Raw genomic sequence first — 72089 nt, 5'->3', positions numbered from 1 at the left:
CTGTGCTATGCGGCAGCTTCCCACTAGCTATCTAATTTACATGTGGTAGTGCATATATGTCCCTGCCACTCTCTCACTTCGTCCCAGCTTACCCTTCCCCCTCCCCATGTCCTCAATATGTACTTTAAAAGAAAATTCCACAGATGATTTTGATATGCATTCCCTGTTAAACACTTCTTTGAAATGATATTTATCTTGTGAAGCAGTATGGTCAAATAAAACTAAAATAATTGTTCCATGGTTAAATAAATGTAGATTATACCAGGTGAAACAAGTTTCTTTTGTGCAGAATTATACACACATTTTAATATACTAATGTGATTGTGAAATTCCAAACAGGACTATTTTGTAAGCAAAGTCTGCAAACAATGAACAAAAGGGCCATGCCAGATTCTTTAGCAAGAATATTTCAGTGCTGTCCAAACTTTTTATCCTCAGGTTCAGCATGAAAATTGTAATCTATTAAATCTGGCTACAATATGTCAGGTCATATTACATCAGAAATAGCAAATGATTAGTCACTTTGACTTTGTTACAGAAAATCTGAAGGGATATATGCATTAATATCGTGAGTACACATTTGTTTGTTCTTTCCCAATATTCCTTTCTGTTTGCAGGAGAGCCTTGAATTCCTGGGGGGGAATTACCATCATAAGCGGCCTTGATATGATGGGGTTCCCAGTCTTCCCTCTTAGTACAACTGTCAAAGGGGCCAGATTCTTCTTCTCGCCCTGGGGACATTCAGTGTGTGGGAATGTGCTCCACACACACCGTGCCAACCGGACACTTATTCCTAGGACTTAGCTAAGCGTGTTATAAGAGGTAGGGGATGGCTAGAGTTCAGATCATCTCAAGGATACCATTTACTCTCTGAAGCGTCTAGAAAATTAGTTGATTATCACCATGGTGGAAATTTGGATCAGAGCATTATTAGTAGTATTATTCACAGTTATTTTTCCGAGATAAGGGGTGGTTACTTTACTGGTGTCACTGAAGCAACTGGGAACGTTGAGTGGGTCCCACTAGCATTTACAGCCTTCTCTTTTGCCTGCAGAAGGACGTCCCAGCCGGAAAACTGAGCCAACATAAGTAACGACTGAAAGAGGACAAGAATGTGTAAAAACAGAATATTAAAACACTGAATGTCTGGCCAAAGTTTATTTAGTGCAACAAACATTTGTCCAGCACTTGTACTCTGTGCTAGGCACTCTGTCATACAAATTATTGAAAACGAAAGGGTTTTTCATTTTTTAAAGCAATCGATCTGACCCATTTATTTTTCACGTGAGGAATTATATCACAAGAGATTAAATCTTTTCCATAAGTTTACAAAGCTGGTTAGTGAAGATCCAGGACTGAAACTCAGATACACTGTCGCCTGACTCAGGGCTGCTTCTTCTGCCCCGGTTAGGCTCTCCATGAAGGGCTGCTCTGTAGAGCGTGACTGTCCTCAGTCCCTGGAGGGTGAAGGCAGTGGAGAAGCAGAGACCAGATGGGATGAAAAGAAGTATTTGCCAGTGTGGGCTGTCATACATTCCTGTCAATTATTAAATCTCTCCTTTGAAAGATTTGTAAATAAATATCATGGTCCATCTCTGGGAATCTATTTGCAGGTAGCTGGGTGGGCTGCACTCAAATTTAGAAAACCAGAGTATTGATCTTGGGCTCAGGAATGTAGACCCTGTTCTCTGATTTTAGGAAGTCCGTGAATCACACTGAGTCTATTTGTAAAAGGAACAATTGAGCCGAAATACAGGAGGACGCTCTGGGGGGTACCAGCTGTGTGGCCAGACAGCCTTACATTCCAATCTTGATTTTGCTGTTTACTATTTGCATGACTATCAGCATAATTCTTAACTCATTTTGCTTTGGTTTCTTTGCTGTAAAATGACAATAGGCTTGTCTGATTTTTGTGAGGACTGCATGAATAATGACTACTAAGCTGTTAGTACAGTGTAAGTGTTGACTCATTATTACCTGATATCTGCTGAAGTCTCTTCAAGCTAAAAAAATGTGTACTCTATCTATAATTCAGTTCTATACAAATGTATTATAAATATTGGTTACGATCTAGGGAAAAGCAGAGCAAATACACCTGCAAAGGAGAAGAGTCACTTTAGTTGTATTTAAGGCATCTTTCTTGAATGTCCATTATGTAGCTAACATAGTTCTGAATGGATTAGGTGACTTTCTGCCTAGAGATGGGAAGGATAACTTCAGTAACATTGTCCTTTGATTTACAATGTCCGTTGTTTCCCTTTATTTTCACTGTAAAAAAGTATATAGAGGGACAGAGATATGAAAAATTAGATCCATGCTCTCAGATCCAAACAGAAATAACAGGAAAGTGTTAAAGAGTTAAGAGAGGGATAAATAACAGAACTGGAATCTGGAATAACAGAATCTGAGAAGGCTTCTTAAGGAAGGTTTGAGATGTCTTTATTGTCACAAATTACCTTTCGTTTCCATGGAAAAAATCAGACAGATGCAGCATTGGGCTTCAAGAACATACAAATTGTCTTAAATAGTAAAATGTGAACACGAATTCTTCCTGAAACCCATTCCCTAATCTGGGTTAGAAGTCAGTAAATGTGAAATTCCACGATTTTCTCAGCTCTGTGCTAGTTAGTCTCTGTTGGCTGAGCTGGCACATTCTGCCATCTTGATGAAAATTTTTTATGGTTCCCAATGAAAACCCCTCTATGCCAGGGATGTGGGGTGATTTTCTGGGATTACTGCTGACAGTTCTGTCTCGGAGTCATGGGTTCCTGATTTATTGGACTTTCCTTAAGTGGAAGCTTAGTTTTGTTTGAAATTTGAGCTCTAGTATCTTCTTTGTCCGGAACCAATTGTTCCCCCCAGATGTTTAGATTTTTTTTGAAGTAACCTTGAAAGACTCCGACTTATGACTTTGACTAAGCTTGAGTCATGAGCCTGTGGTGCCACCCTGCGGTGCTTTTCTTGTGCCTAAGGCCTTAGGCAGCACCCCTTCTGATATGAATGCCATTTGTAGTTTGCCTACACTTTTGAAGTTTATTTTAGGAAGTTTTTTGAAAGCACTTTCAGCAAATACTGGGAAAAGTTTATGTAAATAAAAATAGTGAGACATTTTAATTTTAAGAAGAAAGTCAGAGACATGTTTTCCTTGAATAATATCCATGCTTTCCTCCCGTCTTAAAACAACAGGATCACTATGATAAGGTTATACAAACATAGTCCTTAAGGAAGTGGACAGATGCTGAACATCAGCACGGGAGTGGGGACTCTGGTCCATAAAAACCCTAATCTGCCAGCTGTCTGTCAACCCAGGCCTTCCTCATCTCTGTATCTCTTATCCCCTTGCCTAGTGGAATAACTGCTCTTTGCTGGGGAACCTCTATTTGAGGGTATCAGTACACAGACGCATACTCTCTAGTACCTGAGAAATGAGTAGGACAGAATCAGTCCAAATCCACCCATGTGACTGGAAAAACAATTCCAGATGATATTGATAGCATTTTGTTTACAAAACAAATGTGATTAAACTTCTTACGACAAATCAGTTAAACTGATGGTGATTAATTTTCAAGATCCCTAAATTTGGTTTTCTTTTAAGATTTTCCTTTTATTTTTCAAAATGAAAAATGTTCTGTTATTTATTTTAACTGTAAAATAATACATGTAAAAAGTCCCAACGTTAAAGAAAAATATTATAACAAAGTAAAAGTTACCTATATTCCAGTATCCAGCAATAACGTCTCCTACCATTTTAGCGACTGTCCTTCCAAATGGTTTTCCATACTACAGTTCTCAAATTGTGCTCTCAGAACCCTGGTTCAGTTAATATATTCTTTTTTAATGAGAAAGGTTTAGTGATAACTTAAGTCTGAGAAATACTACTTTGAACAATGTTAAGCATATTTCTTTATTGTAAATTCCTCAGAACTTTTAATATCTGGTTATGCTGTGAGAACCATGAAGAAAAATTTAGCATACAGTAGTTCCCAAACTTATGACACTGGAATTCCCTTTTGGAAAACAAAACCAAAAAATATGGAAAATGCTGACCTTTGAGCACTTACTCATACATTCATACACTTTATATAAATGAGGTAACAAAACTCAAACCAGTCTTTGCTGTGTTTTCATGTAAACTCAACAATGTGTAATGAACATGTGCTTGTATTCACGAATAGAGATCTACATCATCATTTTTAATGGCTGTGTAATATTCCATGGTATACAAGTACTATCCTCTACTCAGCCAAATTCTTTATCAGTGAGCACTGGGGCATAAAGCCAAAATAAAGACATACACACTAAATTTACAAAAATATCTGCAAAAACTATAATAAAATCAATAGGCAGAAAGTTAAAGATATCATTAATAACATGTACAAAAACACAGACAATTCACAGAAGGAAAAACAATAGACCAATAGACACAAAACTATGATCAACCTTACATCTATGCCATGCAAATAAGGACATCGAATTATAATGCTTTATTGATTAGACTGGCAAAGGGTAGGAAGACTAACAAAACTGAGCACTGGTGAGGATTTGAGGAAATGTACACTTTTTCCCTGTTAGTGAAAAATGTAAATTGCTACCACCTTTCTTGGGGTTAGTGTATCTATAGTTATTAAATTTTCAATGAGCATATCCTTGGAAACAGCAGGTCCACTTTAGATTACTCTTTGGCTGAAAAACCACTACCATCTTCTATAAATTATCCCCTATTGAGGTATTGCTGCAGGCTGCACACTGTGCTAGATTTGTGGGCAGACAAAACTCTGTTCTTTACTTTTCCTCAAGAAGCTGATGATATGCGGACTTTGAGGAAATCAAGCTCACAAAGACACCACTGGATTTTTCACCAAAAACTTTTGAATACCCGGTAATAATAATAATGCATTTGACTAAAATCATGACTAGAACACTGAAATTAATCAAATATTTTCTAAACAGAATTTTTCCTCTTTCAGTAGGGATTAAAAGAAAGTTTATATTCCCAGAAGGTCCTGACAGGGCTAGCATTTGGTACAACTGGAAATCCTTCTAGTGAGTATAGGCTAGTGAAGGGCAGGCTTCAAGTCAGTGTTTTCTGAGACACTCTGTCTTTTCCTTCTTGTACTTAGTTACACGTCTATCTCCATCATGATTCCTTACTTCAGTCGCTGAATGGTGGCTTTTCTTTTCAGAAAAATAAATTCTGGCATAGAGGAAGACACCAACTGTATAAATAAGATAAACCCTTTCAGCTGGAAGGTCCTTTAGGGGAGGGGTTGTGTGATACTGTCCTTTCCCCAGGACCCAGTGCTAAATGCCCTGCCCAACGGGTGGACTCAGTAAAGACTTGTTGACTCTAGTTGGGCAAACCTCATGAAAGGTGACGTTAATAAACTTAGACCTTTGAAGGTGCGCTTTAGGTGGAAAGCATAACCCTGATATCCACTCCACGTCCATGTTTAATAACTTTAAATAACATTTAATGACTTTAAAAGTTATTTCCTAGACGTAAATTTAAAATCACTGTATATAGAGAGTAGAAACTTCATGGCCAAATGGAAATTTAGCTAAATGAGAATTATAAAGAGTAAATATTTGGAAATGCTTCTCAAAATCAGATTGGATCATTAAGATGGAGTATCAAGAAATAGGTGATTCCACAGATATGAAACTATAATGAAAGGAGGAGGAAAGGGGGTGAGAACAAATACATGTTAAGTACCTTCAGTATAGTTAGTGGTTTTATGTCTATATTGCACTTAGTCTCTCCTGTGATGGTGCAAGATTGATGTTATTGTGTTTATTTTGTAGATGATGACAGAGTGGGTCACCTGGAAAGACCTGCCAAACACAGTGAAGATAGCAAATCAAAGGAACAGGATCAGAAGGATCAGTCTGATAAACTAGGATGGCCGTTCTCAAACTTTTGTATCAGGATCACTAGAAAGCTTGTTAAAACAAGGTCTCTGGGCCTCACCTTTGGAGTTTCTCTGTCAGTAGGTCTGGCATGGGGACAGAATATCTGGAGTTCTAGGTGGTTCCCAGCTGAAATCAATGGAATTTGATTACTATCATCTGTATTGATTTTAGAAAAGCTTTTGAAAAATCTTTTCGTAATACCCCTTTGGTCAAGATTTTTCCAGTATTAATCCATAATTAATTTATTCATTCAATAAACAATTCACTCAGCCAATTGTTTACTCAACAAATAGAGCAATGCTGGAGATAGACATGGATTTACAGATTGAAATCTCCCCCCAACTAACAAATGTGATTTGTTAGGAATTAAAGACAAGTTCTGATCATAAAGTCAATATATGGTTAACAAAGAAAAAAAGAGGTTCCAAAAAATCCTAAGGTTACCTCAGGATATATTAGTATGGATCTGATATTATAATCATGGGAAGGAACTCATTGTACACTGGGTTGCAGAGAATATCTGGATTAAGAAGTTTAATTCCAGGTGGCACTTAAAAGAGTAGAAGAGAGTCCAGGTGTCCAGAGCTTGGCTAAACCACTCCATGATATTGTTGCCTGGACATCCATTTTGTTTGGCCAAGTGTCCTGCAGGGGCCGTAAGCTGATGCTGTATCTCCCTCATTCAAGAAAGTTAAGGAGAGTCTTTTTATCCAAGCCCAAGGAAGTATTAAAGGTTTTGCTGCTTGTTTGGAATGGGAAACGAATTATAAATAGTATGTTGGTATGTTATAAACTATCTTATGTGCTCCCTTATTCTGGTAATGCACACATGGGGCTTGCTGGTCTGGACTGGTTTGGATTCTGTAGGATTGTCCAGGGCCTCTGTGTTATACACCTCAGGGCACCATACCCATCAGAGTCTGTGTGCCTGGCATTCCCTAGCACTGGGCAGAGCAGAGCCAGCAAGACTGCATATAGCCATACACTTCAGGGTTGGCAATGCAGAATATCCTGGCAAACATGGCGGGATGCAGTGTTAATCCTGACTCTTACCACCTCCATCCACCAAACACTCAACCCCCTACCCCTCCCCATGTGGGACTCTTGCTTGTTTCCTTATATTTGCTTTTATCACTATCTAACTCTATTTTTCTGATTTTCTGGTCTTGAGTTTCCCTTAGAAGCAACATTTTAAAAAGCTTTAAAAATAATATATTCAATGAATTAGCCTTTTGGACATGTGGCAACATGTAGATGCAATTCATGCCAAAATAGCTTCTTTTATAGGTGTTTCCCAAAGCAGGTATCATGTCCATTTCTTTAAGGCAGAAGGGCTTACCTCATATATTTTTTTAAGCTTCAATGTCTAAAGGCATTATTTCTAACAGAAATAGAATGCCAAAGTTGTGATCCAGACTAAAATCCCAAACAAAAGACACAGATGATCTGTGAAATTCTTGGTGTAATTTCATAATATTTTGTTTTTTGGTTATATTTTAAGTAAACAAAATGAAATATTATCTTAAAGCGTACACATTAACGTCCAAGCAAATGAAACGGAATGATAAAAACTGAGTCAGTGACCAAGAAGTACTTATTTGAGGCCTGTGATGGGCCTCATACTGTTTTCAGTGCCCAGGGACGCACGGAAGACATAGAAGAATCATCTCTGCCCATAAGGATCTTTATATTTAGGTGGAGAAACATGCATAGAAAATAATTCAAGGATAGTGTGGAAAACACAAATTCCTTTTGATAGGTTAAAAACGTTCAGCACAGCGCCAACCAGGCTGTAATCTCATCATAGGTTCTGTTAAGAACGTGGAGCCCCAGTGGAACTGACAAACAAACAAACAAAAATCGAAGAATAACTTTTCCACTTTACAGATACATTTGACATCTTGCTGATTCTGAATAGTCTTGAGTAAACTAAAGATACCGTTGGTCATGCTGAGGAGTAACTCCCAACCTAGGCCAAATGCACGGTAGGGAAAACATTCTGTCCTGGCGGGAAAATAAGATGAAAGATGAAACAATAAAGCACTTTCCAGGTTCAACAAAGATCTAAATAAACTGAAGAAGTGAGGGGAGAACAAGACAGAATTATGAAAAGATCAAATGGAAAAGACTTGTGGACCAGGCTGTCTCTGTGACTCACCTGGAAGTGAAACTGCTATCACATGAGACATGAAAGCCTTTAGGGAGAAACTGGTCATCTTCTTTGTGCTATTGACTTCTAGAAGGAGAGTGGAACTCTTTGGGAGAGAGAATGGTAATGGGTTAAAGGCTCAGAAATTGTGTGGGTATCAATCACAGAAGCCCTAAACAGCCATTTGACTCTGTGCTAATCCCCTTGCAGTCTGTCCACCTAGGGTGTCAACACTGGTAGGCAGAGGAGGGCTTGATATACCTTAGAACATAGTTGTAACGAGTGCAGGACAAAGCAGAAAGTGAGTGCTGAAGGAATACTCAAATGTTGACTAAAACATTTAATGTAGATTGAGTTGTATGAAATGCGCAATATTTGATTGCTTTTGACCCAAAAAAGTCACAGTTGTGGTATTGTGACTGGCTCAAAGTCACCTCCTTTCTCAGATACTAACCCAGATAAGACGGTTGGCCTTGAGCATCAGAAGATATTTTGGGGGGAATTTAACATGATGAATAAAAGTGTGGTCTGTGGAGCGAGACTGCCTAGGTCTGAAAACCGGCTCTGCCATTTTCTAGCTGCTTTGCCTCAGTTTCCTCATGTGTGCGATGGGGCTAAAAGTAGAACCTACCTTCTATTGACATTGTGAGGGTGAAAGCTGTTATTGAACGTGACATTTAAAAATGGTGCTGGGCACTTAATAAGCTCTTAGTAAAGGAGAGCTATGACGTCCATGTTCTCTTTCTCCACTTCTCATAATCTGTCTGCTTAGGAAAGTTCACCCTAGACACCTTACCCAGTCTAGCTTTCCGCTGACAGCACTTCAGAATGACCTATTCATCTCCTTATCCAAATTTTTTTCCCAACAGCTCTAATCTTAATTGTCACAAGAAATGGAGTTGGATAGGTTATGACTGAGGCCAGTTTACGAGGTGACTTTTCCCCGTGGCATTTGCATTTTAAATAAAACTCTTGAGGAAGCAATCTTTTGTTTCCCAAACCTGCCTGATGGCAAGAAATACTCAAGGCTGTTCAACCTTCTAATACCATCTTTGGAGATTCAGGTTTATAGGTGGTCCAGGATGGGCTCTGGGAATCTATATTTTAAATAACTACCTCAGGAATTAATTTTTGTTGTTGTTGTTTGCGGTACGCGGGCCTCTCACTGTTGTGGCCTCTCCCGTTGCGGAGCACAGGCTCCGGACGCGCAGGCCCAGCGGCCGTGGCTCACGGGCCCAGCCGCTCCGCGGCACGTGGGATCCTCCCGGACCGGGGCACGAACCCGTGTCCCCTGCATCGGCAGGCGGACTCTCAACCACTGCGCCACCAGGGAAGCCCCCAGGAATTAATATTTTGGGGCAAGTTTGGAAAAAATAACTACTTTAGGCCAAATAACTCAATTTCTGATGATTACATGCCATCCTCTATGATTGGTATCTTTTTTTCTTCTTTCTTGAGGGGAGTTTGTTCTAATGGCTCTTAAATCACAAAGATGGGCCACCCTCTTGTCCATCCACACTGATAAACTGAGGTCTTAATTTTGAAATTAATTGTGAAATTCTAAAATAATTTACTCCGTCATAAAGTCTACAAGGAGAGGATCTTGCTTGTGATTGTTGCTGATAAAAATACTCTTCAGACGAGTGCTATTCAAGGTGAGAAGGAAAAATAGCACTTGCTTCACCTGGAAACTTGTTATACATGTAACCTCCTTTGGCTTCACCCTGGACCTCCTGAATCAGAATCTTCATTTTAAAGTGGCCTTGGGTGATTCACATGCATATTAAAGTTTGAGACGCATAGCCTCAGAGCATGAAAAGACCTTTCTGACACATTTAATTTATTCAATATAGTTTGATTGGCAGTGATATTTTAAAATGTTGTCTTCTGTATTCTTGATGTTCTCTCTTTTTTTTTTTTTGTGGTACGCGGGCCTCTCACTGTTGCGGGGCACAGGCTCCGGACGCGCAGGCTCAGCGGCCATGGCTCACGGGCCCAGCCGCTCCGCGGCACGTGGGATCCTCCCGGACCGGGGCGCGAACCCGTGTCCCCTGCATCGGCAGGCGGACTCTCAACCACTGCGCCACCAGGGAAGCCCAATGTTCTCTTTTTAAATAAGATAATTTTGTGTTTTGTATTTTGACAATATCATTTTATTATTTTTTATTTTTAATTTAATTTTTATTTTATATTGGGGTATAGTTGTTTTACAACGTTGTGTTAGTTTCAGCTGCACAGCAAAGTGCTTCAGTTATACTTATAATTATATCCATTCTTTTTCATATTCTTTTCCCATGTAGGTTATTACAGAATATTGAGTAGAGTTCCCTGTGCTATACAGTAGACAATATCATTTTAGATGAAAAGAAAAATATTTTATTATATATTTCTATCTGTAAAGAACCTCTCCTGTAGTTTAAAATGTCTTCCATATGTGTGATACTTTAAACCGTGCACTTTAATGAAAAAAAAAGAAAGAACATGTAGATAACCACTATGAAAGTTAGCTCAACAAAAGTTCTAAGCATATATTCCACATGTGACAACTTATAGAAAAGCACACTAGCATGATCTACTTTGATGTATCTGTGGTTTCCTTGCAGACTGTGTCCTAGCCACCTCTCTAACTTTTTAATGAAAAGTTACGGAGGAAAAATTAAACCTAGCTCCGATCAGGGACATTTATTTACTAGATAGTATTCATTTTTTCATGTTTGGTAGGGAGAGGGGCTTACATTTTTAAAAAAATCAAGCTGACTTAGATATATGTGATAAAAATTAACATTGTCTTTATGTCTTCTTAATTTTTACCTTTTATTCACCTACCTCCAGCCCCCAACCATCTCCTGTGGGGTATGTCCCACATACAGTAATTGCTCATTTAATATTTGTTGAGTTGAAATTGAATTGTTTCACTCATGGACTCTCCCTTTAAGCTCTTGGTCCCATATCAATCTTTTCAGTCTAAATACACATATAATGCTTGTGGTCCACACCATCTTTAAATATGAAAGAGTGAGTCAGCTCTCTGTGGACACTCACTAAACACTCATTGAAGATTATGTTGTTTTTGCAGAGTATGTCCCTTTGAGGAGAAACATGAACAGGACAACATACTTACATGAATTTTTAGTCTATTTTTAGTCTGTTTTGATATGCATCAACTGACTGAGATGAAATGTGTTATTTCAGGTAGGAAGAAGAAGCTACGGAGTCAGTGTCCAGAGAACATATGTTGTTTTACCAGGAAGGTAATCAGTTTCTTTGAGTCCTCCACACTTTCAGTGGAACATATACTGGGAGAGGGGGTGCCTGGGTATAATTTTAAGTGTCAGGAATCTCATGGTTTAGATAAGGGCAACCACAGATCACTGGTATTGCTGTCTTACTTTTGAAAACCATGACTTCTCTTTCTAACCATATTTATAAGTCAGATCTATATGAAGAATTGGTTTGTTTAAAATAAGATTTTAGCTAATACAGCCAACAACCTAGAAGTAGATTTGTTACTGCTTCTTAGAGTTGAAACTGACTTGGGAATGTCTGTATCATGAGAATCTTGTTAGCATGGCTCTATTATAAAGTTCAAAGTATGATGAGGTGCAAAGCATATAGTCAACAGAAATTGGGATGGTACATAGATGACATCATGTATATAAATATAAATATTGTCTTATTTTATGATAGCCATAACATTTTTCATAGCTCTTCACTGATGTGTGTGTCTATATTTTAAAAAAAACCCTTCTTTTAAAAATTCAAACAGTATTGAAATTATAAACATCTGGGGGAAGTGTTTTATTGAAAATTTATTAATTTCATGGTACTTTATTATATTTCCAGAATATCTTACATTTAAAAACCAAATTACCTATATATTCCAACACAAAGACAGTAGACTCAAGTTCATTATATGGTAAAATGCCAAGACAGCTGTTTTTACAATGATTTTGGACATTTCTTTTCTAAGGGAATAGAAAAGTATTGGAGAAAAACATATTTAAAATGAGAAGTATGATAAACAAGTTGCTTCCATATTTTTCTAGTTAGGAAGAAAATGTGATACGTAATTATACTAATGTGAATTGTAAGCTTAATTTTTTTTTTTAAATGAAAGAATGCTACATGTGGTGATGTAAGGCTGAGAACCCATTATGAACTCATTGTTGGATCTACTGCCTCTTCTGGATGCAGCCTGTCTGTGCTGTCCAATAAGGAGCCACTAGACGTAGGGGACTCTTGGTCACTCAAAGTGTCACTACCAAGACTAAAACAGTGAATTTTAAATTTTATTTAATGTTGATTAAAATTAAGGTTTAAATAGTCACGTGTGGCTAGTGGCTGTATTCTTGGTCAGTGCACTCTGCAATAAAAAAGGAAGAGAATTTTAGTTCCCAGGGAACCATCTCTGGCTTTTCTTGTGGCTGGAATTTTGTTAGTAGACTGCTATATCCCAGAAATTGGGGCTGGGCTCTCAGATTTTTCTGGACTAAACAGCTAATTTAGATCAAATTTTAAGCACAGTCTGTGAAGAGGAATGGTATGCATATTCATAGCATATGCATAGCAATCAGGATTGCTAATGTTCCTACATGTACATCTCTCCTCCAAATTCTCTCATTTTCGACGAAGTTCACCCCAAAATTTTGCATGTGGGAGACAGCTTTCGTGTGAGCTTCTCATTCCTCTTGGTTCCATTGCACCCACCACTTCTCCCAAATAACATCTCCCCTGAATTACCCATTTAGGTGAAGGAAGGGATGGCCAGGATTGCAACCGTATCCCAAACCTTTTTAATCAGGTTGCTGAGACTGAAGGACAATACAAATGTGATTTCCATTCATGCTGAGAATGGCTGGGAGATAAAGCCACAGGCACACGTCACAAAGTATAAGAACTTCAGTCTTCTAATACAAGTCAGAGGAGTCACAGAGGCCTGAAGAGCCAGCCAAGCTCTTGAATAAAATGTCCGCAGCAGTGCTGGAGAAAGACACGTTTAAGGCTCTAATTTAGGTGAGAAGACATGAGGGTAAGGAATCGACCAAGCAAGGTGTGGAATGATCAGATTTTACTGGTGCAAGGGAGCTGATAAAGAGCATTTCAACGTATGCTTTCAACGTATCATACGTCATAAATTTATCCAGAGAGAATAAATGTCTTGACTCAGATCACAGGTATATGGGAAGAGAACTCTGGTCTATGCTCTGAGTCAATGGCCAGGCCAGCGGTTTTAACTGGAGAATATGTTTCTAACTTTCCTAATTCCTTGAGAGGACGCCCTGACTGTTGTCTCTGGGATAGACCTAGAAGACGGCAATTGAGAGGCCAACGTCCAGCAGGAATGTCTCGTCCCCTTTCCCCAGTGTGACCCGCAGAAGAGACAGTTCCCAAACAAGTCTTCAAATAGGGTCTTTTTAAGTACCCATAATAACCTACAATTTCAAGCCTTTTAAAGTCATTCTGGGAGAGAGGTTTAAGATGAGAGAGTTCTTTTTCCTTTTGTAAAAAGAAACCTCTAGTTTTCGAAACATTTCATAAACCTCTTGAACTCTTTGGAATGAGCCAGAAGTGGAAAAAGTAACTGGAACTTCTTGGGAAAAATTAGTGGTAGCTGTTGAAAAGAGCATTTATCAGTATTCCAGGCAGCAAGGAAGTCTGGATGTTGCTGAACAGACAGAGTGTGTTCAGTTGGGGCATTGCTGGTCAGGTAGCCTGGTCTAGAAGTGGCTGGGTTGTTTTAGTTTCCTGGGGTTACCATAATAACAAAGTACCACAAACTAGGAGGCTTAAAACAATGGACATTTATTCTCTTACAGTTCTTGAGGCTAGAAGTCCAAAATCAAGGTGTTGGAGGGGCCAAGCTCTTGTTGAAGTCTCTAGGGGAGAGTTTGTTTCATACCTTTCTCTTAGCTTATAGACGCACATGTCAATCGCTACCTCTGTCCTCTCGTGGTGTTCTCTTTTGTATGTTGTGATGTCTCTCCTCTTCTGCGTGTATCAGTCTAACTCAGATGTACTCCCACACACAGTGACATCTAGTGGGTCTGGACACAAGCATCTGAATCCCCTTGAATGCTGGAATTCCCTGATGGTTTGAGTATCCCTTATTCCTAGGACTGCAAGCTTCTGTGTTTCCAAGGAACTTCGCTGACCCTGTAGAGCTATCAACATGGAAGGAGGCTCAAATCTATGAACAGCTCTATAAACCTGATAGATACAAAGTATGTTTGATTTTCTTTTCTTTTCTTTTTCTTTTTTGAGAACCAGTAAAATTCCACAGAAGGCAATATGGAACATGAGACACGAGTCATTTCCTCTGTCTTTAGTACCTTTAAGCCATAAGAGGGACACAGTCTCATCTGAAAGAGACTTCACATTCGTATATGAAAATTTGCTTCATGAAATGTGACTCTTAAAGGTAAAAACAGGGACTTCCCTGGTGGTGCAGTGGTTAAGAACCTGCCCGCCAATGCAGGGGACACGGGTTTGAGTCCTGGTCCGGGAAGATCCCACATGTCGTGGAGCAAGTAAGCCTGTGCGGCCACAACTACTGAGCCCGCTCTCTAGAGCCCGCGAGCCACAACTACTGAGCCCGCGAGCCACAACTACTGAAGCCCGCGTGCCTCGAGCCCGTGCTCCACAACGAGAGAAGCCACCGCAATGAGAAGCCCATGCACTGCAACGAAGAGTAGCCCCCGCTCGCCGCAACTAGAGAAAGCCCGCGTGCAGTAACGAAGACCCAACGCAGCCAAAAATAAATTAATAAATTAATAATTTTAAAAAAAAGGTAAAAACAGAGACATGTTTTACCCAGTCTCCTCATCAACTTTTCCTTGGCTCCCCTGTCCCTCTCTCATTGTAGGCTTTGTTTTCAGCCCTTGAGAGAGGCCTTTGTTCTAGTCACGGTTGAATTGGTAGATCGTGTTTATCTAGAGCTTCTGTACATGATCACAGTCCTAGGGGAAAGCTACCTGAGATGTTCAAGCGTGGTTCAGTTTAAATATTTATAGTGAGCCGTATAGACAGCTGATATGCATGAGGAACTACATGTTAAATTTTAAACATCAGGTGAATAACGTCAAACAAGTGGAAATGTTTGTTTCTTGTGCATATAATCATTGGATCAAATTTGAGTGTTAATATATTAACAGATTACTGAGTAATGTTCTCAAAGTAGACAGGAAATAAAGTAGCTATTTGTTCTAAGATGAAAGTTATTGCAAAATATATGCTACCATTTGTATTTTCCTTCTAAAAACTTAGCAAAATCAAAATAGCATTAGCCAACTATTTTAAATTTTGACAACGATGTTAAGCTTTATTACATGAGAACTTTGTTAGAACATGCATCATAAAATACAGATTGTTTTAAAAATTGTCCCCTGCTTCTTCTTCCTGAGTTCCTGAGGTAGAGCTATTTTGGGCCTATGTTTAGTCCAAAACATAGTCCAGTTCCTAAGCCAAGAGTGGCCTGGTATGGTGGGTCTTCTCTTTGGCAAGAATTGAGTTTGACTGTGCTGGGAATGGCACGAGCTGAGCCAGGCCTCCTCGGCTGGGGCCTTGGATAATGCTTGTCCTCTTCCCAGGGGGTTTGCTTCTGCTCTCTGAACCTCTAATCCTGGTTGAGGCCTTGCTGTGAGTGCATCCACCTCCCAGGCACAAACTTTCCTGTTGCTCTGCTTTTCTCCATCAGCTAGTTTGGAATATTTGTTGCCATTGCTTCCATGAGGCATGTTTTGATACAGCCATGAACTGCAATGTTGCCTTCCCCAATTTGTGTTTCCTTAACTGTCCCAACTCAGCTTGTCAGATACCAAATGCCACCCTCCTGCTCTCCGGAGCTTCCATAAGCTGTCTTTGGCTCTGCTCAGGGTCGGGAGGGGCCTGTGGTCTGGCCGATGCAGAGTTTGTGTAAGGAAATTAGGATGGGTAATCTGATTGGAAGGGAAATCTGTGAGATTTGCTGTGAAGCAACATTTGTGAACAGACACACCATTTTCTTCAAATTGAACACATATTTGAGGTGCTTTGGGAGGGGCTGACGGAGATTATGGGCAGTGGGGTTCAGCCTTCCCGGGGGGTCCCCTTTGTACTGCTGCTGGGCCCAGACATTGCTTTCTTATTTTCTAGGAAATATTATATTATATTTCTTTCATCTTAAGGCTTTAATAAACAGTAGAAAAAAATAACTAAACATTGTTTCTTTCTTAAAAATAATATAATTATATTAAGACTTGACAAGTGGCCCTAAAATACCTTAATCCAAAGAAGTGACTAGTTACTAGTCACTAGTTACTAGTGACTAGTTACTTCTGGCAATCTAGGTTGTTTGAACACATATTTGAGGTGCTTTGGGAGGGGCTGATGGAGATTATGGGCAGTGGGGTTCAGCCTTCCCGGGGGGCCCCCTTTGTACTGCTGCTGGGTCCAGACATTGCTTTCTTATTTTCTAGGAAATATTATATTATATTTCTTTCATCTTAAGGCTTTAATAAACAGTAGAAAAAAATAACTAAACATTGTTTCTTTCTTAAAAATAATATAATTATATTAAGACTTGACAAGTGGCCCTAAAATACCTTAATCCAAAGAAGTGACTAGTTACTAGTCACTAGTTACTAGTGACTAGTTACTTCTGGCAATCTAGGTTGTCAAGGCTGGGGGCAGCACTCTTGGCAACTTGCAGTACTTGGATCAAGATGTGGTGGCTTCTGTAACTTCATGCCTGCGGTCATTCAAGTGATGGCAATAATGGTCTTACTCATGTATCGCTTTTCCCCCCTAAAGTCCCAGGTGTGGTCTTTATGTAGCTAGGAGAGTAAACTTCCTCTTAAGAATGAGTATTTGCTTTCTGTTTCAATTTCTCCATCAAAACACTGTCCTTAATATTGAAAAATTTTCACAGAATACCCGTTCAAGCCATTTATTCTTTTTACTCTTTTCTTAGCTGCTTTCCTGTTTGGTCTTTTTTTCTGTCTTCCTGTAATAACTCACCCTCCTAGGTGGCTACTTGCTGACAAAATGGAGTATGGGACAGAGGTGAAGCAGGAGGTAGTTTTTTTTTTTTTTTTTTTTTTTTTTTTTTTTGTGGTACGCGGGCCTAGTTTTTTTAGGGGGAAAACCCCCCAAATCTGAAATTAAGATAATCTTAAGCAAGATTTTCAGTAGAAGCCAGAACATCAGGATAATAGTTGAAACTGTTATTGAAGTACTATTTTCAAGTTTTGTTTTGTTTCGTTGTTTTTTTTTTTTTTTTTTTTTTTAAAGAGAGGTCACTGTCTATGCCCAAGGCTGGTCAGGTTGACGCCCTTCCCTCAGCAGGTGTGAGGTCAGAGGAGGTTTGTAACTGGTTTGTGAGTCAAACTTGGACAAAAGAATCTGGAACAAAGACGGCAGATGATGAGCTTTCTAAGTTATAACCTCATGGTGACCTGAATAATCACATTTACCTTGGCCTTGAGTGATAGGACAAAGGAGTGCAGATTTACCTTATCCTTCCTTCAAAGTGGACAGTGTGTCTTTCTAGACTAAATCCTTAAGGAAATTAAAAAGTAAAAAGCCTTCAACCTAGAACACAGAAATCTATTTTTTATAAGTGGTAAAATATGGCTAAGAAAGACTTTTTTTTTTTTTTTTTTTTTGCGGTACATGGGCATCTCACTGTTGTGGCTTCTCCCGTTGCGGAGCACAGGCTCCGGACGCGCAGGCTCAGCGGCCACGGCTCACGGGCCCAGCCGCTCCGCGGCACGCGGGATCTTCCCGAGCCGCTCCGCGGCACGTGGGATCTTCCCGGACCGGGGCACGAACCTGTGTCCCCTGCATCGGCGGGCGGACTCTCAACCACCGCGCCACCAGGGAAGACCCGTAAGTTGAGGTATCCTTGAATTCCAAGTCCCATGCTCTCTTTAGCAAATTGCACTTGACACCCTCATGAAGTTTGTCTGTAGTAGATTTGGAACAACTCAATCATACATAGAACAGACAGGCCCTTTTCTGTTCACACCTCCTTAATTTTTTCTCATCCCCAAACATCCCTTTCTCATCACTGATTCTTGAGATCCCCTGAACAATGCAAAATTGTCCGTTCTACAGAGTATATTTTTATGACAATACCTACAAAGGGTAACACAATAAAAGGTGACTACAGTGCATGATGTGCAGGCCAAAGTTCAGGGATCCTGCTACTGGAAGTGTATGGGGATAAGATGAATGATAATACAATCTACCTGATAAAATATACCTATGTGTAATCCGGTCCTTGTTAGCTCTGTGTTGCATCTACACACTCAGCAGACATGTGTGTGCATAAGGGTCAATGTCTCATAGACTTACTTCCTCTGCCCTCTCTCATGCCTCAGCTCCCTGGACAACAGGTTTAATGTCTCTCTTATTCGTGAAGATCCAGTCATGCCTCTTGTATAGCATTAACATATAACAACATAAAGTCATAAGCTAGACAGATCTGCAAAAGCAACCAGATTCGATTCCTTCCTAATTGTTAGACAGAAACAATACAGTATTCTCCTCGTCCTCCTCACCCGATAAGAAATGGAGGAAACAAACCCCAGACTTGACCACTTTTCCTTGTCCACTCGCTTCTCTAAATAGGAGAGATTAATTATAGGGAGAGAGAGGAATGCGTAGCGTGAAGAATGGGAAAAGTTTTATCATCCAGGGTCCACACACAAATAAGGATGCATGCACAAGATCTCACACACACACACACACACACAATCCTACTGATCCCTTGTAAGCCTCTGTTGTTGTTGCTATTGTTTACCTAATTATAACTTTGTAGAAGTCAATGCACATCAAATCATACTGTGACAAAAACCAACCCCAGTGGCTTGCACCATAAAGCAAATTTTCACTCAAACTACCTGTGCATCACAAGACTTCTCCACATTGTCTGCATTCGGGGACCCAGGCTGAGGGAATGGCTCTGATTGATTTCCTTCTACATATTTAGTAATATATTGATACTGTGTGAAATAGAAGAATGTGTTTAAGTTTCTTCATATGTACCTGGCAGATGATTTGTTATTTTAAAAAACTGGAAAACTGAATAATAAAAGGCTTTCTGGGCTTCCCTGGTGGCACAGTGGTTGAGAGTCCGCCTGCCGATGCAAAAAAAAAAGGATACCTCAACTTGGGTTCCCCCAGAAACAGAATCTGTGAAGAAATTCGTGTGTAGGAGGTTTACTGGGGAGTGCTCTTGAGATCAACACCCATGGAAGGGAAGGAAAGAAGGGTTAGGGTTAGGGTTAGGGTGAGGGAGGAAGAAATCGAGCTTTGATGTAGCCACAATGGACACCTCAGCTGACAGTGACAAAGTTCTTACGATGGGATGGCCTTTCTGAGCTGTCTCGAGGTAGAGGAGAGGACCAAGTCTTTGTCTCTCCATCAGTTAATCATTGGATGTGGCTCACCTTGGAAGAGGTGTGACTTTGGGTGAGGAGCTGACTTCAACTTCTATTTTTTTGTTTAGGTGTTGGGCAAGCTAGGAAGACTTAAATTCCCGTGAATTATAAAGAAATACTGTATCAAATGAACCATAGAAGAGAGAGAAACCTGTAAACAGACGAGTGTCTTTTAATGCTATTGTTCTTATGCTACACAGACTGGAAGGCAGAGCTGCTGCCCTGCACAGTTCCTAGGGGCTTATCTCTATAATATGGTTCATATGAATATTGTCCATATGAATTGCACTCCCTAGATTTGTGCAGTGAACAACCTGCACAGCCTTAAGCTGTGCTCTAATGTAGGAAATAGGGAAATAGAAATGAATGTGACTTTCTGAAATCCAAGAGAATTGTCTCTAATTTGTCAACATCTAACTAATAGTCCAGATTACAGAATTGCCGTGTTCCTTCTTTTCTTCACCTGGCATCACTCATTTTATCTAGTTGATTTTGTCTTCTTTCGAATCTGTTTGTTTTGTGGCTAATCCTAACATATCTGATGTCTGGGGGGTCACATTTTAAATAATAAAGACACATTCTGCTTTCCTTAGGGGGCTGAAGTTCTCTAACTCTTTTTTGTAATTATATCTAAAATCTGTGACGTTTATTGAAACAGCTGGTTACATAAATGGGATGATCTCTTCAGCAGTAAATGTGGACCCAGGCTCTACACATGTACACACCTCCGGAGGGGAGAAAACGGTCCTGAGAGTCAACTTAGCAAAACATCGGTTTCCACTTGCATTCTCACTCCTATAGTATCTGAAAGCACTGAAGAAGGGCAGTTATTCCAGGCAAGTGCCCTGGTGTAGTGAGGGCATAGCCTCCATAATCCATAATTCTATCCATAAACCTTTTAACTGAAGACCCTTGAGTTCCCTACCTGTCATGCCATCTTATGAATTTCTTAGTATAATCTTCTTTTTCTGGTAAAGGGGTCTGGTTTATGAGGAAGCTAGCTAAAAAGGGCAGTATGGCTTTCGTGTAGTTTCACCTCCCCGCCTTAAAGATCTGGAATTCTTCTTACGTACCAGAAGAGCTAAGTCTGAGAGCCAGTTAGAAGAATTCCATAGACTGGCTGCTGAAGATGCAAGCTGTCAAAATAAGAAAACAGAATTGGGACTTCATCCACCAAAACCAGCATTTTGAGGTTTGCTGAGAATCAGCTGGATAAAAGTCAAGGTAACAAAGAAAATGTGGCTCAAAACTTGAGTGGAAAAGACTGTCTTGTGGGGCACGCTACATTATAAAACGTCTTATCAAGCTTTGGAGCCTGGCGACCGGCGCCGCATCTGCCAGAGCGGGTACTCACCGTGTACTATTTTCAATCTTGCCGAACTGCCTACACTCATCTCCAGGCTGAGAGGCAGACCTGTGTTGCATCAGACTCAGGCTATTGACTCGAATGTGTCCAGCTGAGGTTCGGCCAGTGTCTAATGATGCGGTTTGGCATGAAACACTGTTCAGTTGGAGAAGCGGCTAGTTAACTCAGGTCATAGAACAAGAAGAGAACAATGAGGGTGAGATGAGAGCTGAGCATATGTGCAGACGGAAGGATTGGCAGTCCCCTGGGGGTGGCGGTTCCAGCTGGACCACAAGTATCTTCAGCTGAAGGGAACTGAGGGAGCCTCTGTCACAGACAACCCCCGCTTTCACACTTGACCCTACCTGTCAGCCATCATGGCGGCCTGGTTGTAAGAGAGAAGTGATCTGATCACTGCGACTGGTTTCCTCACGTTCATTTAGGAAAGACTGCAGTACCTGCCTTGTGTAAAGGCGTTAACCAGACAAAACCAATGGGAAGTAAAGAATGACTGTGGAAAAGGAAAAGATCAGGTTGTGAGAACCTTGGCTGTTAAGTGTCTCTCTCTCCGCATGCTTCTTCCTTTCGGGAGATTTCTGCCTTCATCCCAATTGAAACAAGGCCCTAATTAGAACAAACGACAATTAGTTAATGCAAAACTGAATGACTGAAGTTTCTTGTGAACCATGAGCCAGATTTTAGGCACACCAACACTTTTAAAACCTGAACAGTCATGGGAACAAGCTTATTTTAAAGTTGAACAGACAGGCTGACAGCAGAAGATCTTGAGACATTAAGCAGGGAGGTCCTGAAATTTGTAAGTACGTCCATTTTAAGAATATGAGAGTGTGCCTGCATGCAGCTTTGGCAGCTGTGGGCTCCGTGGCTAGGTGAAAGTATTCAGACTAACCATGAATGGGAAAGAGTCGATAATTTAGGGCAGAGGACAGTGTGTTCAATTCAGCACACAGGGAATACGATGGTAGGATATATGCCAACTGTGTCCACACGCTCTATGGATCTAGTATATCAGAGAACTGGAAAAGTTATCTCCTCTGTTCGTGTAAGCGTGTCACTGATATTCCTCATCCTCAGATATATTCCAACCGTTTACATTTCATGCTTCCCGGAAAACAAAATCTCAGACTGCCTGGAAGGTTTTGCTACTTTATGACATTACTGCCAGCATTTCATTAGAACCATATTTTAGTTGAATACCTTCGGAAGAATTTTATGTACAAAAAAAAAAGAGAACCCTGAACGAATTCTTTATATGTTGTTGTATTTTGACAAACAGTAATTAACTTGGAAGAGGATCAAAATTCTCTGAAGGTAACATTATTGGTTGACTCAGTATTTACATATGGAACAAACTAAAAATAACTGTGTTGCAGAAAAAAATGATTGACTGAATGTTTGGTTTCTATGCTGCCACATACACATAATTTTAAGGTGCAAGAGGAAAACTCTCAAAGCAGCATGAAATCTGATTCTTCATGCTGTCGCAGGGCCAAACACTGGTGGTAAGAGGTTTGGCTTCAGCAATATCGTTGTATATACATCACATTGATTGTATAACAATGTCAATAATTTGTATTCTTATGTTGGTTTTGTGGCTGTTTGTTAGTTCCTGGGAACCCCCCAAAATGAAGGGTTACAGAGCCAAAAATGGGGGAAATTGTAATTAGGATCAATCAGTTGGTGGAAGGAAATCCATCACACCATTTGGCTTGAAAATTCTATACCGTCCTAGCAACAGTTGATGAAGGACACTGTCACAGCGTGTGCAGGAGGTAACCCTGAGTGTGCCTTAGTGCAGCAATATCAACATGCCCGGTGCGTTTCCTTATGAAATAGAGAAAAAACTAAATTGGAAATTTATTTGAAATATATTTAACTCTCAGAACATTCGAGGTTCCCCAATCTTGACTACCTGTTGGGAGGCTTAATCCAGAACTAAGCCTATTTTGTCAAGTTGGCATAGTCAGTAAAAGTCAGGGGAAAAAAACACTGATGAGCTTGTTCGGCTGCTGCTGACGTATGCTACGGTTTAACCGAATTCAGTATCTTCAGTGTACACAGAGTTTTACAAATTCTTCAATAAGAGTATGTAATTTATGAAAATTAAACATGCTTCATGCAATATTCTTTACAAGATGAACTTGTCTACAAATCCCTTTTCATGGACCACTTTATGTAAGTATTGCTTTGCACCAGCTTAAACGTTTATATAGTTCAAAATTGTGAAGTCTAAATTAACGATATTTACAACTACTGAGAATATGGACATAACAAAACAAAGATCAGGTTCATTTTTAATAATTTTAGATATTTTTATAAGAGAAATATGCATCATAAAACTCATCAAATCATTTACATGTGCATAAACAAGCACTGTAAATTGGGGACATCAATAATTAATTTACGTCTGGGGCTTCTTTCTTCAAAATTGAATCTAGCTCTGTCTTTCTGAAACCTTTCATGTCACATTTCGATGTGTGAAAAACTAAACATAAATGGTCAGGGTTAGAGCTTCCTCCAATGGTAGTTCGGGGTGATTTGCAACAAGCAACACTCTTCCATACTCTGCATCCGTATCTGTGCTGAGCGCCAGACACTCCACAACGATCATGCAACGTGGGTGTCCTTTGTCCTTGAATCTACACCCTCCTTCTATCTGGAGGCCTTTGGATTTTCTCTCACAATTCCCCTTCCTGCTTCTCCTCTTCCTCCCATTTCTCTTCTCCTCTTCTCACCCCTCCTCTTCCTTCTCTTATAGATTTAGATATAAATTTAATGGTAGCAGTATTTTGCATTGTTAAAAATTAGAAAATCAGATGAATAAACATCATATTGCCACCAACCGTAGCTCATCATTTTAAATTCTAATGTACATCATTTCAGGTCTCATATCTATAAAGAACATATATAATATACATATGTGGTTTTTCATGTATATATATAGTTGTTATGTATATGTAAACACATTTGTATGTTTTGGGTATGTACATACATATAAAAATACATGCATATACGTGTGTGTGGTTTGTTGCTTCGTAACCTGTTTTCTTCAGTTAACCATCTCCATTTTACTATTTCAGTGCATTTCTCTTTCGTGTGATAACTCAAAGTTTATTGAAATTTCTCCAGTTGACTCCAGGATGACCTCTGTGGCTGGTTTGTCCAAAAGAGTATCCGATTCATAGCCACAGTTTGCTTTGGGTAGTTATGCCCCTTAAGTCTCTTTCCATGTAGCACAGTCCCTTTGTATCATGACACCACTTTGCTGAACAAACAGGGCCACTTGCCTGCAGGATGGGTCTCCTTCTTTTAAATATATTGTCCAACAACCATGGCAGGAACAACTTTGTGGATTATTTTAGGATGGGATTCAGTTTGTTCTCAACATTGACAACACTTCAGTTTTCTGTTCACAGGTTGAGAGTGAAATAAGCACTGATAGGTAACTTTTCTCTATTTAGATTTTGATGTATTTTTCTTGTCCATCAGAACATGCCTAGACGTGGATTTTTTTTCATGAAAACCACTTGAATCTCAGTGTGCAGATTCAGATCTTTTTTCAGCCCCGGGAATATTTTTCTTTCATGTATCTGGTCCACTTTTTTCTCCCCAAACACCCATGATGTGTTTGCTAGATCTTCTACCAGTCTTTCACCTTTTCCCACATGACTTCTACTTCTTTCATTCTTGTGCTTTAAGATATTTCTTAAAATTAAGCTGCTGATCTGAGCATTCGGTGGTCAAACTCTCCTTTATTATCTACTGATTTGTCTTAGTTTGAAAATGATTTGAATTTCTAGAAATTGTTTTTTGTTTGTGTTATTCCATTTTGTTCTCCTTAAGCATTTATGATTAATTTTTATTCAGATGATCACCTGTCTCTTCTAGCAGTTCTATAGTGTGTGTTCAAATTGTTAGTTTGATCCTTTTCTTTTGGGCTTTTGGGGCTCCACAGATCAGTAGTTATTTTTTTCTGCCAGCACATTGGAGCTTGAAATATTGGTGGGACTGGTGGGAATCCTGCTGCAATTCATCCGTTAGCCTATGGGCTACAGGCAGGATGTTAGCACCCTGTAAAGTCTCTTTACTCTCTACCTTCCCATAGTTTCTTGGTCAAGTAAGGTAAGGAAGGCTTCTCATTTTCAGTCTCAGAAACTAGGAGACAAGCCATATAGAGAAAAGATTCACAGTCCAAGAATCCTATACATAGCCAACACTCATTCATATGGCGGGTGAAAGGCATGAACTCGGGAATAGGCAAGAACTCAGGCTGAATGCCACCCACGTTCCCCATATTAGGAAAATGCACGGAATAGACTATAACAAGACAACAAATTAACCAAAGTAGGGACTTCAACCTGAACAGCAATGAAGAGGGACAGCCACAGTGGTGGGACAGTGTGGTTCAGAACTTGGAAGCACAAGGTCTGAGTGGCACACCTGGATTCAATACTTGATTGTGTCACATGTTCTGTGTGTGACACAATCATTACATTACAATCCATTAGGCATGTATTGAACATCTCTTCGCCTCAGTTTCTTCATCTGTAAAATAAAGAATGGGAATAATGGTAGAGTTTATCCCATAGTGTGGTTGCAAAGAATAAGTGGTTTAATAAATGTAAAACATTTAGAAGAGAATCTGGCATGTAATATATGCTCAGTAAATGTTTTATATCATTATGATTCTATACAATAGTTTAAGAAAATGCTGTCTAAGAATAGACAATGTAACTGCTGGTTAAGGAGTCTTGAAATAGAGGAGACATTCCATAAGGGAAGTTTTGATACTGTGAGCACTTAAGAATCCTGGCAAACCTTTGCTCTGTAGGGGCAAGAAAGGAGAGATAAAAGTATCTCATGGGATGGGGGGCATATGTCAGGAGGGAAGGATGGGAGGTATGATCAGTTATTTTAAAGCTCTTTTTCTATGGGAAAGGTGGGAAAGAAGGTAGGATTAGAACATCATGGTGGGGAAAACAGGAATGTAGTTAGTACCTTGTTTTTAAAGCAATCGTAGTGACATATGTGTCTGATTAGGAGAGCAGGGAAAGAGATGGTAAGCATTAAGGAAATGGAAAAATCCACCAGAACCTTTAAATTAACATGGGGGAAATAGGAACAAGCAGCCATTCAATCAAACTAACAAAACCAAGGGGAGGAAAAATAGGGAAACGACAATGTAAATGAGTAGAAAACAATGAAATAAAGTGGAAATAATAAAATCAACAACATTAGATCTTGTGCCAAATGTGAATGGACTGAATTCATCCATTAAAATCTAGTAATTGCTACTTTGGGCTAAAAAACAAATTCCAGATATGTGAGTTTGCAATGAAGTGCATATTGAGTCAAAAATAATTGTCTCTCTCTGTCTCTTTCTTCCTCCCTCCCTCCTTCCCTCCCTCCTTCCCTCCCTCCTTCCCTCTCTTCTTCCTTCCTTCCTCCCTTCCTCCCTCCCTCCCTTCCTCCCTCCCTTCCTTCCTTCCTTCCTTCCTTCCTTCCTTCCTTCCTTCCTTCCTTCTTCCCAGTAAAGGGGTAGGGCCACATAAGGAAATGCAAACCGAACGAAAACTGGAATGACAATATTAACATCACACAAGATGAAATTGAAGATTAAAAGCACTTAGAATAAACAGACATATTGTGTAATGATATAAATCTAAGTCAATAAAGATTTGTCATAAAATGACAAAGCAAAAACTATTAGAAATGCAAAGAAAACCTCATACAAGTACAATGATGGTGAAAGATTTTTGATTATATCTCTCTCAGAAATAGATCAATTTATTAGGCAGAAAAATAAGAATTTCTTTAGCAAACTTGATGTATTTGATGTATGGATCTTACATTCTTCAAATAGAAAATATCCTTTTTTCAAGTATCTAAGTACAAAGCCATTGATCATGTACTAGGCCACAAAGAGGTCCTTACTAAATTCAAAAAAAGGGAGACTTTAAAGGATATATACTGTGTTAAAATTACAAATAAATGGTAAGATGGAGACCCCATCAAAAACTTAAAGTATTTAAAAATTAAGAAATAGTGGTAGATAACATTTGAACCAAAAAGGATATTAAAAGGAAAATCATTTTCTAGAAATCAATGGGGAAAAAATACTTTATTCAAGTTCATTGAAACCTAGCAGCCGTAGTTCTCAGAAAAAAAAGTATAATATTAGATATCACCATTATTAAAAAGTAAGGATGAGACAAAATAACTAGCTACTTCTCTTACTGAAATTAAAAATAAACCAAAAGAAACTGGGAAGAGGGGATTAACTGATATAAGACCTAAACTTAATGAAATAGAAAGCACAAATTATTAAAAGGATAAATGAGTTCAAAAGCAGGTTTTTTGAAAGAAAACTATATATTTCTATTAAACTTCACCTAAATATGTGACAAGATCAGGCTCCAACAAGAAAATAAATGGTTCACTCAAATTATTAGGATAATTCCAGGATGGTTTGAAAAAGATACTGTTCACTAAGACAAGGGTATGGGGTAGGAAAAATGAAGAAAGTAGCACAGTATCTTCAGGTATTAACAGTAGAGTTGTTATCACTATTCACTTTTGAAGGGACAAGGAGAGGAAGCTACAAGTAGAAGGTGGAAGAGGAGAGTTGTGCAGGGAAGCCATCTTCCATGGCTTTCAGTGCAGAGTCAAAGCCAGCCTGCACTGGCCCTGCGGGGAAGGAGGCAGGGAGTATATGCCCCAGCCTCACTCTGCCCTCTCCTTCCTGTCTCCGGATGGAATTCCCCATTGGTGAACCCAGCTGGAAGCCAACATAGGGCCCTGGAATTCACTGATCTTGTCCATACAGGTCAGCCTCTTAGGCTACAGAGCAGAGTGGAGAAGGATGGAGAGCTCATTGGAGGGGCACAGCACCGTACCAGTTCCGAGTGTGAGTTCTCAATCTCAAGCAATACCTCTTACATATCATATGCTGGGAAATTGCAGATTGTTGGTTAAAAATGAGACATACATTGCAGCTGATAGCCAATAAACTATTGATTTAAACCATAATATTGAGGGGTTTCCTTTGCAGGGAAAAAGAAATAATTGAACAATGATTTTGTTTCATCATCAAGTTGAGAAAGTTGTTCAAATACAATTTTAATTGTCAAGAGTGTAACTTGCTTAAAGTTTTGATATAACATAGAGATTTCAAGTAAAGAATCTCAATTTCCCTATCTGATGAAGAGGGGAAGACAACAGCTTTTATGGTGACTTCTTCTATTTCACTGGTCCACTCATAGCGTTGGGGCTTCCATGTGGTTTTACAGTCACACTGATGTGGCATTGAAGAAACCCAAGTGTGAAGAACCAATCAGTATTCTCACCAATATTAATCAGCACTGTGGCTCGGCATTTTAGGCTGCTATAGACATTTCAGAATGGCTTCTTCACCTTTGCCAAAGAAACTCAGTTTTTCTCAACTGCTGCAGGTATTGAGTCTTTGGGTAGAATTGAATGAAAGGAAAAGAAAAAATATGATATAGGTTTACTTCTCTTGCTCTTATTCGCATGTGCACTGCATCCTCCTTTTTGATTCCATCATACCAAACAGGACCATGTGAATGATTAATTCTCAAAAAGCTGTGATTTCTAAAATTAGTTGATTGGGGCACCACAGTTCTGTTTACACTTTTTTATGTCAGTAATAACACATGAAACGTCAGCATTTTGAGGAGTCTGGGGTCTGTCTTATTCCTTTGATTTTCTGACCTCTCTTTTTTTTGGAATTCTTTGAAGTCTTCAAGACTTACACTGGTAGCTTGGGTTGCAACTTAATCTATGGTGGCAAGTAATAGAATAATAAAAATAAGTGATGAAAGAAATCTCAGGTATAATCGAGTACAAACTCTAATTTTAAGGATGAGGAAAATGAGATCCAGAGACTTATTAATTGGATAGAGGACACAGTCATTAGTGGCCAGAATGCTAGAATACTGGAACAAGCCAGAACTGGAAACCCATCTCTCTGTATCTAATTAATAGCTTTTTTGATTATTCCCTAATGTCTGTTAAAAAAAAATGTAACTTACAGAAACTTTTTATACCTACCTGAAAAAATATACCTAAGAAAGTGTTTAAATAAAAATCAAAAGAGATTAATAGACAGATTGTGCTACTAAAAGTTATATGTATTCTCACTCTAATGTCCAGAGTAAACTATAATTATATGTCAAAAAAGTGATATCAATTATAATTTTTATTATAACTTTGTTAGGGTACTTATTTAATGACAACCTTCTAGTGTTTGAAAGATGTTCGATAATATATTTCTCTCAAGATTTGCTTAGGGCCATTGAGAGTAAGGAGAAAAACATTTCAAATATATTTTCTCTTGGGAGAAAATAGTTAAATATTTTGCTTTTAATAAAAGAATGGTTAGACTCATGGAATCCCAGAATTGGAAGGGCACATAGAGATTTCTAGTCTACTTCCTACCCAAAATAAGAATCTCTTCTGCAGTGTCTCTGAGAAGCAGTCCTGTGGTCTCTGCTTGCATATTTCTAGTAATAAGAAACACACTATTTGTGAAGCAGCACTTTTTACCAAGATATCATAAAATTCTTCCATATTGAGCATAAGGCAGCCACTTCACCTCAATAGTATTAGTTCTTCCCTCTAAAGCAAGGGAAAAAAATTTATTTTTTGGGTAGTCATTGCACAAATATTTGGAGATTGTTATTCTGTCTATTCTAAGTGTTCTCTTCTGCTGCACTAGCATTTCAAGTTTCTTTAGTTGTTCCATATAAAGCATGGCTCTGAGGTACCCAGTCACTTTAGCAGTTCCACTGAATAGAGTGATTTATCAGTGTACCCCCAGAAATTGATGCTCACATAATCATTGTAGGTTACCAACACTTTCTTGTATATTCCAGGTTCTGCTTACCAGACCAAGTATGGTTGTTTTATTACCCTCTTGGATTAGGGCATTAAGCCTCCAGTACAGCCCTGGCTCATGCTGAGCTTGGGGGTCAATAAAATATCTCAGATCTTTTCAACATGAAAATCATCTCCCTGATCCAGTCTTGGTGAAATTTGGTCCATGAGACTTAAATGCAGAGCTCTATATTTTCCCCTTCTAGTTATTTTTTTCATGATTTGTTTCCAGTGTTCCAGCATTTTGAGCTGACATAGACAAGTGACAAAGCTTGGTGGGCATCTGGGGCTTATCCCATGTAAGGATAGATCCTGGTATTGTATCTAGTGAAAACTTTGGCCCCTAGGGAGCTTCGGTGGGAGAACATCTTAGTCTTTAAGGGACCACACTAACAGGGATAAAGAGGTATTAAAAGGGGAGTAAGGCAGAAGGGAAAAAGTGAAAGGCTTCCAAAGACAAAATTTGCAAATTTGTCTAGAGCTGGCTAGGAATAGGGCATTTAAAAAAGACATATTGATATTTTATTATATAGAACCCATCATTTATGCAAAAAAAAAAAGCTATAGGAGTAAATTAGGGGTAATTAGTGGAAGAATCTCTGTTATTCTGATTTAAATTTCTTTAGATCAGGGTTTTTCAACCTCTGCACTATTGACATTTTGGGCCAAATAATCTTTTGTTGTGGGACGATATCCATTGAATTGTATAATGTTTAAAGCATCCCTGGCTTCTACCTACTAGACGCCAGGAGAACTCCTGTCCCAGTCGTGACAACCAAAAATATATAAGATGCTGCCATCTGTCTTCCGGGGTGAATAAAAGTGACCTTGGTTGAGAACAGCTGGTCTAATTCAGTACATAATTAATGAACTACGTCAATCACGGTAAAACACATTCTGTTAAAATTGTTGTTAAATAGCCAATAGCAAACATTAATTGTAGGGAGCATGACCAAAATAACATGTTCCATGCTTATTTCTGTACATGGTCTATATAAGGACTTGTTTATTTTTTACCCCATGCCTTTATGCTCTTAGAAAGACCTCATGGAAATTTCTTTGCAAAATCTTTGAAATATTATTAATTAGTTAAGTAAATATTTGCTGAGCTGAGAATGTGTTCTGGGTAGAATTACGCACACTGAGTTACAGCAATAAATAAGACATAAAAATCCCCGCCTTCATAAAACATACATTGATGTGTGTGTGTCTATGTGTGTGTGCATGTGTGTGAATGCAAGTGTGTGCATGTGTGCTGGAAGTGAGGTTGAAGAAACAATGAAAATTAAAAAAAAAATCATATAGCTCTACTAAAGCACTGAGGTGCCATGAAGAAAACGAAAGTAGGTAAGGTACAGAATGAAGAGGTCCTACGTGCTACTGTAAACTGGTATAGAAGACAGCCTGCTTGAAGAGATGATATTTAGGCAGAGGGCTGAATGATATGAAAGAGGGAACCATGAAAGTCCTTGGGAAAGAGCATTTTAGGCAGAGCACTGTTACGGCCTCAGTTGTATCCTTTCCATATTGCAATGTTGAGGTCCTAACCCCCAGCACCTCGGAATGTGACTATGTTTGGAGATACAGCCTTTAAAGAGGCAATTAAGGTAAAATGAGGTCACATGGGTGGTCTCGAATCCAATATGAATGGTATCTTTATGAGAAGAGAGGATTTGGACACAGACACAGACACAGACACAGACAGAGATGGTCATGTGAAGACACAGGAAAGGTAGCATCTGTGAGCCAAGGAGAGGGGCCTCAGGACAAACCAAACCTGCAGATGCTTTGATCCTATACTTCCAGTCTCCAGAACTGTAAGGAATTAATTTCTATTGTTTAAGCCCCCCAGACTCTGGTATTTTGTTAGGGCAGCCCAAGCCAACTAATACAAGTATGTCAGCTGTCAAGAGCTTGATATGTTTGCTGAATGGCAGGTAGATCAGACTGAGAAGGGAACAGTGAGTGGTAGGAGATAGGACTGGAAAGACAGACAAGGACTGGATCACGTGGTGATATGGAAGCTGGGTTTTGTTCCTAGTAAGTGTGAACAGGTTTTTGCACAGGGGATTGACATGAGTGACTTAGCAGAGCGAAGCAGAAGCAAAAGACCAGTTCCCGGGCATGTGCTGTAGCCCACGTGGGTGAGGACGTGGCTTGGACCTGACCTGCTGCTGGTGAAGGAGCTAAGGAGCCGACAGATCTTGCTGGAAGTACTGTGTCAAGGAAAGAGAAGCAAACGTGAATCCTATGCTTTGCTCCTATGTGAGAGGGCGAATGCAGCTTCCTTTCTTTTCTGAGGGGGGAAAACTTGAGGGAAGAATTATCCTAACCCTTGAATGTAGCTTGCTATGTTTTGTTACGTTAAGTGCACAAAGAAATATTTTTCCTTTACTTAAATATTTTTAAGTATAATATTTGTGGGAAATGCAAAGGATATAAAAGTATACGAGAAAAATCTACCTTGTAATCTCACTCCTCAGAGTTGAGCACTGTTAACAGGTCACAGTGCATCTTTCTAGATCTTTTTTAAAGTACATTTGATCAATATCTATCTCTGTGTTTCGTTGTCTCTCTGTACACCACACACGCACTTAGAAAACTGATTTATATCATAATAAAAAAGTGACAAAATTCTCAAAAATATTAGCATTCAATGGAACATGCATTTATCTCCTTTTTTTTTCCTAATAACTTTAAGAGGGCTTGTTAACATTGTGCACAGAAGGACAGAGAGTGGGTGGAAAAACAACACTTTGAGGAAAAGAAGAGTGGCATTCTCAAATGGCAGTATTTGCTGTTGTTCTGGGCTCCAGGTTCTGGATCTTTGCTTTCAACTGGATTGGGTTTTTATTAAGGTAAATTTTGTTCAACGTATTTAAATGCTGTTCGTCCATAATTTTACAAAAGGATCATTTTGGGGGCCTGGTGAAAAATTATAAATACCAATCAATGGAGCACTTTCTTAATTTCTTATTTGATTATTATTATTATTTTAAACACTAGGTATTTTTACATAGTGATCTATTTTTTTTCTGACATTTTTATCTGATTAAACCAAATGTGAACAAGGCAATTCAAGAAACAAAATGTACTTGCTGAATTCACCAAGTCTCCAGACGGGAAAAACAGAAATGAACAGATTCCATATAAAGCATGCAAAGGAAAGGACAAAATAAATTCTTCATCTGAAATAGTTTACCAGATTAAAGTTTGTAACCCATAGAGGCACTGTAAAATGAGATAAAGTAAAAAAAAATTTATGTGTGTCATTATTATGTTATTAAGTATCATGGAAGAACATTGTAATATGTTGTGTAAATGCTGGAATAGAGGTTCTCACCATAAAACAGCTGATTCTCCATAGTCTACCCTGTCCTGTTCTTCTCAATCCCCAAAGAACAAGATGGATATTCTAGAACAAATGAGCTACACAGTGCTTTCAGAGAGAATGAGTAAATTCAGAGGACCAAATACAGCTCTTGGAGAAGAAAACATAGATAACATAACCTGTATGGGATGTCTGGGGAGAGAAGTGATGTATCATCTATGCCAGTCACTGTGATAGCCTTTAAAGCTGACGTCTCATTGAGCCCTTACATAAGCCCCGATGAATGTTATCATCCCATTTTGTAGACAGACCCAGAGACATGAAGTGACCTACCCAAGTTCTTCTATCTAGTAGATTGCAGAACAGGGAGGAATACAGATCTGCTGGATCTCAAGGACCAGGTTCCTTCCTCCATAATCCAGTACCCGCTGCTCCGCACCCCCTGGGGCTCACCAGAGCACTCATCAGTGACAAGTTTCACATGCATGTCACTTATCTTTAGTTCTTTTATATTAAAATATTTTAAAATTGTATTTCCTGTTTCCATAACTGCATAATAATACTCATTGTGTATTTTTAATCTCTGATTTTTTATCAACATACTTAAAAAAATTTTTTTTTTAAATTTTATTTTTGGCTGCGTTGGGTCTTCGTTGCTGCGCGCGGGCTTTCTCTAGTTGCGGCGAGCGGGGGCTACTCTTCGTTGCAGTGCGCGGGCTTCTCATTGCGGTGGCTTCTCGTGTTGTGGAGCACAGGCTCTAGGTGTGCAGGCTTCAGTAGTTGCAGTATGCAGGCTCAATAGTTGTGGCACATGGGCCCTAGAGCACGTGGGTTTCAGTAGTTGTGGCGTGCAGGCTCTAGAGCACAGGCTCAGTAGTTGGGGCGCACAGGCTTTGTTGCTCCGTGGCATGTGGGATCTTCCTGGACCAGGGCTCGAACCTGTGTCCCTGCATTGGCAGGCAGATTCTTAACCTCTGTGCCACCAGGGAAGACCCTCATTGTGTCTTAATCATCTTTAAGTCTCCATCCTCTAGCCCAACTCTTTACACAAAGTGGACGTGAAATAGGCCTTATTTGATGGGCTAGTGAAGATTACTCTTTTGGCATCCCAAAGAGAGATTCTCTAAGATAATAAAAGGCTATTTTTATTTGAAACTATCTTATATATACACCCTACATCTTAGTTTAATGTACACCATGAAAATAAAACAGAAAGAGAAACATGTAAAACTTCTATTTAGAAATGTAAAGGTGAAATCAATAGTTCTCATGCTGTGTAGATGAGAGTTATAATAAGTTCTTGAGAGTTAAATAATTTCCCTTATTGGCTTAATCTTTTCTGTGTTGAAAGAAATTAAGAATTTTGTTATTTTAAATTATTTCTCAGTAGTAGTATAATTCATTACTCTTCCTTGAACTGCTAATGATTTATTTTGTAAATAATTACAAAATGTGATGGTTTATTGCTGCATATATATTTCTCTGTCCACATTTAAACTCGCACATATAATAACAGATTTTGAACTTTTCTTCATTTCTTTATATTTAACTAATGGAGCTTATCTAAGACACAACAGAAGGTATTTATGCAGGCTAATTGAATAAAATATAGCCAAATTCCTAGTTTTGTGGTGTCATATTAAGCAATTGAATAGTATTTGAATTATACATTACTTCTGAATCTTAAGCTTTTATGATACTTATAAATAATACATATTTATTAATATAGAGAGTATATAATTCTAAAAACAGTTACTGTGAATGTCCATCATCTCATGTAGATACAAAATAGGAAAATATTTTCTTTGTGATGAGAGCGCTCAGGAATTACTCTCTTAGCAGCTCTCATCTGTGACACACAGCAGCACTCATTATATTAATCATGGTGTACATCACATCCCTCGGGCTTATTTATTATATAGCTGGAACCCTTCATCACCGTTCAAATATATTAAATTATTATCGACTATATTCCTCATGGTGTACATTTCACCCCGGTGTCTCATTTATTTTGTAACTGGAACTTTGTACCTCTTAATCTCCTCACCTATTTCACTCATCTCTCCACCTCACTGCCCTCTGGCAACCACCCGTTTTTCTTTGTATCTATCTATGACTCTGTTTCTGTCTTGTTATGGTTGCTCTTTTGTTTTGTTTTTTAGGTTCCATGCATAAGGGAAATCATATGGTATTTGTCTTACTCTGTCTGACTTATTTCACTTAGATTAATGCCCTCAAGCTCTATCCATGTTGTCACAAAAGGCAAGATTTCAGTCTTTTTTATGGTTGAATAATATTCTATTATACATTATATATATTATCTATTATATATAGGATATATATATTCTATTGTATATCTATCTATCTATATATCTATCTATATATAGATATCTCACATATCCTTTACCCATTCATCTATCAATGAGCACTTACGTTGCTTCCATATCTTGGCTATTGTAAATAATGCTCAACGAACATAGGGGTGTATATATCTTTTGGAATTAGTGTTTTCATTTTATTTAGGAAAAACACCTAGAAGTGGAATTGCTGGATCATATGGTAGTTCTATTTTTTTTTAATTAATTAATTTATTTATTTATTGGCTGTGTTGGGTCTTCATTGTTGCGCGCGGGCTTTCTGTAGTTGCATAGAGAGGGGGCTACTCTTCGTTGTGGTGCGTGGCCTTCTCATTGCAGTGACTTCTCTTGTTGTGGAGCACGGGGTCTAGGAGTGCGGGCTTCAGTAGTTGCAGCATGTGGACTCAGTAGTTGTGGCGCACGGGCTTAGTTGCTCCGTGGCATGTAGGATCTTCCCAGACAGGGCTCGAGCCCGTGTCCCCTGCATTGGCAGGCAGATTCTTAACCACTGCGCCACCAGGGACGTCCCGGTCATTCTATTTTTAATTTTTTGAGGAACCTGCACACCGTTCTCCACAGTGGCTGCACTAATTTACATTCCCCCCAACTGCACAAGGGTTCCCTTTCCTCCACATCCTTACTAACACTTATTTGTTGTCTTTTTGATAATAGCCATTCTGACAGCTAGGAAGTGGTATCTCATTGTGGTTTTGATTTGCATTTCCCTGATGATTAGTGATGTTGAGCATCTTTTCATGGGCCTGCTGGCCATCTGTATGCCTTCTTTCAGAAAAATGTCTACTCAGGTCCTCTGCCCATTTTTAATCTGTTTTTTCTTTACATTGAGTTGTGTGAATTTTTGGTATATTTTGGCTATTAAGCCCTTATTAATGAATATCTTTAGTTGCCTGATTTAGATCACAAAATTTTCCCATTGTAAAGAAAGGATAACTTTTTGCCATTAAGATGGAGACCAGCAGTCTTTTCTCTGAAAGAAATAGGGTAAGATACAGACAAAGTTCCACCCAGAAAAGAAAAGGGAGTAGGAAGCCAACAGTTTCTCCCAGGGATTGTGGAAAGGGGTAGATGGAGACTAGATAAGTGACAAAACTTCCAACTCTAGGCTCAAATCTTAGGGAACAGATTGTGTCATTTAGTTTAAGGGAAAAACCCATTGCAGAGGAATGTTAGGCCACTCCCCTTTTGGAACCCTAGAAAGAGTTTGCCTTAGTGTGTGGTCTCAAAAACAACATGGCAGAGGGATAATGGTGGTTCCCATTAGAGTAGCAGTAGCAGAAAAATATGTCTGGGAAAACAAGCTTGTTTGTGTCAAGCTGACCTTGGACTCTGTTATCATGGAAGGGGCCCAGAAATTCTGACATGCTCTCTGGATGAAGTGGAATATATTTAAGAGTTTGACTCGTGAACTTGCCAGAGGGTTTATCATAGTAGAGGTGACTGGATGTTTCACCAGGACTGGAGAAAGGCAGACTTGTTGAGGCAGGATGGAATAGAAGTCACAGGCAGACCTCATAGGAGACCCAAGTGCAGGTGAAAGCTACAGTAGGCCTAGTCATCAAGATATGCAGACAAGAGAACACAGCTGCCTGGAGGCCAGCAGGGTACAAATGACCAGGCTGACTGGGGACAGCACCATGGAGAGCAGAAAGCCCCCCAGATGGAGGAGACAAGGATTGCTGCCTCTCCCCCCGCAATGAAGGCATGTGGACCTCCTACACCTCCTGCTTTAACCCAGATCGATCTTGAAGGGGAGTGTGGAGAGGGGAGGAAATTTGAATGATTAAGCCTTTATTCAAAAGAGACAGAGTCACAGAAAATTGTCCCTTGTACTGGAAGATGTTGAGATGCCCCTAGCAAGGTTAAGATCTCACTCTCTTCCGCCTGGGATGAGGACTTGTGAGGAAGGGTAGATGCATTTTCTTTGCTCATTTGTAAACCAGTGCAGTCCTGTAATTCTGGCTGACAACTTTCTTCAGGCATCTTTTAAAAAATCAATTATTTTTCTAGATTGTGACGCCACTGAGGCAGGAAGCTCCTTGGAAGCAACACTACCTTGCCACACACTCTCTGCTTCTGATGACTTTAAAGGGTCGTGAACCCACTGAATTATTCCTGGGTGGTCATAATCTGTGGGTGATAGTGCTTCTATCAGGCTCAGCATTTAAGTTTTCCCTTCAGTTTTTAAGAAACATGGATGCAGATTCTCTAAATATACACTAAAATATCTTTATTTGGCCAATTACATTTCCTTGTCTTTGGTTGATTAATTAAGTTATTCAACAAATATTTGCAGCACATGCGCCAGGCACAGTGGACAAAGCTGAAAAGTCAGACAGGATCTCTGTCCTCATGGAACTCACGTTTGAATTATTTGGATTAATGTCACTGCACAGGCACGATGCAACTCTTGTATGCATAATTTCTTCTTTATTCTTCACAAATATTTCCATTGTCAAACAACTCATCCTGTATGGGGTACGACATTTGTCATTTTTTCTCCACTTTCATTTTTATTTTTTCTATTTTTATTTCCCTTGTAATTTTATGCCTTTTAATAATACTTTCAACATTCTCACTGTGTGTTTGCACTTCCAGGACCTTATAAAGTCCCTGATGTTTGGAAAATAGTTAAAAATTAATCACATATAGAGAAAACACATCGACTGATAAAATCCACAATGGCCAGTTCTGTAACAACCTGCTACAAACACTAACACTATGTGTTGGTGATGAGCTTTTGCTCCAAGGCATAGCTTTTTTCCTATCTACAGAAACCTCTGAGTCAAAAATTTTTTAATTAAAAAAATTCTACTTTTTAGAAAAGGGCCGATTTAATTATTTAATTGAAGTAAAAAGAGATGATAAAGTAGTAACTAGAAAGACAAACTTTAATAATCAGAAATTCCTGCTTTTTAGAAATTTACTGCCTGGATGAAGAGACAATTATCTAAAAATAATCAACCTCACTAATCGTCAGGGAAATGCAAAGCAAAACCGTAATGAGATATCGCCTCACAGCTGCTGGAATGTCTCTCATCAAAAATGACAAGAGATAACAAGTGCCGGGGAAGCTGTGGAGAAAAGGGGACCCTTGTTCATACTGGGGGGAATGTAAGTTGGTGCAGCCACTGTGGAGAACAGTACGGAGATTCTTCAAAAAATTAAAAATAGAACTACCATACAATCCAGCAGTTCTACTTCTGGGTATATATCCAAAGGAAATGAAATCAGGATATTAAAGAGATATCTGTACTTCCATGTTCATTGCAGCATTAACCACAATAGCCAAGATATGTCAATAACTGATGGATGAATGGATAAAGATGTGGTATTACACACACACACACACAGACACACACAGACACACACACACACACACACGCCATGGAATGTTATTCAGCCATGACAAAGCAAAAAATCCTGCCCTTTGTTGACAACATGGATGGACCCTCCTATTTTAATTGGACAAATTATACTAAGTGAAATAAGCCAAACAGAGAAAGACAAGTCATGCATGGTATCACTTACATGTGGAATCAAAAATAAAAGTCAAAACTCATAGAAACAGAGTAGAAAAGTGGTTGCCAAGGGTCAGGGAGTGAGGAAAATAGGAAAAAGTTGGTAAAAAAGTAACTATGGTTTTCACCTATAAGATGAATAAGGTCCTCAGATCTCATATAAAATATGGTGAGTGTATTTTATAACACTGTATTGTATAATCAAAATTTGCTAAGAGAGTAAAACTTAAATGTTCACACACACAGAAAGATGTGATGTGATGGACATGTTAATTAACTAGATAAGGGGAATTCTTTCACAATGTGTACTTATAGCAAATCACCACAAAGTACACTTTAAATATCTTACAGTTTCTTAGGTCAATTATACCCCAGTAAAGCTGAAAAAAAAGATGATTTATAAATTCTGTACTTGTATTTTGGAATATCTTGACTCATGGGAAGAACCTTTTGGTGGAACTCCTATTTTAATTGGACAAATATTTATTATATATTGGAATTGCAGTGGAATGAGAGTGCCTACCTATAATTTTGCAGGATCTGTGTTTGGAAAAGTATTTAAGGGGTAATAAATCAACTTAAGAACTTTCTTTAAAAGGAAACATTCTTTGAATAGACAACGCTGAATGAAATTACTTGGCCTGCAAAATTGATCTGTTCTAAAACAAAAAAGATGAGGAAAATAGAAATGAGGATAGACTTCCTTTAGCAGACATTTTTCTGAGTACCTCAAAACCTTTAGAAAGTATTTTTCTTAATTAATAAAAAGTATGTTTCATAGGAAAAATTCCATTGAAAGTGTTATAATTTTATATCTACTTATCAAAAATGCAATTTTGAAGAAGATTTCAGGAAACTTTATGCAAAATGTAAAAATAATAAAACTATGATGAAAATAAAATTCCTCAAAAGATACTATAAAACAATTTTAGATATTGAAATATGTAGCATAACTATTAATTTATGTTATTTTTAATGTTCACTTAGTCATGAAGTTTTTCAATTTGCTTGATTTTTATTTTAAAACAATTATAATTTTGAAAAATGTTGAATAAAATTATTTAGTAGGTTTACTAATGTAATAAAACCAACTCTCAGTTAATAAATATTTCAAAAAGTCCTATAACTTTAATGGCTTTTAGTGTTTTTGCACATGTTCATATGTATCCCAGTTGACAACAGATTTTATAGACATCTTACTTTAGTAGCTGCATGACCTTAAGAAAATCACCTAACTACATTAGTCTTATTTTTCTTATGTACAAATGGGGATGATGTTACTTATGTCAAAGTTAAGTATGAGGGATAAAAAAAATAATAAGTGTCAAGTGCTAATCACAGTCTAGCAATATTATTAATATTATAATGGTTCTTAAAAAAGGACTACAATCAACTAGACAATCCCAAGTATTCAAGGAATACTTTCTACTTGCCTAATACTTTTCTTGGTATTATGACCTGCAGGAATAAGTCTCTTATAAACTACTGAAGAGATACCACAAGCAGCCATGAAAAATATGGAAAAAATGATTATATGTGGCAGATTATAGTTTTAAATGCTTATCTGTATGCTTACAGAAGTAGAAAAGGTGTTAGTGATTGGAGAGAACATGATGAGCTGGTGTTATCATTTGGTCTTTACAATATGCCTAGTATTATGTGAGGAACTGGAAATTCAAGAAGACAGAGTTCTTATTCTCAAGAAGCTCAGAATCTCCTGAATCAAGGAAGGCATCACACGTCAGGTGAGAGGCACTGTTTTGGGCAAAGGAATAGAGCATTATGGGAAGGGAGTAAGCATTTTAGGTGTGGTGAGCTTTGTTTACCTGAGGCATTGGCTTGGCTGGAGGGGAGGGGGTATTGGAGAGTGGTGGGTGGTAGGGCTGGGTAGGCAAAGAGAGAAATTCCACAGTAAAAACACTTGGGATTGCTTTCTGAGCATGGCATCAGTGTGTTGCCTGGCAGAAGAATATTTTTCCTGAGCCCTGTTAGGTTGTTAAGTTTTCCATTATTAACTTTATAATTCTTACATTCCTCCTGTATTATGCTGAGAACAAACAACACGGGCTTCAATCTTTTTAACACGTGTTCCTGTATCAACCAGTTCTCAACCACATGGAAGGATGGAATTAAGAGCCATACTGGTGTGGAGTAATCGCGTGGGTTGATTTTTTTCCAGAAGTTGACAGAGAAAGACATTCTGTACCGCTCATAGCATTTTAGATACCATCTCCTAATCTTATAGGAGAGAACCGAGGCTCACGGCAGTTGCCTAGATCACTTGGAGTGTGTGGAGGGCTGGGACCCAGACTCCATCTCCTGATGCCAGGCAGTGGCTTCTTCTGCTTGATCAGCATCCCCGGAATGGGCTGCTAGGGACACTCATTCCAGAAGGTATTAATTGGAGCTCCCAGAACAAAGGGCTCTAGGGAGGAAAAGAGTCTTGGAAATACTGCATATTAAATCCTTCTCTTGGGGATCCAAGTTTCATAGTAGCACATTAGAAACTTAAAGGAGTTCCAAAGGTCAAAACAAAACAAAACCAAACCCCCCAAAACAAAAAACTTCTTTAACAGTGTTAATAGTTAAAATGACATATTTGCAGAGGAAGATTTTCTTTGTACATCTTACTAATGGGGAATTATTTTCTCTTAACACCAGTTTGGGATGACCTCACACCCCTCATCCTCATTTCTCAAGCTAGAGTAGCCCACAGCCTTTGCTGGGTGCAGCTGAGGTCCGAAGGACCAGGATTCTTAGCAACAAGAAAAGTCACGGTCTTCATAACAGTACTTTACACTCACAGGTGATTGAAGGAAAACCTGGCACCTCCGTTTTACTAAGCATCACCAGACCATTGAAGCATCTACTGGGCTGAAATATGAGCTAAGTAAATCTTATTTCTTGTTTATTGTAAGCAGTATGGCCAGCAGTGAAGAGTTTGTATTTGGTGTCAGCTAACCTTGTTCTTGTCTAGCTATGCCATTTAGCAGTTCTGTGATCTTGGGGAAGTTATTTAAGCTTTTTGAGCCTCCATTTCCTTATCTGTGGAATGGGGGTAATAATTCCTCACCCTCAGAATATTTGTAAGAATGAGATGCTATAATATAGAACATATAACATGTCACATACAGTGCATAATATATGTGTTTATGATTCTTAGCAGAATTCTTGGCATGTAGTATGTGCTCATAGATGTAGCTATATGAGTATCATGTTATCGCTCCCTCGTACTGAGTGTATGTGACAGGCATGTGCTAAGTGCCTTTACATACATAAACATATATGGAATACAAACATGTATATAAATGAGCTTTATATTTTGTATATCCACAATAGTAGTTGTCATTTCCTATGTGCCAAGTACTCTGCTAAGTCTTTTTATGAATTATCTAATTTAGTTTTGACAATAGTCATGAGGGGTTAGTACTTCCATTTTGTGGAGGAGAGAATTGAGGTGCAGAAAGGTTAACTTATCTAAAGTTAACCCCCTTATCTAGGGGCAGAGCTAGGCTTTGAACCAGCTGAATGTTATGCTCTTGTACCTCTTTAATGAAGATAAAAATTGCTTAATTTCAAATTTTAAATTTCTATTTTCATATTAAACATACAGAGTATAATACACTTGGTAGTCAGGAATTGTTTTAAAATTTATAAAACAATATTAAAATTGATCTAAAATTTTTAAAAAATCCATCATACAACCATCCAAACATAACTTTCATGTGTTATACTCCCTTATAGCCCTTGTGCAAAAAATATTTTTCCATGATTGTAATCAATGTTGTGTTCTTATCAATGACGATTAAATTATAATGGTTTTAATGTTTCATTTTCATAATTATCATCTTCAATAGCTGCATACTGTTTCATCAAGACAACATAACAATTAGCCCAGTCATTCTTCTACTTGTCAGACTTTGATCTTTCTCCACCCTCCCATTATTCGGCATGATCTAGGGTTACTTTTAATGCTACAAAACAAAACAACCTCCCTGAATCATCCATATGAATTGTCAGTTTTGAACTCAGTATTTCTTTAACAAAATGCATCTGGGATTCCAGATATAGAATACCGTTATCCTTTGGAAAGGCTACTTAGTATTTTCTGGCGTTTTAAAGCCTGTGGGAGGTTGCACAGGTGTGATTCTTTCTTAGGGACATGGTACAGCCTGTTCATGCAAACGTCGCCATTGGACATTATCTCACACAACCTTTACATTCGGAAACAGACGAGGGAGAGACCGAGTGATGCCAAAGTCCCATAGAAGAGAAACCCGTCTCCAGTTATCAGTCGCCCCTTGAAATAAGTCACACAGTGTCAACCACTCTGCTACAATGGACTTCCAGGTCTGGTGATTTGTTTTCTGTCATCTTCCTCTTCTGGTTATCCCTTCAGTTATGTATGCTCATTGCTATTAATAAAAGACTATCCGCCTCTTTTATGTCATACAAAAGATACCTATTATGCCTCTGCAATTTCTGGATCGAAAAAACATTGTTTTCCCCTAATTGAATCCACCTGCACTAAAATTATAAGTTTTATTCTCCTTACTCCCTTCATTATTATAGGTTTTGACAGAATATGGGATATTCATACTCATTTCATTCACTGCACTGTTTTCTGAGGTTATGGGATCCATACAGAAATGGCTTGGCTACAGTACATTTTGCCATCTAACTTTTAGCTACTCAACAATGCCACCTTATTGACTTTCGGTTCATACTCATATTAGACAAAAAAGTTTATTGAGGGTTTAAAAACTTCTTTTTCCAGACTGAGACATACACTGAATTCAGTACTGCAATTTATCCCAACAGTGCAGGAACTGCTTTAAAAATGGTTCATTTTTCCAGAGTATCCTGAAAGGTTAGGCTTTGTGATCTTTCTTGGAGAGCCAAGTACAGCTTGCCTCCATTTACAAACCTAGGGGACATGATCATTGCACAAACTTCATATGTTTAAATGGAAACGAAAAAAGCAATAGCTCTCCAAAGATGCCTTTAAGAAAGGCAAGTTTATGGAACTCAAATATTTTCTGAAATGTTCGGCCTCATGGTATATTTACATTAGGAACCCACTATTTTCCTTGAGCCCTCACCTTTCATTTTAAGACCTATAATCATTCTACAGCTCTAAGTTAACTGCTGAGGATGGAATTTTACAGGATGTGCTACGGACAGGGCGTGAGCATATGTTTTCACCCGTCAGGTTGTTACAGGAAATACGGTATTTGAGCATAAATTGGCATTAGAAGGAAGGAAAGTCTGGTTGGGAGGAAAGAGAAGTCTGTTCTGTTGAACCGCAATATTTGAGTTCTTCAAAATCATGTACAATTTCTTTTCACGTTTTACATTTTTAAGCAAACTTGAAAGAAACATTGGGAAGGAAGGGATCTTGTGATCCTAGATTGAGGTTGGCTTTCCATGGGCATTTTCATTTTCCACGGCGCCAGTGCTGCCAGAAGAACTGAAAGAAGACCTCATGTGGTAGAAGAAAACTGGATGATGGAGACATAGCATTGAAAGCAGCAGGAGAAGAAAAGGAGACAAAAGAGGAGGCTGGGCAGTGGTGGCCCAGGGGAGGGCTGATGGAGGCTGGGGCTAAGGATTAGGGTGGGACAGTGGAACTCGTGAAAAGTGGATGAGCTCGAAATCTATTCTGTGTGTAGAACTGACAGTAATTGGGATGGAGTTTTTTAAAAAAATGAAGACTGAGTGATGAGGCGCTATCAAGAGTGGTTCTCAGAATCCCTGCTTGAGAGACTGGGTGATGGAAGCGGCACCAGTGGAGGAGGAGATGTGCAAACCAAGTTTGATTTGTGAGCAGCAGATGGAGGTATAAAGCAGGCAGTTGAATGCATGGAGCTTAGAAGTGAGTGTAGGATGAAAATATAAACTTTGAAATCATTAGAATATATAGATGGTATTTAAATTATGGGACTGTGGTATATATACGTGTGTGTATATATATATATATATATATATATATACACACACACACATACACATACAATGGAATATTTCTCAGCCATAAAAAAGAATGAAATAATGTCGTTTGTAGCAAAATGGGTGGACCTAGAGCTTATCATACTAAGTGAAGTAAGCCAGATAAAGACAAATATCACATGATATCACTTATATGTGGAATCTTAAAAAAAGATACAAATGAACTTATTGCCAAGACAGAAAGAGACTCACAGAGACAGAAAACAAACTTATGGTTACCAAAGGGAAAAAGAAGGTGGGGGGAGAGATAACATATTCACACTACTATACATAAAATAGATAACCAACAAGGACCTGCTGTATAGCCCAGGGAACTACACTCAATACCTTGTAATAACCTATAAGGGAAAAGAATCTGAAAAAGGGTATACATTTATGTATGTATAACTGAATCGCTTTGCTGTACACCTGAAACTAACACAATATTGTACATCAACTCTACTTCAATAAAAAAACATTATGAGACTGGGAGTAATAACAGCAACTATATCAAACCTTGAACAACTCCAGGGCTGTTTGTTCCAAGAGGTACATAATGCTGTCTGACCCATTAGAATGACTCTTTTGGTTGAAGTCATATACCCACTAGTCACTCATGGCCTGAAGTTTTAGTGGCAAAATCATGCAGATATGCCTTCTCTTTTTTATCCATGTTTTCCAATAATACAAAAAATATTTTTGTATAAAAGAGTAGCTCTGGTAGTGTATATATGTCCCTGCCACTCTCTCACTTCATCACAGCTTTACCAAATGTAAATTAGATAGCTAGTGGGAAGCTGCCGCATAGCACAGGGAGATCACCTCTGTGCCTTGTGACCACCGAGAGGGGTGGGATAGGGAGGGTGGGAGGGAGGAAGACGCAAGAGGGAAGAGATATGGGAACATATGTATATGTATAACTGATTCACTTTGTTGTAAAGGAGAAACTAACACACTATTGTGAAACAGTTATACTCCAATAAAGATGTTAAAAAAAATTAAAAAAAAAAAAAGAGTAGCTCTGGATTGGAGTCCTATCTATCTAATATATGCATTTAGATTTGAATTTGCTCCATGAAACACAGGTGGAAAAAAGTCACATTTTAATATATTTTGTTACTCAAATATAACCTGGCTTCCAGGCTCTGTGCTTTATTGGTGGGAAATTTAACTGTAGTTCTGCTTTTATTAGAAGATTCTATTCTTCCAGAGGCCTTAGCAAAAGTTCCAGGGGCTTAACTGGTCAGAAAACTTGGGCCAGAACCCTCTGAGCCCCTCACTTTCCCATGGTTATAGCAGCCACAGCTTCATCAGCCAGTGAGAAGCTGCCTTTGCCTTAAAGGAAGCCATGTAGGGTTTAATTTTGAGCTGAAAGTTGGGCTGATCTTCCATCCAGAATCTCTAACTGAGAATCTCAAAAATTTCATGTTTTAATCCCCTTTCTATTTCTATGGAGGTCCCTGGGAGAGGAGGATCCAGGGACCTGTGGACTGTGCAGTCCCTTCCTGGGCCCAGGAGAGGCTGGCATTTCCACTTCGCAGCCCATCCCTTTTCTACCGCGTGTCCATCACCAGGTGTAATTTCAGGGGTTTTTTTCTCTTCCCTACCTGGATCAGAGACTAGTTTCTTGGGGGACCAGGACATTCTCTCTCCCTAACTGGTTTGTGGTTTTCAAGCTCCACCAGGCCTGCTTTTGCTTTCACGTGATCCCTATGCCCTTGATTTCAGATTGGTGGGTGCAGCTTGCTCCGGTCCACTCGCCTTGTCCACACGTAAAGCTAACCAATGGGCAGTTGCACTTCTCAAGCCCCTTGCGGCTGTGCAGTGTGGTTCGTAGCCTCACTGTGGGCTCAGTGCTGCTCCTGCAAACCCTGGACCTTTTCCTGTTGCCCGACTAGTCACACTGACTAGGCACAAGCGAGCAGACGGACAGGCCTGCCCACTGGTAGGTATGAGCTATCTTATCTTGCCAGTGTGTTTTGGAAGGGGCCTCAGGAAAGGTGCTGACCCCAGGCTTCCCAAAAGCTGACAAAGCAGCTGACTGAGCTTTCAGCTGCTCTGATAATGTCTTGTCCACTTTAACTGGTTACAGACTAAGCCAGTTCCCCTGAAATCATCCATTTGACACCTGTTTCTCAAATATTGGATGTGGGCCGTCACTGTCTTCCTCTGCTTTTTTCTATAATGGCATCGGCAGTTGAAAAGAAATGAGAGATGTGTCAGGGTTTAGTCAAATTGATCTCAGAGCAAAGCAAGTGGCTGAAAATTGTCCTGCTGTACTTGTTTTTAAGAGACCATCCACATTTCCTGAGTCTGAAGGGACCGTGGCTAGAATCCCTCCAATCCGTCCACATTGCAGTGTGTATCTACGCACACACCTGTTCAACCGGCCTCCTGGCGTTCATTCAAAAACCTGACAGGCTCTGATCTCTGGTAGTCAACACATCGGGGCATCTGTTTTCATTAGTGAGACAGTCATTCAAATTCACTAAAGCCCTAATGGGTGGGAATTCCGTTTTTGGAAAATAAACTCAGTTATTGATCATTTACTTTTTGTATCAAAGGGAATACAGCTTCCCCCCACTGCCTGTTTCAGCGTGTTAGCTGCTGTCTTGGGTGGTGTGTTTAAGTGAGGGACCGTGGGAGTGTTTTCATACCCCGGGACTCTGGCATCCAGGTCATCGTGGGCACTTCTGGTTTATGAAGACGTTTCTTGTTTGGAAATTCAGGATCTGAGACAGAGACTTCAAAAATCAATTTCTACGCTCCTCTATTTTTGGTGTTTCTCTAGTAGTGACAGAGAAATCCGCCTCTTAGGCAAACTCTTAAGACTGTTCTCGACTATTTTTCTTTTCTAAACTTCTTGAGTGTTACTCTACACTTTCTTAGGAGATTTAAAACATTCTGTACATGCTTTCAAACTCAGTTCTGTCACATCCACTGGTATTTCCCACATCCGTCGTTTTGAGAGTCCACGTTTATCTTTGCACAACAGGGCTCTGACGGGGTCACAGCTGTAACTGGTTTCTTAAGCAGTCTGAACTCAGTGGGGAACGAATACGAAACCATCCGGTTTTCCCGTAGTCATTGACTGGGACCACGCTCAGATGAATTTCTCTTTGTTGTATCTTGGACAACATCTTGGCCAGATTAAAATCGGGGTCACTTTGGATGATTTAAAGTGAGTCCAAAAAAAAAAAAAAAAAAAAAGTGAGTCAATTTTAAAACTCTGGTCTCCTTTCTGACTGAAGACATAGATCCTCCTCTCTGCCAGTAGATCTGGAATGGGAGTGGGCAGGGTCTGCTCTTTTACTTCCCTTTCAGAAAGGAGGCTGAGACTAGAATACCTCAGGGATAACTGTTCTTTGAGAACAGGCAGACCCTGGTGGTCATTAGGGCTGCTCCTCGGGGTTTCTGTTCTCCTTCCTGCCGCTTGGAGGAGTTACACTTACCCACTCCCCTGTGTACTTTTATACTGACAGAGAGAGGAAAAAGGGAATGTGAGGGAATCCTACATTCTTAAAGTTTCCACCTGGAAGTGGCTTATCTCACTTCTAGTCAGTTTTTATCAGCCAGTGGCTACTGTAGTCTACCTTTCTGGTCCTCAAATAGTTGGCTACCTCTTATCCAAAAGTTCCACGCAGGTATCGCATTCAGCCCCAAGTCCAAAATCTCTGCGTGACGCTGCATAGTGTCTTTACCAGGTCTAGACATGGCCGCTCTTAGTCTGAAGATCTGTGAATGTGGTAGACAAATTGCCTATCTCCCACACACCCATTACAAAGTGGTGGGAGAGACATGGGACAACCAAAATCAACATTCCCATTTAGAAAGAGGGAAGAACAGGAGACCCAAAGCAGCTTCAGGTCCATAGCAATTCTGAAATCCAGACAGTGAGGAACATTCCTCGATTTAGACCCCAACTCTGCTCCCTGGGAGAGCTTCCTGGTCCGCTGCTCCCCATGGCTTTTGAATCTGTTGCTCTAGAATGTTCTTTCTTTTCCATTATTCTTGGATATAATCAAAACAGACACTGGGAAGTTTGTCTGTCATTGAGTACTGAGCAGTTTTATCAACCTGCTTCATACCTGTGGAGACCTGAGATCATTTTACGCCTTCAACAGTCGCCCCCCTTTTTCAGTTCACATATACGGTTTCTGTGGTAGTATAACTCTGTTGAAAATAGCAAGCGCCATATCTTTTAGATTCCATTCAGTCATATCTGCCAATAACCAGTTCACTTTAGACATACTAACTCATTTTGCTGATGTTCGCCTGTCTCCACTTGAGTTAATTAAGAGTGTATGAAGCTTTTATCTTTTTTCCCTAAACCCTGTTTCCAGTTGGAAGAAATGAGCATTAAACCTTTAGCTGTACCTTGCTCTTCTGTATCCTCAATCTGTTCAGAGGTTTTAACAATGAGTTTGAAAGCCACACCCTTGATTTTATCCTCCATGCATTCTAACTGGTCTTTATCATTCTAAGGCATCCTTAATTCTTTCTTTTACAAATTGAGAAAGGAGAATTAGTAGCCTCTTGCAGCTTTTCTATTTGTGGATTTTATCTATTCCAGTTTATTTGCTTTTACTTCTGCCTGAAGCTAGCCAATTCTTTTCTGAACTCATGTATTCCTCACAATACTTTATCAAACGAAGCTAACAGCAACCAGCACACAACAGTAACGTTATTTTCTTATCTCTTTCACTAAAGCTACAGAACCTCTCTACATATTATCTTCCCTCCAAGTTATTTCAGGCAACAGTTTTACCAAAAATATCATTGGTATGTAGCGTTGATCCTCATCCTTTCAGCTTCCAATAACGGTTTCCTAGCTGCCCGTCACGTGATTACTAAGCAATGCTATGTATTTGTGGTTTTATGTTATATATCATGACTGCACATCACACTAAGTGCTAATTTCTGTATCAGTAAGACTATGCTACGTAGTGCTAGCTAGAATATGCTGTAGTAACAAACATCCCTAAAACTTCAGTGGCTTAACCCAACAAAGTTTATTTCCTCCTCCAGCTACATGTCCAACACAGGATAATAGAAGAACTTTTTTCCTTGTGGATGTTCAGGGACTCAGACTGATGGAGCCTCTAGTTGATGAAGGCTCCATGTAACTAGCATTCATTGACTACAGCTAGTTACTTGGCTACACCTAACTTCAAATTGGATGGGAAATTGTAAGACTACCAGATGCCTGGAAAGAAAACTGGAATGTTTGTGAACAGCTCTAACGAATTTTATAATCTTTGGAGCAAAATAGTAATTGGTTCTAGCTTTTGCTATTTTAACTTGCCCATCTGTGGTGCAGATGTGGAATGCACCAGAATTCTTAGCAATCCTGATACTTCCCCCAAGCCTGTTTCTTTCATATTCTTCCCAATTTACTTAATAGCAATTCCATTTGCTCTGTTTTTTTGTTAAAAAATCTTATCTTCCATGTTTCTCTTTCTTTCACACTCAACCTCCAATCTGATGGTGCATCCAATTGGTTTTACCTTCAAAATACATCCATACTATTACCACTTCTTTCCAACTTCACCTCTACCATTTAGCTCTAAGCTACCATTGTTGTTCACTTCCTAAATTGGTTGCCCTTTTTCTACACCTTCAACCTGTAATTATTCTCAATACATTTCTCATCATAAGTTTTTAATGCAAAAAGCATATCATATAATTCGCTTGCTCAAAACCCTCCAAAGGCTGTATCTTTAGTGCCTGAAACAAAACAATGCCTGGCACTTAGTAGACGCTCAGGAAAGTTCGTTCAAGAAATGAATAAAACAACATTGATCCGTGAAAACACAAATAGATCCATGGAACCAAACTGAGTATTCACGTGGGAATTTTGTATATGGTGAAGGTGGCACTTCATGTCAGTAAATAACAAACATTGGTAAAGATGTGGAGAAAAGGGAACCCTAGTACACTGTTGGTGGGATCGTGAATGGGTTGCAACCACTGTGGAAAACAGTATGGAGGTTCCTCGAAAAGTTAAAAATAGTACTAACAGATGATCCAAAGATCCCATTTCTGGGTGTATATCCAAAGGAAATGAAAGCAGGATATCGAAGCGGTAACTGTACTTTCATGTTTGTTGCAGCATTCTTCACAACAGCTTAGATATGGAAATAACCTCAGTGTCTGTTAACAGATGAATGGATAAAAAAGATGTGGAATATTACTCAACCATTAGGAAGAAGGAAATCCTGCCTTTTGTGACAACATGGATGGCCCTTGAGGGCATTATACTAAGTGAAATAAGCCAGACAGAGAAAGACAGATACTGCACCGTATTACTTATATATGGAATCTAACTAAAAAGTCAAACTCTTAGAAATAGAGAGTTGAAAGTGGTTGCCAGGGGCTGGGGGAAGGGGCAAATAGGGAGAGGTTGGAAATGGGTAAAAACTTTCAGCTATAAGGTGAATAACTTCTGAGGCTCTAATGTAAAAACATGGTGACTACAGTTGATAACACTGTATTATATTTAAAAATCTGAATTTCTTCTCTAAAGACAAAAAATAATGATGCCTGAATTAATGTTTCTCCCAGAACATTATTTGAGTTATTCATTCATGCACTCATTTGGCAAATGCTCTTTGAGAGCTAGAACCAGTCTCTGGTTAGGTCCTAGGTACAAGCTAGTGAACAAAATAGAGAAAACCTCTGCCATGAGGGAACTGAAACATTCATTGAGCATCCAATATGTACCAGACACTGTGTTGAGGCTGTAAAGATGAATATAGTTCCCGCCTTCAAATACTTTTAAAAGAAACAGATAAGAACATATAATCACAACCCAGAAATATTATATACCATTATACCTCTAGAAAGAAAAGTGGTGTCAGAAAAAAAAAACATTGTATGTGGCACATATACTATAAAAAGTCAAAACAGATAACATGACAGAAAAAAAGTAATTTCAAATTCATAAGACAGCTAACTGGTTAATTTCCTTGCTATATGAACAGCTTTTACAAATTGATTTTTTTAAAAAAGTTCAGAAAAACCACAATAAAATGCACAAAGAATGTGACCAGAGAGAAAAAGAAATAGAAATGACTCTTAAACATATGAAAAGAAAAATCATGATCTCAGTGCTAATACGGAAAAAAAAAGCAAATGAGAACTTTAATGAGATACAATTTTTAAAGCACTATATTAGCAGAAATAATTTCTTAAACATCTGGTGTTTGACAAATAGGGTCAAGTTGTAACTGTAGAAGAAAGGATAAACACCAGATTTAAAAGAATAGAACATAAGCTTTATAAGCAAATAAAACTTCATCATGAATTTATTAAGTATTTTCTGTTAATATTTTATTTTCCCAAGAAATACTGATATCCTTTAAAATATTCTGAGGTTTGCATTTCATTTGGACAACAAATGATGGTGTCCATTCTAATGCCCGAACCTGATCATAGGATTGGCAATTTAGTCCACGGAGAGTTGTCCTGGGATTCTTGATGTTATGTAGAAGGTTCATTGAGAAGACCTTCTTCTATTCCTTACTGGGGAGCTCATTTACTGAGAGAAAAACCTTTTTAGTTTGCTCTTCACAGGTATAACAATGATCAGGATCATACCTTTGTGGAAACCGTGGATATAAAAGTAAATAAGCTGCCTCATCCAGGGCTGGGGACCCACCCAGGGAGGGCAGTTCTTTGTAGGCAACACGGCTGTTGTACTCACTTCTGGTTCCTCACACCCTCTGTAGCAGCACCTCCCTTCTGGCAGGATTCTAGACATTGATTTATTTTACTATCTGTGGCAGCTGATCTCTAGGGCATTTGCTCAAAACGAAAGGCAACAAATGAATACAATCCTTCCTCCTGGGGGTAGGGAGGGAGGAAGAAGGGCATTTAAAGCGACTGAAAAGGGGCTTCCCTGGTGGCGCAGTGGTTGAGAGTCCGCCTGCCGATGTAGGGGACACGGGTTCGCGCCCCGGTCCGGGAGGATCCCACGTGCCGCGGAGCGGCTGGGCCCGTGAGCCACGGCCGCTGAGCCTGCGCGTCCGGAGCCTGTGCTCCGCAACGGGGAGAGGCCGCAACAGTGAGAGGTCCGCATACTAAAAAAAATAAAAAAGCAACTGAAAAGGATGCTTCGCTGTTTGGATTCTCTTACATCCTCCCCTTACTCCCTGTTTTCTTCTGTTGCTTCTAATCCACCCAGGGTATCCCACAGAGGTGTCCTGGGCCTCCCAGTCTGGCCCTGTTTTGCCCAGGCACTGGATTTGGAAGAACTCTCTGTTAGGCAAGACCGGGTTTCAAGGAGGACCAGTCAGAGGATCTGTAGAGCGAACAGTCTGTGGGGCAGTGAAGCTGTCGCAGAAATCTTGCCTTGAGGCCCAGAACGTAAACCCAAACCACTGGTAGGAAGCTGTAAATTCTTCATTTCAGTGAAAGGATTGGAGTACACTTTCTCCAGCTCACATGGAGGCTAACAGAAAACATTTATCTTATCCAATCTTGTAAAGTTGGTCCAGAAGCAGACCGGTTGAAGGGGACAGAAATGATGGGAAAGCGCTAACCACCAAGAAGTCTCTGTCCTTCCAGGGAGTCCTCTTGCGGGGGGAGCATGTATCTACACAAAAATGTTTTCATGGTCTGGCTCCACTCCTCTGGCTTGCAGGGGAGGCCAGATTCAAGGGCTTCCTTCGGGGAGATCTGCTGGTGATTTCATTCACCCTGGACCCCACTTCACTAGAGTTACATTTTTCTGTCTCTGATAATGATGATCTGTAAACAGTCTCAGCCTCTGTGTTGCAACCCAGATGTGAATTATACACGCTGATGCAAAGTGAATTAAAAAAAAAATTGGTCCAGTATGTTCTTTGCAACATTTAGAATTCCTTCGAGAGGAATTTTCCAACTTAAAGGTCTTTTTTTCCTCTCATAAGCATTTTATAAGTCTTGCAGGATGATTACTCATTTTTCTAAATAAAACATTAGCTACTCAATGTCTAAATAAGGTATTTGAAATGCATAGAGGTTTTCCTTTGGCTCTTCTTAAAATAAAACATTTCTGAAAATTTCTTGGATGAAAGGATATTGAGGCTTAAATGTGTCAAAAGTCTGAGCAGATGGGGATGGAACCTATTTACGTGGTGACCTGGTTGCATGACTGCTCTGTGTTTGTTTTCTGTTAAATGATTTGTAGGGTACTGAACCTGGGAGGCCTTAGCACTATTCCAATGCGTCCGTGATGTTTTCATTGTTAATGTAATTATGGACTTTTACAGAATATCAAGTGTACATAAAAATGAATCATTCTATTTCTGAAGGCTTAATGGGCTTCTCAGAAGGGAAGGGAGAGAAAAGAGATTGTGTCTACTAAGGAGGCCCCTTTCCTTACCTCCCTCCTGCTCTTCCTCCCTCTCTCCCTCCTGTTTCCCAGTATAGCTTATTTCCTTAGTTACTATGTCTACTTCTGTATTTTTTCTCATTTCCAAGATTTGCCAATAACAGACTTCCAAACTCCCTGTCTTCACAACCACGGAACATGCCTAATTGTTTCTCTTTGTGGAAGAACTCGGAACACTATAAGGTACTGTAGTAATGTTCAGTAACTTTTGTTATGGAAATTAAAAGGAAAAAATAATAGAAATAAAAAGGAGACCGGAAGGCATAGACATTGCTAAATTTAATCACTTAGTGATAATCAGAGGAGAGCAGAAGTATAAGTTGAATCTTTTTCAGAGGCTGGGAAATTACGATTCTGCTGATCCCTGATTCAAATATGAATATAATTTTGTTGCATGGGTAAAAACTTAGGTACTAGAATGCAGAAAAGGCACATGGACCTTTTAACTATTGTCTTTTATGTGTGATGTGGGAAATTGAAAGTATGGGTAACTTAACCCAGTGGTTCTCAAGTGGGTTCCTTTCCCCCCCAGGGGATGTTTGCACGGTCTGGAGACATTTCTGGTTGTCACAAATGAGGGCAAGGGTGCTACTGGTATCTAGCGGCTAAAGGCTAGTGGTACTGATGAACATCCTATAGCACACAGGGCAGCCCTCACAATAAGAATTATCTGGTCCAACATTTCAATAATGCTGATTTTGAGAAACCATGGCTTAATCTAATTCATCATTATTTGAAAATGAAAACTCAAAATAAGCAAACAAACATAAAAAACTAACCATTATATCATCTTTAGCCATTCTTCCTTTTTTTTTGGAAACTCTGGTCTGTGTCTAGCACTATTGAACTCTAGAGAGTTGTACTATGTGGAACTTTAAACTCTGTGCTATAGTACTCTCTTCTTCTTCATTTAATTTACATTTAAAGATATTCAAGACGTTTCTTATATGTCACTCTTACTATGTGAAGCTTTCTGTGACACTGTCTCCTTATGACTCTGTCTCCTAGGGAAAACAAATTATGTCCTAAACAACCACTGTAGTGTGCCTCTGTTACTTATTCTTCACATTCTATTGTTTGTTCCCATTTAAGAACCTTCCTCCCACTGTGAGCACTTGAGGGCAGAAGCTGGATTCTACTCATCTTTAAAAGCCCTGGCAGAGAGTCTATCCCTCAGCAGCCTCCAAGAGATGTGGTTGAACAAATGCCTTCATGAGTGAAAGTCTCAGGGAAGGAGCATCCCTGGGTTAACTTCTCACTTACCTGTGCTTTGTTTATCTTTTGAATATTTTTGTGACATGTGAGCTTTGTTCAAGAGCTCACGATATCACTTTCTAGCCCAAAACTCTTTCCTCAGCTGCATTATTGGTGTATACATGTATAATTATTTCCACTTTTTCCTGGATGTCTCTCAGGTACGTCGGACTTACCTACATCAAAACATTCCCTAACTTGCTTCTATTATTCCTCTCACATTATTTCCCTCCCTCACTTGCTTCTTTTCCCAAATACCCTGTATCAAGGCGTGATAGAGCACTTCCAAACAGCTTCCAAATTTCTTTCTCATTTCCATGACCACTGCTTTAGTTTACAACTCTAATTCAGCATCCTACTTCCAGAATTCTTTTAATGAAAATCTCTTCTTTCCCCTGGTTAAATCATGCACTGATTCAATGGCGCCTCATTGCCTGTAGATACAATCCACATTCTGTAGATTGGGAATACAAGACCCTTCATGATACTATCTCATGCTATTATCTCCCCAGCCCGTATCAGCTCACACCTTCTTATGTGCTCCCAGCACACCAAACAATTTGTTGTTCCTTAACGTGCTGTGCTTTGTTACATGCTTTCATCTGTGTGGTTCCCCTTGTCTAAAAGCATCTCCTCTCATCTCTCACCCTTTTTGTTATCTACCCACTGTCATCTACCAGGTATCTCTCTCCAGAAACTATTCACTTTTATCTTCAGGCTGGATTGGTGTCCCTTTGCTGGGGTCCCAGCTCATTCTAGCTATATTTCCAGGTCAACCCTTTTCTAATGGAGTTGTCAGTGTCTCTCTTCCCTATTAAACTATGAGCCCATCAAGGAAGGAGAATGCATGGGACCCCTTTGTTATTACAGAGTCTGACAGAGAGGAGTAGTAAACACAGAGCCTCTCCTGCAGGCAGTACTCAGTAAGCATGTACTCAGTTAAACTGAATCTCGGATGAAGAACCCATTGGGAATACATCTGGAAATGGAGTGGCTGTCGCATATTCAGCTTACTTCTCGTGTATCAGTGTTCTTTAAAGGGAAAAAAACTCAACTCCCCTCCCCAGAGTGTGAGGCTCCAGTCTCTTATTTAGTCTGCTCTGTTGGATTTTGTTAGTCTCCATTCCTGTGGACGTTATTTAACTATTCAAACTCACAGAGACACCATCCAATGACTTTACTGAACGGAATTTAGTTTGGCCTTTAGAAAGCTATCGTAACTCTTTCCAGCCAGTAGGTTATCATTTAGTTAGAGTATTGAGGTGGCGAGTGGTTGGGGAATGAATGAGGAAGTGATGGTGGCCTCTGACAACACTGCAGGAAGCACAGAGATGGCAAGAGAAATCTCCAAGTGACCACATGCAGGAAAGGATAAGTGGGTGTTAGGTGAGGGCCAACATTGAGATAATTCAAGTCTGCTTTCCAGGTTTCAGCTACTACAAAAATGTTGAAAATTTAAAAATAGATATAATCGGTCCCCGTCCCATTCCCAGATGTGGAAGCGTCCTGTGCCACGTTCTCAGACTCTGTGGGTCCATCAAGACATATAAAATAGAGGAGCGGTGGTTAAGTCTGGACAAAGTTAACCTAACGTTCCACATTCCAAAAGGAAAAGAAAGAAACCTCAAAACAAAAATCACATCACTATATTCCTGCAGACGTAGCTGAGGTTAATATTAAAAGTGTCACATCAGTTTTACTTTATTTTCTCTTTCTGAGAAATGAAGCAGCTGGAAAAGGACGAAATGAGGTTGAGGAAGGTGAATACATGACTTATAGTTCGTATTTTCCAGAAAACTATAGCGTGTAAAAGCCTTTCTGGAAAAAATGCTGAAACTGGATTGGATTATTATAAATTTTGAATTCAGGTTCGTCAGCTATTTTATCAAACTGAAAGTCAAGTTGTGTTCACCCAAAAAAACATTCCTCAGGGGTGTTAAGTGTGATGATGGTTACAAACTTTCTCAATTAGATTTCAAGAAAAGAAAGAGTAAATGTAATTTGGCTTGTTATTCGTACTCTACTGAATTATGTCAGATCCAAACTGCACAAACCCTTTGGGTTCATTTTGGAAAAAAAGAAACTAAAAATCTTTTATGTGCAGTTTTGTTGATACCGTTTAAGCTTCAAACGTCACATATTTTATTCAGCTGCCTTTTTCTTTCTTTCTTTTTTGGCTGTGCTGGGGCTTTGTTGCTGCGAGCAGGCTTTCTCTAGCTGCAGCGAGCAGGGTCTCCTCTTCGCTGCGGTGAGCTGACTTTTCACTGTGGTGCTTCTCTTGCTGCGGAGCACGGGCTCTAGGCGCGCGGGCTTCAGTAGTTGTGGCTCGTGGACTCAGTAGCTGTGACTCGTGGGCTTTAGAGCGCGGGCTCAGTAGTTGTGGCGCACGGGCTTAGTTGCTCCGCGGCATGTGGGATCTTCCCGGAGCAGGGATGGAACCCACGTCCTCTGCATTGGCAGGTGGATTCTTAACCACCGCACCACCAGGGAAGTCCCCAGCTGCTTTTTTCTTAATTATACTTTGTTACTAAACAGAGTGAAAGTATTTTTTTCTTAATTATACTTTGTTACTAAACAGAGTGAAAGTATCACTTGAGAAATCACTTACTTTTTCAGGAAAACTATGCATATCATTAATAATTATTTTATTAAAAAGAGATGTTAAGAAAGGTTTTACTGAAGAAAAGTTGTGGAAGGAATTCCCTTTTTTTTGGTTTCCGGAAATATGTGGAAGTCAGGAACAAAGCTTCGGCTATCTTTTATTGGTTTACTTTAAATGGGTTTATTGAGAAAAAGAAAACAGAGAAAATTTCTATAACAACGAAAGAAACTTCCTTGGGCAAATCTGCTAGCTGCTTTATGCTTTGGTTGCCTCATGTATAAAGTCAGTTTGGATTAACTATATAAAAATGTTCCAGGCTTTAAAATTCAATGATTCTGCTATCTTCTTAATTATCTAAAGGACAGTTGATTTAAAAAACATACAACACTATGAAGTGAGTACTATACATCTTGCTTTTGAAAAATAAAAATTATTAAAGATCAAGTAATATTTAATTCATTCTTATTTTGCTTTCGTAGTCAAGATAATTTTTTTTTTAATGAAGGAGTAACGGTTTTACAGATTAAACTGTTCAAAGAGGTAACAAAATACACATTTTGGCCAGATGCTGGAAGTTTGGACATTAAAATCAATGCCTAGTCACCATCGTAGAATGAGCCTCTGGGGCAGTGGAGGAAAGCTGAAATTTTATCCAATAATTATTTATTATTAAATTGTCCTTGATAACTGTTCATACTAAACATTTAAAGGTGTTAAATAACTCAGGAGCAATGGTCTCTCAGCACTGCGGACAGCAAATGGCTCTGAGCTTCTTCCAAACCACATTTGTGTTGCCAAATAAACATTCAACTGGTGGTTGAAAAGCTCCACTTTTCTCTAACACCATTGCTTTTTCTTCATATTCTTTATTACTTCTGGATAGAAGACAGTTTTCATGGTTGGATGTTGTCAACATGATTTTGGAAATATTTTTCCCCCAAATCTTGAAATCTTGAGATGTTAAATTAATATTTTTCTTTCCGTGTATCACAGCAAGATATAAAAATTACAAACTAGTACAACTTGAAGGATGTATGACCTAAAAAAATAAATAATTAAAAAAAAGAAATACAGTGTTTAAAGATATATATCCATGAGGTATAACTAAGACATTAATCTTTTCTTAAAAATTATAACTTTTGTTGTATAATCATTTATTTACAAATCCAAAACCCCGAAAGGCTCTGAAAATAAGTTTTTTTTTTTTTTGTAAATATGTGGCAAATATTTGGTGGCAAAACAGGATCTGAGCTGACATAATGTCATTCCAAGATTTATTTACTTTACTTAGAATGACTGTTGCACTGGGAAAATATTACTCTTCTTGATTACATTTGCTTCCCTAGGTCTGCTGGGGATTTTATATAGGAAGCATTCAGATACCATGTTACCTTTCTAAAAGGTATAACATTCTGAATTTTTAAACACACACAGCCCCAAAGCTTTCAGATAAAATTTTCCGTATTCTTAGGGATATGCTGTGGAAGATTGTTTCCCAAAAATGTCCTCAACAAAATTTCCTATTCCACATGTTCTTTTAGAACCTTAACATGATCTCATCAAGAGGTAGGACCTAATTCTTTTCTTTTGAATTTTGGCATGTTTGGGGCTTGCTTATAATTAATAGAATGTGGCATTATTAACACTATGTGTTTCTGAGGCTGGATTTAAAAATGCCACAAATGCCCTTGTTCTTGTGGGACACTTGCTCTTGGAGTCCAGACACCATACTGTGAGGAAGCCCAAGAAACCTATGAAAAAGCCAACATGGGGCTTCGTTCCATACTCGTAGGTGAGTTATCCACCAATAGTCTATACCAGTGTGTCAGTCATGTGAATAAGCCATTTTGAGAGTTAACTACCCAGTCCCCAGTTGAATGACTTTAGCTGATACTGTGCTTAGCCCTACTCAGATTTCAGATTCATAAAATTTGAAGTCATTCATGAATAAATTAATGATTTTTTGTTGTCACTAAGTTTTGGGGTAGTTTGTTATGCAACAATAGTACTGGAGGCCTAAACTGCCTTGTAAGCAGCTCAGTTGCCCCAGGGAAGCCATTCATCAGGGAAGCCCAAGCTACCCCACATGGAGAGACCTTACGGAGTAGCTCTTAGACTGCATTTAGAAAAATAGATCCCAGCCAGTCACCTGTTCCAGCTGCAGCCAACAGAGAGAGACTGACTCAGAACACCCCATCCATGCTCTTCCAGAATTCCTGATCCAAGAAGCCAAAAAGGAAGAGCTATGAACTTAAGAAATGGAAGAGGCAGCTAGGTGAAACCATTTTTAGGAAAGATCAAACTGGTTCTGAGTGGTTTCTGTAGTCATGTGTTCTGAGGTTTTCACTCTGATCACCCTTAAAGAGATCAGACCTGCACAGAGTATTACACGTGTACGTATGTATGTCTGTATGTATGAGAATACAGTATGTATGGGAATATAGAAAGGAGAGTAATTAATTCTGCTCTGGGGCATTTGTGAACAATTTGTAAAACAAATCAAATTTAAACTGGTTCCTGATGGTTGGTTAGGAGATTTTTCCAGGTTATAAAGTGTGGGTTTGTATGTGTTATGGCTATGTGAGGAGAAGGGAAAAGAGGAGGAGAGAGAGACAACTGGGAGAATGGCTACCGAGACTTCCAGAGGTTAGGTCTTGATTTTTGTCCTTTCTTCCCCCCTAAGAAATTTCTTCTTTTGATTTCCTTGAGATAATCCCATTTAAGGTAGCAAGGTTTATTTTTTTCTCTGAAACTTGCCTTCAAAGAGCCTTGACTAAGATTCTTTTGGTTTATGACTACCCTATTCTAGATACTGTGATAGTCATGGTGCATATGTTAATCAATTTAATTCTTACAACTACTGTTTGAATTTCAAAAATTCAAAATGGGGATATCATCATCCCCATTTTGAAAATAAGGAAGCTGAGACTAAATACCTATTAAAGTCACAAAGCAGGAAAATGAAAAGGGCCTGGTTTCAAAATCTAGACTTTAACCCTTCACTGTACAATGGCTCCTGTGTTTGATCTTATTCTCTTTAGAGCTCATCTAGTATTTATATATTTGTGGTGCCCATATATTTTATATGTAGACCTGCTTTATCCCCACAAATTCAGAGTATAGTAGAATTTGTATTTTAATTTTATTTTTTCCTTTGAGTTGGCCTTGTATTTTGTCTAGAATAGATGCTTTAATATTTAGTTGACTCAATTAGTGAAAAACAATGAAAAAACTAATGGCAGATAAAAGTTTTGGGTTAGGATTAAGACGAATGAAAATGAGAAAGAGACATGTTTCTTCTGTTTCTTTCTGTGGGAAGGAGGAAAAAGGCTGTGACCTTGGGTGTGTGGGACTTTGCAGGGTATTTATACGAGGCTGGAGGTCTGCAAAGCTCCACTACAAGAGCTGTTCATCTTTGTTTTATAACTGTTTTCTATGATGAAATAGACATTTGAAAGCAATTCTTGAATTCTTTGCAGATGACCAGATTTAATATTAGTTTCTTTAAGAGATTCTTTCCTTTGTACAGTGAGATTTTCCTTAAATACTACTTCTTTAAAAAAGAAAATTCTGCACTGGTATTATTTACGTACTATGTAGTTTTTCTCTTGCCTCAGATATTTTTGTTCCTTTCCTGCTATTATAGTAAAAGATAACAACCACAGCAAATCTGACATTTAACTGACTAGCTTCTTTTGGAATACTGATAAATTAGATTAGATTTATATTCTATTATATAATGTCAATTAAGTTTTTCTTAAAACTTTCACCACCAAAAATATCTCTCAGGTTAGCCTAATGTATTGCATAAATGCTCAAGTTGAATCATGGACTAATAAATTTTAGTATTTGAAGAAGAAAAGGAAAGTATGCAGAGTGGGGTCTGGACATTAAACACATACACACACAAACCCTCCAGGTGACTCTCAATGCCCAGCCAGCGTTGAAAAACCAGTGTCCAACATTTTATCTTACAGATGAAATAATTGAATCAGAGGAAATATTGGTAAAATGTCATTTGGGTTCCAGAAGAATGCATAAAACTAAAAATAAACTTAAAAATTCACCTAACAGGAATGATTTATTACCGTAATATATTTAGTAATAACACTTATTGGCAAACGACTGAAAGCCAACCACAAATGGCGTATGAATAAAGGCAAATGGGTGGGTTGGCTTATAGAATTCAGGAAAATGTTGACTACCAAACCCTGGGAAGGGCAAGGATGCAGTTGGGCGTGAGGCACATTCCATGCCAGGTACTCAAATGCCACCATTCCTGTCTGTTGTTGAACTTTATTCTCTTCCATTGAAGAACACACTTCTCCACATGGCAGAACATGTGGTTGCCAATGGCTTCCAATATTTATACTTCATCCTTTAAGACACCAGGAAGAGAATGACCTCAAGATATGTCCCTAGGGCTGAATTAAAATATCCTATAAAAGGATTCAACTTGAGTTGAGCACAAAACATAAATCAAATTGGTCCAAGGGACAAGATCACACTGTACTGAAAGAAGCATTTCCATCTAAACCATAATGATGGGGGAAGAGGCAGTTTGTAGACAAGAGATCCTTAGCAAACCAGCTCAGGTGTCTACTAAAGTAACTTAGTCAGTTAATTGAGAGAAATGCATTTAAATATCTTTAAAATTCTTTCATTGGAAAATCATTACCTGAAGTACAGGATAATTTTCTTGAGGGATCATTCTCTAGACTAGAATCTTCCAACCTTCCAGCAGTGGTGGCCCAAGAACTCCGTAGCTCAATGCACAGACTTTTACCTACTCTCCTTGCATTTCATCCTGTGCCTCATTTTTTGTGCGACATGAGGTCTGCATCCCCAGTTTAAAACAGCCTGGTTCAATTTCTCCAGGGAATAAGTCTCTCTTATCTGGCAAAGGAGTGGAGGAAGAGGAAGTCATTTTGTAAAAGTTGAGATGGGCCTGGGGAGACATTGCACGGCAGGCTGAAGCTCCTGTCTTTAGAAGGGTCTGCTTGCAAGGTTGGCCCTTGGCTGGCTTCTGGTACCTTGGCTTTCAAAATGTTCCCTTTGTCCCTAAGTGGTAAGGTTAGTTGCTGTGCCTCGTCTATTTATACAACACTGTGATTTATGGTGAATACCTGCTCTCCTGCTGGGAGTGTAGATTTTTGTAGTTGCTAGGCAAAAGATGCCTATATGATCAGCCACCAGTAAAAACCCTAAACTTTTAGTCTCAAACAGGCTTCCCCGGGTAGCAACATCACATATGTTGCTGCATTTTCCTCAATGGCAGGAATGTGTGCTCTGTGTGACAGAGGATGGAGTGTAGGAAGCCCTCACATTGATTCCTCCAGGCTCCACCTCTGTCTTTCCTACTGATCCTTCTTGTATCACTGTAATAAATCTTCACTGTGAGTACAACTATATGCTGAATCCTGTGATTCCTCCTAGTGAATCATCAAAATTGTGGGTGGTCTTGGGATGCCTGAAACAAGGACCTCACTTTCCAACTTCACAGTTTGCCCCAATTCTGAACCTCTCTTCAATATTGCTTTCCATGGCCAAAACATTGTAATTCATCTGTTTTTCTTCTTCCCAAACTTGGTTGGAATCGTATCTCACTGGTGTCCCCTTTCAAATTCTTTTGTCCATATGGACTTTCATTACCAGGAAAGTAATGAAAGTCTTTTCATTACTGTAATGTGATTTGAGAGCAGATTTATGTAAGGGAGGAAAGAAACATGTGGCTACCTTGTCATATTTATGTGGAAGCCCTCTATTATATCTGTGAGGGTTTTTTCCCTGTTCCATTTATCCTAGTCATTTTTCAAAACACACCATATTTTGGGTCCCCAATATCTGTCTTCATATCTATCTATAATTATTTTTATCTCTTTGTCCATTTCTTCATTTTGTGTAATTTTTCTGAAGTTACTTTTCCATACCATCATTAGAGTCTTCTGTGTATTAATGGTTCTAATTAAATTATAAATCCTTCATTAGTATTATTTTTCTCTGTAGTTTTTCTTTGTGCCTATTTGATTTTTAAAATAAAATATCACCCTAATGCCTTATTAACTCATGTTTCAGCATGTTTCATAGAGTTAGTGTTCTCAGCATTCCTTGAAAGTACAGACACATGTTATTTAATTCTTTCTGATATATTTCAGCTTCCTAAAATTGTTTCTCGTTTCTGACAACCTCTGTACCTTTTGTAATATATACCTGAAGTCTTTTTGACAAAGTTTCAGGTTGCAATATTTTTCTATCTACACATCTTGGAATAAATGGTTATTTCTCTACCTATTGTTTGTTCCAGAATAGTGTAGCTGTAATTTCCTTGACTTTGTTATTTGCAGCTACAATCTGAATTTTTGTTTTCCTCTGTTTTGTTTCTTTGTTTGCGTGATTTTTCTTTAAATGTTTGAGACTATTGTGTTGGCAAACTGTGACACAACTTTTGCTTCTGGGTGAGCCAGCACTTTGGTGAGAATACAGTTTAGAAAAATGTTTGATTGACATTATTGTTTCTTAAGTCAGTACATTTTTTTCCCCCCAAAGTTACCTTTGTTCTGAAACTGCAGAGTTGGCTTTGGGGATATTCTTTTCCATCTCACACAACCCACTCTTACCTCCACACCTAACACCTGACAGTGAAGAAGTGAGGTTAGAGGAAAAGTACTGGTAATGCATTGGCTCCTGGTCTTTCCTCCAACCCCACCCCCACTGATGGTCTGTGGAAGTGGGGAAATGTGCTCCAACTTAGGGATTCCCCATCTTTTCTTGTCTGTATAATCTCCAGTGCTTGTGCACGTGGGCTTCAGTAGTTGTGGCACGTGGGCTCAGTAGTTGTGGCGCATGGGCTTAGCTGCTCCGTGGCATATGGGATCTTCCCGGACCAGGGCTTGAACCTGTGTCCCCTGCATTGGCAGGCAGGTTCTTTTTTTTTTTTTTAAATAGGTCTTTATTGGGGTATAATTGCTTCCCAATAATGTGTTAGCTTCTGTTGTACAACAAAGTGAATCAGCCATATGCATACGTATATCCCCACATCCCCTCCCTCTTGGGCCTCCCTCCCACCCTCCCTATCCCACCCCTCTAGGTGGTCACAGAGCACTGAGCTGATCTCCCTGTGCTATGCTGCTGCATCAACATATATACACTACGAAATGCAAAACAGTTAGCTAGTGGGCGGGATCCTTAACAACTGTGCCACCAGGGAAGTCCCCTCCAGAAGGCTTTTAAATGACAAACCTCTCAGGTTGATATTATATGAACTTCCTAGCCTTAAAGGAAACTTTGGATAGTTTTAACTGAAAATAAAATGACCCCAAAGATGGGGCTACCCCATCATCACATACAGTTATTTAGAAAAGGTACAGTCTGAATTGACAAGCTAGAAAAAAGACTCACCCTCTGAATTGATAAGAACCGAAGCCAAAGAGCAATGTTTGGTGAGTGAAGCAGTAAGGATTTTGGTTGTCACTCAAGCTTTCTGGCTGGGCATAAACTATACAGCATAACAAGTCAGCCTTCAAAAAAACATGGTAGGTATCTAGTAAAATCAGTTGTGTTTAATTTCTATGCAGAAGAAATTGATTGTGTGTATATGTATAACTGATTCACTTTGTTATAAAGCAGAAACTAACACACCATTGTAAAGCAATTATATTCCAAAAAAGATGTTAAAAAAAAAGGAAATTGATTGGCGTCCACAGCTAACATCATAGTCAATTGTGAAAAGCTGATAATTTTCCTCTAAGATCAGAAACAAGACAAGGATACCCAGTCTTGCCACTTTTATTTGACATAGTACTGGAAGTCCTACTCAGAGAAATTAGGAAAGAAAAAGAAATGAAGAGCATCCAAATAAGAAAAGTAGTAAAACCATCACTATTTGCAGATAACATGATACTATATTATAGAAAACCTTAAAGAATCCACCAAAAACTGTTAGAACTAATACATGGGTTTGGTAAGGTTGCAGGATACAAAATCAACATATTAAGTTTTCTTTGCATTTCTATACACTAATAATGACCTGTACACTGAAAACTATATGACATTGATGAAAGAAATTAAAGATGATACAAATGAATGGAAAGATGTCCCATGCTCATGGATTGGAAGAATTAACATTGTTAAAATGTCCATACTGCCCAAAACAATCTTCAGATTCAATACAACTGTTATCAAAATTCCAATGGCATTTTTCACAGAAATAGAACAAACAATCCTAAAATTTGTATGGAACCACAAAAGATCCTGAATAGCCAAAACAATCTTGAGAAAGAAGAACAAAGTTGGAGGCATCATGTTTCCTGATTTCAAACTATACAACAGTCCAAGGAGCATGGTATTGGCATAAAACAGACACATATATCAATGGAACCAAAAAAAGAGGACAGCAGTAAACCCACACATATATGGTCAATTAATTTATGATAAAGAAGTCAAAACTGTATAACAAATGGTGTTGGGCAAACTAGACAGTCACGTGTAAAAGAATGAAACTGGATCACTATCTTACACCATACACAAAAATCAACTCAAAATGGATTAAAGACTTGAATGTAAGATCTAAAACATAAAACTCCTGGAAGAAAACAGGTGGTAGGCTTTTTGATATAAATCTTAGCTACGATTTTTTGCAAAACGACAAAAGCAAAAATAAGTAGGACTGCGTCAAACTAAAAAGCTTCTGAACAGCAAAGGAAACCATTAACAAAATGAAAAAGCAACCTACCAAATGGGAGATAATAGTTGCAAATCATATATCTAATAAGGGGTTAATATCCAAAACATAGAATGAATTCACAAAACACAATAACAAGAAAGCAATCTAATTTTAAAAAGGGCAGAAGATCTAAATAGACATTTTTTCCAAAGAAGACATCCAGATAGCCAACAGGTACAAAAAATACTCAAAATCACTAATCATTAGTGAACTGCAAATCAAAACTACACTGAGATATCATCTCATGATGGCCATTCTAACTTATTGAGTTATAGGACCCATGATGGCATCTTAGTCTAATTTCTAACATAATAAGTTTAAAAACTTTATAAATGTAGGCTATTTGACAAATGGAAACTTGACTGCAAATTACTGTAGCATGTTATCAATCCTATAAATTTATGTTACTTCAATAAAAAATTTGTATTTTAATAATAATATTCATGAGGTAAATTCACAACTGAATATTTTCTGTACATCCTCACACTCTGTGTTTAGCTGCCTGGAAACTATTCAACATCTACTTATGATTGTTTTTTAGCACCTTTTAATGCAAACATTACATCGAGTAACTGTTAAATTTCTTTGGAGAGCAGAACTGACATTCTGGGTAGATAAAATAAGATTAAATACTTTAAAAAATACCCTAAATCTGTCATGTAAAGAAGTTTCCTGTTAGCACCAAGAGTTGCAGATGGTCTCATCACCAAATATATCTACAATATATGTTATGGGATTATGAAGTTGAATTTCTAAAGCTCTGACAATGTTCTCTGGTTGCTACCCCTTATAATATCTTAAGGCTGTTTACTTCTTTTTCTTAACACATTAGTACCAGGTTTCTCCCGGAAAAAGAGAAGAGAAATGAGAGGTTTTTCATAGCTGCTATAGCTATCGAGAAGATGAACTTAGCAATTTAGTAAAAAACCGTAGTTGAAAAGTAATATTGAATTATCATCCAGCTATCTAGTTAGACAAAATCTCTAGTGTTAAGTCCCACAAATACTGACATGTACTTTAAAAATAAACACGGATAATTTTATCCCTTTGGTTCCAAGTGTAAAGGTACTTGTTCCGTGGAAATGTATACATATAAAATGGTATACATAATTTATGACATTATTTATAGTATGTATATGAAAATATAATAATATATGCATATAAGGAAACTATTGTGCGTATGGAATAAGGTGTGGCATTGTCATTCAGCAACCCAACAAGCTTCCTCCAATTTTGCCAAATTGAAACTTCTGAACTGCAGATAACATGATATATTAACTTCTAAAAATTCATATATTTAGTTCATGGATCTTGGTTACTTTTTCCTCTACAATTTGGCCCATATATTTTGTTCTAGATGGCTCCGATGTAAGCAACACATTTCATTTTGGTACAAACTGTTATGCTTGGGAAAATACGTGATTCTATAACTTGAAGAGTGGAAAGTTTCACACCCTAATTTAGACTTTCAGACTCTCTATTGAAACTTAGAATATTACATCTATTTTTAGAAGAGAACATTGTGGAATCCACAAAGAATTCATTAATATATTTTGTTGAAAGTATGGGTGTCTCCTCCCTGCATCCACTCGTCTGCCTCGTTCTAGGCATCGCAATCCCATCCGAACCCTCTACTTGGATTAAATACTCAGAGGCTGCCCCCTGGAAAGTGAACAGGTGATTCTGAGGACAAGACAGGCAGTAGTCTGGAAGCACATTATAATGAAAAGTAAAAGCATACTCCTCATCATGAGCAAAAAATGCTGCTGAATTATCGAAACACAGGCCCAGAAGATAGAATGGTATTAAGACCAATTAGCGGGAGGAGTTGTTGGATAATGGGGTTTTCTCGTGAAATGAAGGAACTTTTCAGGTAAGCAAGGACTCTGAATTAATAGTCTTTGTTACACAAAACTCTTACAGACAAGATAGAAAGCGGCAATTGATCTAGAAAATCTGTGAATTAAAATAATACTTTGATTGATCCTATCAGCTATATAATAAAAAAAATACCCTAGATACCAAACAGTTTCTTAGAAGTGGGGAAATAAGAATCCCATGGTTATTATCCAATTGGCAATTTAATATCTCTAAGAGTTATGTATCAGCTATTGAGACGGGATATACAACTCAATAATGAAACAACCCTGATGTGAACGTGTAATGATCTGATATGGGAGATCTTTTTTTTTTGCGGTACGGGGGCCACTCACTGCTGTGGCCTCTCCCGTTGCGGAGCACAGGCTCCGGACGCGCAGGCTCAGCGGCCATGGCTCACGGGCCCAGCCGCTCCGCGGCATGTGGGATCCTCCCGGACCGGGGCACGAACCCGTGTCCCCTGCATCGGCAGGCGGACTCTCAACCACTGCTCCACCAGGGAAGCCCTGATATGGGAGATCTTGATAGAGAAATTAAACAATTTGTTCAAGTGTTACCCAACTTATAAATGTACATGCCTAGAATGTTGTTTAGTCTCAACTGTTCACCAGATTTTGGTGATAGCACAGGTCAAAGCAAACAAAATTAACTTTATAAAACATATTAAAGAAGAAATATGATTTAAATTTGCTGCCTCTGAATTTGTTTGTAGAATTGATATAGAATGCTCTTATAGCTATGAGTAATTTATAAATTAACACAAATGTCCAGGCATTGGAGAAGTGTAACCTCAACTTTAAATCTACTGAAAGTACTATTAGAGACTTAATTTTATTTAAGTCCTTGATAAATCATATGGTACTAAGACAACAGATGATATTTAATGGTTCAGTAGCAGGAGCTAAGATTCCTGTAATATTTCAGTTGTGACATCTGCTTAAACCATTCAGTGTTTGCATATTAATCACGTGATGCAGTTGGAATAACTGACATTTATAGACTCTAAGAACCATTCTGTTTGCCGACAGATAAAATTGGCTTAATTCTCCTTAGTTACTGAGAGTAATTGTGTCATCATAGGTGGTGGTGTAGATTAATAGACAGTATAAGAAACAAGAAGGTAGTTTGGTTTTTTCTTGTGATATTAAATTTTAAGTTATTGACTCACTTTCCCCTCATGTATTTACAAAATTTTTAAGGAAAAACTTGCCAAAGAAGAGACACACACACAGGCATGGGTAAATGTACACACACACACACACACACACAGATTAAATGTGGAATATTTTAAAAAGATAATAATGCATCTAAGAGGAGAAAAACAATTATGCTCCGTAATTCCTCTGACAGCATCAATTCTGATAACAGTCACAAAGGCCAAAAAGATAGCATTTTGAGTTACATATTCTCATAATCAGAGAAGGGAGAACAGGCTGGCTATTGAGAAAGACAATTCTGTTCCTAATTACCAAACTTAAAAAAAAATGGACAACAGTAGTTTTACAGTAAATGTAGAATCAGAATTCAAAGGTTTATTTCCAACATTCACCTTGATAAACTCCAAGGGCTAAAACTACATTGTAAGACTGTGATCAACCCCCTGCAAGGAGTTAGTGTAACAAATGTTAAGGTATTTATTTGGTATGGAGAGCTCTCAAGTAGACCTTTAATGACTCATTTGATTCAAAAGTAGCATTAGAATCCTTAAAAGAACGTTCACAAAGCACTCATTCTGGATTGCAGACATCATATATCACTTATTGTCAAACAACACATTCACTTTGGGAAGCCAGAGAAGCAGGAATTATGACTACTTTGTGCTAGTGAAAACTGAGAATGCTGCCAGTGCTCTCCCCTGGACGGAAAGACCCTCTGCTTCCACAAGAGTTGGAAAGATGATATATATATATATATATATATATATATATATATATATATATATATACACACACACCTGCCTCAATCATATATCCTCCGATACCTGCACTCATGATTACTGAGATTTACAGCTGTGATGGGCTTAATTGTGCTCCCCCATTCATATGCTGAAGTCCTAACCCTAGTACCTCAGAATGTGACCTTATTTAGAGATAGGGTTTTTACCAAGTTAAAATGAGGTGATTATGGGCCCTAATCCAATATGACTGTTTTCCTTATAAAGAGAAATTTGGAGATGGACTCACATACAGGGGAAAAGCCATAGGAACATGAAAACGGCCATCTACAAGCCAAGGAAAGAGGCATGGAATGGGTCCTTCCTTCACAGCCCTCAGAAGAAATCAACCCTGCCTACACCTTCATCTTGGACTTCTAGCCTCCAAGCTGTGTGGCTGTAGATGTCTGTTTAATCCACCCAGTTTGTGGTATTTTGTTATAGCAGCTCTGGGAACCTAATACCCCAGCAATGATTTAGGACGTTTGACCATGCACCAGAATAAATCCCAAAACTAAAATAAGCTGAGGGAAAAATATAGCTTTCTTTTTATGACTCTTCATATTTAGTTGCCATTTTCTGCTGAATATAACTATACAGTTGTAAACAAATATATACTTCTAAGCTGTTAACCAGACACAAATTTTTACATTTAAAATAATTAAAAAATATCCATAGGGAATATGTAAGAAAAAATACAGTTTTCATAACCGTATTTTCTAAAAAAAAATAACTTGATTTTTATTCTAAAGTTTTATTATGATTGTGTGTAAAAATATTTTTCAAGCTAATTTGCTTATCCTTTTGAATTTCCACTTTTTTTCTCATCAGAAAACATCCTTTACCTAAAGATCTTGATCTGTGGCGTATTTATACTGTCATAAGGTAGAATGCTGAAATGTGATCACTGCTTTTTGTCTGATTTATGTGGAATTTACCAAACACTGAAGGTTTAATAAAGTTATAGTAGGCTTTTTAAATTCAGTGAATTTATTGACCTTTCTGACAATAAAAATATTTAAATTCGAATTCAAAACTTTTTTATAGATGCCAAAATATATTCCTAGACTGAATTAACAAATATACAATAAATTTAAAGTTAACCTTTATATATAGCTATGTATTACAAAATACTTATTGATAGTAGAAGCAAAAGGTTCTTATTAAAATAATTGTTTTTACTGAAGTATAATCTGAAATCCTGAACTGAGGTTAAGTATTTTAAAATAACTTTTTATCTCATTTTTTTGGCTCAGTAAATCTATTGTTGTTTGATAGCTTATGCCTCTGCATTCAGAGTAGGACACACAAGGTGAATTCACATTATAAGCAAAATGTTGTGTCTTTTTCTTTTGTAACATAATAATCA

This window comes from Physeter macrocephalus, chromosome 10 (genome assembly GCF_002837175.3).
Source record: "Physeter macrocephalus isolate SW-GA chromosome 10, ASM283717v5, whole genome shotgun sequence".
NCBI classification, from domain to species: domain Eukaryota; kingdom Metazoa; phylum Chordata; class Mammalia; order Artiodactyla; family Physeteridae; genus Physeter; species Physeter macrocephalus.
Note: the sequence above shows the minus strand (reverse complement) of the source record.